Below are 59,943 nucleotides of genomic sequence, written 5' to 3'. Positions count from 1 at the left end.
GAGGCGGCCGTGGGAGCTCGCAGGAAACGGCTCCCGCTCCCACAGCCCTGGTCTCTGCAGCGGGGAGAAAGGGAGTGAGAACACCCTGCCATCAGGGACGGCTGGACAGACCCGCCGCCGGACGGACCCACCCTACTGGGGTGAAACCCTCCTGCTCGGCATCGCCGTGAGGAGCCCAGGCATATGGTGAGCCTTCGGTTGCGGAGAACAACAGGGCTGAGAGGCGGCAGGCGGCTCGGCGGGAGACAATGATGGTCCCCGAGATGTGGGGAGCGAGGGGGTTCATCCATCCTGGGGCTTGCCGCCGATTGCAGCTGTGCTCAGCGGTGGGAAGAAAGGGAGATGCTGGGGGAGAAAGCAAGACCGAACGGTGGGGAGGGGGAGAGAGGCAAGCCCCCAGGGGGAAAGGGATGGAGAGGAGGGAGGAATGCAAAGCCAGGGAGAGCGCCGGGAAGCAGCACTGCTGGCCAGGAGCCACCCAGCAGATGGGGGGTTCATCCCCCCCCCCGCACAGCCCCCCCGGGAGGAGGTCCCACCCAGATGCGCCGGGAACTTTTGCAGAGAGCAGATTCAGGGTGGGGGGGGAAACACAAGGGGGTCTGTTCTCGGCCCTGGGTGGCCTCACCGGGGTCAGGCGGGGGCAAGGAGACGCTGTCTGAGCTCCAGGAGCCTGTTGGGGAGCAATGGTGCTGAAGGGGGGGGGCGAGCACCCCGCGCCCTGCGTGAGCTGGGGGGGCGAGGGGCTTGCACCCAGCGTATCATGGGGACAAGAGCGAGCGGAGGCCTGTGTTCACTGGATCCGCTGCAGCGGGCATCTTGGGGTGCAGCGTTTCGGGGCTCGTGCTCCCCGTTTGGGCTGTAATTCCCCCTTTGTTGTGTGCTGCAGGGGGGGCTGGACAGATCCGTCTTATTAAGCTGATCAGAAAGAGCAGAGGTGGAAGAAAACCTGTTAGATCCTGACTCCCTTTTGCCCCTTCGTTAATGCCTGCTAATTCTCGATGGTGTGTCTCCTACCTCCTCATCCAGCCTGTCTTTAAACCTTTCCAGCGACAGGTCTTTCATCACTTCCCTGGGGAGGCTGTTGCATGACTGTGAGATTTAATAACAACACAAATATCCTGAGCTCTGACATAACCCTTATACAGCCAGGGATCTCCCAGGGCTTCACAAAGGAGAGCAGCTCTGTTTTCATCTGGGGGGAAAAGGGAACAGAAAAAAATGAAATTATTTGTCCACTGTCACCCAAAATTTAGCAGCAGAGCTGGGAATCAAGCCCAGGTCTCCCAAGCCCCAGACCGGTGCTGTAACTACCACGTTTTGAGACAGTCTGATCTGTGTAATCCCCTTAGATCACTTGAGACCAGCGAAGCTACCGTGTAGATCATATTTTTGATTAATTTTCTGCTGATTTTTGTTCATGGGGTGGGCATCAGTTTTGAAAGAACATGGTAATTCAGCAGCCTGGATCATGCCTTGGAAACTGGGCTTTGTCCACTGTAGACATCGTGTGAGGGCTCTCGCAGGGAAGACATCTGGTGCCCCAGCTGAGCTGTCGTGTATTTAAGGCCAGGAGTAGCACATCTGCAGCACTATTAACATAGATTACAAAATAATTGCAGGGCAACCGATCAAGCCTAGTCCAAAACGGCTCCAGCGTTAATGTCCTTTTAAAATGGGAGCCCTGCAAGAAGCAAATCCCCAGTTAAGGAGTGAGGGTCTGTCAGAACCAGCCTCTTGGGCTTTGCAAAGTGACTGGATGCATCTTCTTTTTCATACAGCTCAAAACTAGGTTCCTGACCTTTTTTGGTCAATGAAAATCCCATGAGACTTCTCATTAGGGAAGGGAGTTCCTATTCTGGTTTCCTTCAGCGAGTCAGTCCTGTGAGCCTACAACTACCCCCTCCGGTCCTACATGGCGATGGAGTTTTTCTTTTCCTTTTCGCCCATCCTCAGCTTTTGCAGGGTTGTTGTCCATTGTCAGGCAGCTGCCACGTTCCCCCAGAGGTGTCTGCCTTTCGCTTTCCGGTTAAGTCATTTTTATCTGCCATCTGGGGGTGTTGCAGAGCTTACCTAGCTGTTACCAAAAGCTCTGGGATGGAAAACATTAAATCTGGGTGAAGGGATTATTGCAATCAATATTAAGCACATTTTAGATATGTTTCTCACTCCTCCGGTGTGCCCATAACCCTCTCCATATGGCCAGCTCAAGGGTTTTCAGACACAAGGAGCCTCAGCAACCTCTGATGTGCCTCTCCAGGGCTTGCTTTTCCCAGCACACTCGTTGCTCCACTGAAATCCCGTGGCCTTGCAGAGCAGCAGATCCCATACTGGGCTGTATGGCACCTGGGATCCTAAAAGGGAAGATGGAGGTGAAGGCTGAAAATAGACAGGGCAGCTCAAAAAGAATGATCTTTTGAGAGATTTAACCTATGAATATGATTTTGGTGGCTTTTTTTCTTGACGCAAGCTGCATTTGGACAGCAAACGCAGGAGGACACAGCAGCTCTCGCAGAGGTGGTGTGGAGGCAGGGACCATGGAAAGTGGTTGTGCTGTGTTTTGGGGTGCCTGGAACAGGACTCACTCCTGCTCTTGCTGCGTCTGCAGTTGGCGAAACAGCAGAAGCTCTCAGGAGGGGCTCTCAGAGCTCAAGAGATGGGCTAACCCACATAGGAGATGCCAGTCCAAAGTCTGGCGTTTTACAGGTGATATTCCACGAGAGGAGATTAGCCAACAAAACATTTACAGGTTATGTTTGGGGAAAGAGGAAATTACAGGCGATTACAGGTCCATTAATTGGAGTACAATAAAAGGTGAGTTTCTAGAATAGGGTTTGGAAGAGTAATCAAAGACACGGTGTTGGGAAGCAGAATAAAATGTAGTGTGGTTTTAACACAGATCATGTCAAGTTGGCTCAGTATCTTCCTTGGATATGATAACTGACTTCTGAAACAACAGGGCCTCATGGATCTGGATTTAAGGAAAGCGCTTGATACAGTGCCCCAAAGAAATGATTATTTTAGGTGAAGACAGGAAAGACGATAGGGAAGAGACAGCAAAATGGAAGGAGGACACTTGGATCCTTCCACAAGGAGAAATCTAGGGACCGAACTTGTTAACAGTCCCTTTAGAGGTCAGGAGATCTGCCCACGGTGAGAAAAAACAGATCAGCAGACAGGAAGATGAGGCTGGAGTCCTAGAAGTGGCTGAAGTAGAGTTGTGCCAGAGCAGGCGCTTGGGGAGCTGCAACACGAAGCTGCTGTAGCCTGGAGGGGCCTCAGCAAGTGGAGGGCACTGAAAAAGAAAGAGCATCCAGGGTTTCTGGCAGAGGTGACGGAGGAAGAGCACATCAGGCCAGATGTTTTCAGGGGTGCCAGAGAAGTATTCGTACCAGAATAGAAAGGTCTGAGATCTCCTTCAGTGTGGTGCATCCAGGCCAGCTCACCTACTTCCAGCGGGCCACCAAGGTGGCTGTAGGGACAGAGAACCCACCTTATGAGAACAGATTAAAAGGAATTGGCTTCTCCTGCTAAAAAAAGACTGATAAGGAATGTGATTACTCTTTATGAATCCCTCTGAGAGGCAAATATTATGGTGGGAGAAGAACTAGGAACATAATGCCAGTATAATGGTAAATGGATATACGTTTATGTAGGAAACCAGAAGGTGAGGTTTCTAGGTGGAGCTTGGTTTATGGAAGAGACTACGGAAAAACTGAAAAGGGGAGGGAAGGAGCATGAACTGCTATTTGCCTATTGTGCTTGTTTGCACCAGGTTTATATTGCACTTAATTAGCACCACGCTGCAGCGCTTCCAAGTCTTTCTCCCAGTGAAGCAGTTTTGCCTCATGTCCAACCTGAACCTCCCAATCTGCAATTTTTGGCCGTTGCCACTTGCTCTGTGATCTGGCACTACTGGGAAGGATTTGTCTCTGCCTGGAAAAGAGGCTCTTCTCATCCTCCCAGCAGGCTTTCTGCTGTATTTGTCTGCTCCATCTGAGCTCCTAGCAAGATAGGAGATCCCAGGGAGCAGAGACTCCCTTCAGACCGTGAGTTTTAATGGATGCCATTAAACATGGCCACAGTCCCAGGAATGGGCTGCTCCGTGCTTCAGTTTCCGCTTCTGGGAAATGGATGAATCCCAGCAGCATCCTCCTGCCCCATCTGCCCCCTCGGCGAGCGGCAGGGGCTGGGGACCATCCCGGTCCCCCTTGGCCCTGGTCCTTCCAGGGCCATGCACCTCCTCCTCAGGGGAGGCAAGCCGAGGCAGGGACGAAGGTGGGAGAGCAGAGCGGGTGGGCAGGGGCTTCCCTCGGGCTCCTTCCTCGCTTGTGCGGGTCCTCCATTGTTGTCCTGACAAAGGCAGCCCTGTTCCTCCCCACAACTATTCCTTGTCAGCGTCCCTCAGCATTTCGGCTGCAGATTTCCTGCCCACTGGCAGCCTTTCAAGAGGCAGCCTGGGCACAGAACGTGGACGGAAAGCGGATTAGTGGGGCAGGCTGGTGGAAGGTAGCTCCGTGCTGTGGGGTGCAGGCAGGGACAGGTCTGTGTGGTGGGGCTGCTCTCCAGAAACCTGATGAACAGGGTGGTGGTGTCCGCAGAAGTGGCCCGTCTGCTCCTCCTTGGAGTCCTCCATCCTGCGTCAAGCCAGCAGGGACATGCCCTGGGTCCCAAATACTGGTGAGGTCAAGTGGTTGGATTGAAGCCACACAAGGCCACACAAGCAGCCAAGATCTGAAGCTGAATTCGGGTCTTCCATAGCTAAAGGTGGAGCCATGACCACCAGGCTTGCTCCATCACCCCCCCCCAAACTGCAGCTTGCTGTTTCTTTCCACGCTTGAGAAGCTGAAGCAGCACTGGGGTTGCTGTGCCCCCTTTCCTGGCAGCGCTGTGCCCGGTTCTGGCACTGGCCCGTTTGACGCCAACTCTGCACCACGCTTTGTTTTATGGTGTGGATTGGCCGTTGAGCCTCCAAGGCTGCAGAAACAGGGGCCAGCTGGGCAGTGAGCTGGGTGATTCCCAGGCTCAGGAGACAGGCTCTTCCAGCTCCTCTTCACCTCCTCCTCGTGCAGTCCTGCTGAGAGAGACCATGGGCTGAGCTGGCCATGGGGCTGGAGGGACAGCGGCTCTCCCCTGTGTGTAGGCTGCACTAATCCTGCACATGATCTCGGGGAGATCAGTCCCCACAGCAATCGGCTTAGCTCATGATTTCCTGGGGGAGAGGCTTGACAGCCTCTTTGAGGTGTTGAGCCCCTGCCCATGCCTCGCCGTGCTGCCGGGGATACTCCGTGTCCTCCCAGGATGGAGGAGGAAGGGGCCCGGATCCCCCACGCCGCGCTTTGCCTTTGGAAAAGCCTCTTGCAATGGTACAGTGATCCCAGCAGTAAACATACACTTCACAGGGCTGCTAATGGGAACCATATGGCAGAGAGGGGCCTCTCGCCCTCCGCAGTCACGCTGCTTTCCTGTGCCGGAAACCCATCGGCTTTTGGAGAGGCCATTAGCCAGTGCCGGGCTGGGGGCCCGCTGGGAGCAGGCTGGCTTGGCAGCGAGGGCAGGCCGGGCAGCCCCGTTAGTGAGGGGAAGGGGGGAGAGGCTCCCCGCACCCGTCCTGGCTGCGGGAAATGTGATGCTTCAGAGGCAGGTCGGGGGGATTGGGGAATTTCCTTGAGGGGCCACCCCAGATGCTTCCCTCTCCCTACATCTGCCCCCAGGGTCAGGCAGGAAGGTGAGAGGGGATGGGAGAGGCTGCTAGGCAAAAGCTCTGCGACCGAGCAGCTTCTGGGGTAACGTTGCCTTCCTCACCCCAAGCTGCTCCCCGTTCGGTGCCAAAAGACAGAGCCGTAGCACCTCTCTAGCTGCTCTCACATGGCAGCAGGCACACGTCCCCTGCGGATGCCAGACAAGCTCCAACCCCAAGGTCCTCAGTCGAACACCAGCTTGCCGAGATCACCAAAAAAGCCCCCAGAGCAGGACCGGCAGCTGCCTGCGATGACCTGTGGGCAGGCAGAGCTGGCAGCTCGGGCACCAAGTGCATCCTGCTGGCCGTGGTGCCATGTCTCTGGATGACTAGGAGAGGGACAGTCCTCAGTCCTGCTCTTCCCAGGCTGCATAGATGGCTAAGAGCCTTAGGGAACAGAGGTTTGGAGAAGTCAGGTCTAGCAGTTACAGTGCCAGCCTCCACTACGGAGACTTGGACTGGGCTTTCTTGCTTTGTCACAAATGCCCTCCGCGCTCCTCAGAAAACCAGTGAGCCCCCGCTGCGCGACGGAGGGTTGCCCTAGCAATTGTGAAGGCTTCATAACATCAATGTGGCAGCATGTCCTTAAGCAAAGCCTGTGCCACTGGGGTTCCTCCGCTCGTGGAGGCTTGTGTTGACCGCCTTAGGCTCAAATCCCATCCTGTGCAGACTATTGCCTCCTTGGAAGAGCAAAGACAGCAGCTGAGAGCCTCCTAAAAACCCTCCTGCGGTTTCTAACTTGTTCTGTTTCCCTTATCGCTTCAGCACACCCTTCCCCTTTGAGATTTCTACTCTTGCCTCCTGTCCTCTGGCAGGAAGGACGTTTAGCAACTTCTACTCACATGCCCGTAGGGCAGCTACACTGAGGGGACCTCTCGTTTGAAACGAAGGCTGGGAGAGCGTGGGCACGAGGCTGCAAGCAGGGTATGTGCACGGAGGGGAAGAGGGATGTTAAGAGGAAGGAGACCTGGAGGATGGGGCTGGATGGAGAACATCAAGCCACGGGGTAGGGTAAGTGGGATGGCAGTGAAGGGAACAGGGTTTGGGGGCAAGAGAAGCAAAGGAGTGGGTGGAAGGAGCCAGGGAGCGTGTGCGTATGGGGAAGGGCAAGAGGGGGATGATGGAGAGACTGGGGAAAGCGAGGGAAAGAAGGTGGCTGGGGTAGGGGAGGAAGATGAGCTGTGAGGGAAGAGGAAGGGAAGCTGGGGGTGGAGAGACGTTTGTGGCAAAGGCAGGGGAGAGGGTGAAAGGCAGGTGAAAAGGGGGAGGGTTGTGCATCCGCATTAGAGGCGTGTGTGGGGTAGGGACCAGAGGGGTTCTCTGGGTTCCTCAAGTTCCCCTCGGGCTCTGTGCTGGGCTCTAGGCACTGTACAGACCCCGGAGACATGAGAGGGAAGGTCCTGTCCCAGGGAACGGGGGCAGAGGAGGGCTGTGGGCTTGGGCCACAAGCCCCTGCTGCCGGGGCTGCTCCTCGGCCAGGCCTGCCCTGGCCCCCGGCACATGCCGGGTACGGCAGCAGCCGCCTGCGTGCTGCCATCACCCCACTTGGCGAGCAGGAAATAACAAGCAAACCGCAGAGAAGACGGGAAATGATTTAGGTAAAATCGGAGCCGTATTCTCAGACGAGGCTGTGAAATGTTTGCGACGAGGGCCGTCCAGCCCCCCCAGGCCTATGAGGGGGAGCCCAGCTCACCCGCCGCTGCTCAGGACCTGAGCAAAGACCTCTCAATTCCGAAAGCAGTCACTAATTTTGGGTGCTCGGCTGGGCACAACGCAAGCCTGGTGTCAGCTGTTGGGTGTTGGGACTTTTTAGGCAGCCAAAGAGCCCCCAAAACTCAGGGCAGGTTTGCAAATGTCACCGTGAGATTGGCATTGTGGAGACATCCCCTGCCCCAAGCCCTCCACCCCAGCACGTCTCCTGCCGTGGGGCTTTCTCAGGGTCTACCCTAGCCCTTGGGCAGCAGGAAAGTTTTTGGGGTGACGATATAAGAACGAGAGGTTTCAGGAGGAGAGGAAAGCAGTTCCAGACGGGAGCGGGGTGTGCTGGTTTGCCAGCCCCCGGCACATCCCCAATCATGGCAGAGCTGCACAGCCACCCCTTCACCCTCGTATTCCCTGCTCTGCTCCTCCCTCTGCATCATTTGCTCTGACCCCGCACCTCTGTCTTGCATATGCAAAACAGGGCTCATCAAGCCTGACCTTTTATGGGTGTTTTGAAGGCAAGGTGCAATGGGGAAAAACCCCTGAGGATCTGTCAGTGCCTTTTCAGCTAATTTTTACCAAAAGGGGTGATTTGCAATGCTGGTGGTTTTTTTTTTTTCTGTGCTGCATTAAAATTGGTCCGAGACCTGTCAAACTCATCCTCCTGGGAACTCAGCACATCACACAGAGGCCACAGCTTACGGGTCTCAGCCTAAAGGCAACGTGGGCTCCCCAGAGAAGACAAAATGCCTATCACTTGCTCTGCTGAGCTGTGATCCACTCCGTTCAGCAAGGCTTTTCTAGGCTAAAATTAGACTAAAATCACAGTCCTCGCTCCAGCAACACCAGTCCTTTAGTGGCTACGTTAGTGAAACACTGGGCACTGGTTTTGCTGCCTCGGCAGGACAGCAGCTCTGGCTGGGAGTCGTAGCCTTGCTGCTAACAGCTCGGCCATTGCCTGGCGATTGCCTTCCACGGGGGGGGTTTGGAGCAGAAGCCATCACATCACCTTCTGCTCATGTTTCCAGCAGCCCTCTCCCATCCTAGCCCAATATCTTTGTATGAGAAAGAGGACTAGAGCTACCGAGGCGTACGCTAGCCTCACCTCAGTGCCCCTGATTACCTGCCAGCTTCCTAAAACCAAGCGGTATTCCAGACCTGCATCTCCTGTCTGCCAGTCCACTCCGGTGTGCCTAAATCTCTTGGATCCCTCAATAAATCCCTAGACCAAAGAGGCTGCATGGACCCCACGGAGGAAGCTGTGAGCTTGCCGCTGTCACGCACCAGCTCCTGCAGAGCTGTGCAGCTGCTGGGTTTGGGGTGATGAAACCAGCCACGCTCCTGTTGACATTTCCTTTCCAGGTGTTGCAAGAGGTCTGTCTTAGACACCTCCCCAGGGAACATCGGCCCACAGACTTCAAGCTCAGGATTAAATAGACGGAGGAGGGGAAGGAACCATGTTCCAGGCCACGGGACCCGCCAGCCCACCCCCAACTCATGTACGTAGCATCCCCTGCGGTTTGTATGAGAATTTCAACCCGGGTTTTGGTTCTCAGGGATGGAGGGTTGTGTACAGAAGCTGTATTTTGGACTTGACATATTAGGGTGATCAAAGGCACAGTCGCTGCTACTCAAACAACAAAACTGGGGACAGGAATGTTCCAGCAGAAGGTGCTGTTTGCTGAGCACATTGCAACGCCAGCGTCCAGGCTTTGGTCCGTACAGAGCTGCTCACCCTGCTCCCGTCTCGAGTTGCCGACTGTTTGTTTGTGTTTCCATGGCTTTCTGCGATCACAATTGAGAGCATGCGAGCTGCTTAGGATTGGAGTGATTGGAGATGGAAAAACATAAAGGCTCAAGAACATCTCCTGCTGGGACAGGATATGGCCCTTCCCCGAGGGAGGATATATCAGATATGAAATAGATAGCGTGCCTGATCGGAGCCAGAAGGCTGCCGAGAAGTGACGAGCAACGGTGGATTGCCTGTAGCCTTGGGAATGGATGTATTCCAGCTCCAAAGAGGCAGCGTTTTCCTTAGCTCTGGTCAGCTGAGCCTGGAAACAGTATATTAAATCCTAACCCCAGGAGAGCACCTGCGGTTTTTTTACCAGTGCCGAGGGATGCAACTGGTTTTACATGGCCTGAGTCTCATCGCTGCCCATGTCCCCGTGTTGACTTTGGCTTACCCTTCCAGCCTTGTGGGAGTGAGAGGAAAATCACGTCGCTGACCTCAGTCAATGAGAGCAGCTGGGAAACGTCTGAAGAGGCAGCTCAGTGAAGTGAGAGTTTCCTGTGCGTCTCTTAGACAAACTGTTTCCAAAAATACGAAGGAGAAACGATGGGGAAGGACAAAGCAGGAGGAACGGGGATGAAAGACCAGCCTGGGGTCAAAGAGAAGGGGTAGTGCTGGCCAAGCAGAGCCAAACCAGCAGCACAAGGAAGGACAAGGAGGCAGGAGGGTGATGTTCTGGGGTCACGCTGCCCCAACCTTGGGAACAAACAGTGCAGAGGGTGAGCCAGTCTGTTGTAAAGCGGTCCTGGCTGGTCCACCTTGCTAAAAGTGCATTTACCCCTTTGATCCCGACTGTTTGAAAGAAGAAGGGAGCATTTTCATCAGTGCGAAGCAGGCTAAAAATACTTGCAGGTGGCTGACTGGGACCCAGTGGGTGCCTGCACAGTCAGCTTGGGGAGGGTGCAGGACTGTGGGGCTGTACAGTGGGGCAAGCGAGGGAGAGGAGCGGGAGGTGATTTGGGAGGAGATGAGCTGTTGCAGCTGCAGATGGGAGAGCGTGCACCGAGACCCTGCTCTGAAATCCTGGGGGCAGAGGCACCTCGGTGTTTGGATCTCTCTGCCCTGTTGCTCCTCCCGCAGCTGCAGGGTTCGAGTAACATCTGCCCCCACCAAGCTGCAGAACGCCACGGAGCATGTCTTCAACTCTGGCCGTGCCCTGCTGCCCCTCCTGCCCTCCACACACACAGAGCCTGCAGGGACTCGAGAAGGCTCTTCGATCTCGCTTACGGCGCAGGCGTTTCCTGTGCAGCCCAGCAGCGTGACGGGCGGATAACGGGGCTAGCAGAGGAACTCGGAAACAAAACATCCGCTGAGGGGGAACCAGCACAACCTGCTCTGTGAGAGCAAGGGGCACCCCAGTTATGCCCTGGAGGAACTGGCAGCCTACCACCCTCTGACTGCAGGCAAAGACCCACGCTAGCAGCATTGCTAGAGCCCTGTGCACCTCCAGCAAGAGAAGGGTTAATTATCACTCTCGAGCCCCGTGGGGTTGTTGGCCAGAAGGAGCATGAGCAGCATTTCGCATCAAAGCAGAGCTGCTGTTAGTAGATGCATAAGCCAGCAGGTGACGATTTGCCGGTGCAGGTCACAGAGGGGGTTTCGCCAGGGGCTTGTGCTGCAGCAGCTCAGCAAGCCCTTTCCCCCTCTCTGCCTGCCACAGGCCCAAACTGTCGCCCAGGGATGTGGAAGCAGGGCTCCTCCGCCATGCTGTTGTTATTCCCGAGGAGTAATGCCGGTGCTGTGGGTCCCGAGACATGCACGGCGGTTGCACTGGGTAGCCAAGGACAGTAATCGATGCCTGCAGATGGTGAGAGCTGCTCATCAGAGGGAGAGTTGTGTTACCCTGGGGTTGTGCTCTGCAATGCCTACGCTGTGACATCTCCTGAATCTGTGCTTGGGTGCTACCAACACAAAAGAGGTCTGCTATACCTGGGCCATGGAAGAAACAAAGCCATGCCGCGCTGCTGTGTCTGGGACAAGAGGCCTCAGTGAGCAGTGCCGAATGAGAGCTGGCTGCTCTGGCCCCACGGCCCCGGGCAAGTATCACAGCCTCCTGGTGCCCAGTTCCTCCTCTGCAATATGAACACATTTTTTCCTTTTTTTTCTATTTTCCTCTCTTCCTTCTCCTCTCTTTGGGAAAAGCGCCACAGCGCAGGAAGTTCCTCGCACACGAGGACCTGACGGAGGTCGTGGCCTCTGGGCAAGTGAGTTCAGAGAAGGTCACTGCATGCCCGTGACAGCCAGGCAGAGGCTGCTGGCGTACCCCGAGGTCCCGCACCTCAGCTGCCTGCACCGATCCTCTGCTGCTCCTCCTTAAAGCACAATTCAGCGCCGGGCTTGCCAGTCCAGGCTCTCATTTTGATTTCTCTTCTCCTTCCCTTCTTAGGAGGCAAAGAACAACTCAGGAGGCAGCACGGTGCAGCGCTCCAAGGTACCTGCAATTTTACCACATCCTACTGATTCACGGTGAGGGGGGAAGGACCGAAAGCACCAATCCAGCCCAGCATCAGTGGAGTGGTACAGGGAGGGCGAGGGGAGATGGGGCTGCTTCACACTAACCAATGCTCCAGCAAACGGCAGCATGGATATTAGGGAAGAGGGCTGTGGTGGGAGCCACAGGATCTCTCAAACCCCTTCCTCATCCTCTCTCCCTTTGGTCTCCCCTTGCCCAGTCCTTCAGCCTGAAGGCGCAAGTGAAGGAGATGTGCACTGCCTGCCAGAAAACCGTCTATCCCATGGAGCGGCTGGTGGCGGATAAATTTGTCTTCCACAACGCCTGCTTCTGCTGCAAGCACTGCCACACCAAGCTCAGGTGAGCCGGGCTGGGAGGCTGCCGCGGTGCTTGCTGATGGCGAGGTGGACGGGTGTTACCGCAGCTCTGCCTAGCCTGGGCGGGGGAGGCCCTTCCAAATAGCGCACCCACCCATCACAGCCCCTCCTCTTTGTCAGGTAAAGACCCACAGCCCACTCATCGCAGCAAAAAAAGGGCTTATCTGCCCACCCGGTCCCAAGTCTCAGCTAAATCCCACCTGGTATGGAAGAAGAGTTTTTAGCCCTCGAGAGCAGCCCCAAGGTAACATGGAGCTGAGCCAGAGCTTCCCCCTAGATGACACAGAGCCAAGGCTGAGCTGCGCTGCCGGACCCCCCCTCTTTACAGATCTTTAATGCTGCTCACAGCAGCCCCTAACATCCTGAGCTGGCTGGAGGGAGCAGTTGGCCCTTTCTAAGGGTCCCCTCCTGCATGTTCCCTCCTCCTTCCTCCCCTGTCCTGGTGCCCCCAAGCCTCACACGCTCCCCGCCAGCCTGCAGCTGAGTCCCGGTGCCCAGCTAACCCTGCCCTCCTTCCCCAGCCTCGGCAGCTATGCGGCGCTCCACGGGGAATTCTACTGCAAGCCCCACTTCCAGCAGCTCTTCAAGAGTAAAGGCAACTACGACGAGGGCTTCGGGCGCAAGCAGCACAAGGAGCTGTGGGTGCACAAGGAAGTGGAGAGCGGGACCAAGTCGGCGTGAGCGGGGCTAGCCTACCCTTCCCTGGAGCCCAGCAGAGACGGCACGGAGCAGTGCTGAGCCGGGGGCTAACTGAGCTGATGTAAAGCAAAGGGGACCCGAGAGCCTGTGGGCGGTAAGGGAAGGGAGGCAGCCCAGCCCTCTTTGGAGGATGCTTAAAGGGGTCCTACAGGCCATAAGGACAGGGCAGAGGTGACCAGGGTAGAGCCCCCAGACCTGAAACTCTCTCTGCAGGCCCCTCTTCCTGATGAAATCAGACCAGAAGCACTTGCCCCCATGGGAACCCTAGCCCTGTTCATACATTTCAGGCCTGTCACTGGAAAGGGAGATGATCTGGGGGCTTTACCCAGCCTATAAATCACAGCAGAGCTCCCAGCTCCTGCCACACCAATCCTGCCTTGCTGGGGCTCCGAATAAGGAGGGTCCTTGGTTTACATCAGCTCAGTTCAGCTGGGATTGTTCAGCCTTAAGGATGTTGCCCTGTGACTGTTTAACAGTGTCTGTCTTTTTTATATTTGCCTTTGATTGGTACGTTCTGCGCTGGAGCCTGGCACGGCAGCTTCACGCGTGACACTGCGCCATGCGCTCTTTTATTTTTGTAATACAAGGTTTCCGAGCCTTCCCTGTCTTGTCCTGTGTTCCCAGGGGCCCGGGGAGGTGGGAGCAGCAGTCAGGTCTGCCTCTTACTGCCCAGTTACTGTGGAAAGAGCCTCTGCCCATGCAGGATCAAGAAAGTATTCCTGGATACGTGTGTGTAACGTTATGACTAAGGCAGACTGGTCCTTTGGGGATGGAACCCCGGATTTCAAATTGCACGCCAGCATTACTACCCTGTGAGCTACACACCCCAGCTGTAACCGCATGCCAGCTTCCACATGGAGCCCAGACCACCCTCAAAGGGAATTCACCATCCTGTGAATCAGATCCACCCCTTTGCCTTGCATACATTTTGTGGCTTACTGGCTTCCCCCTCTGTATCAATAAACATTGCCCTGCCTCCGCAAGCAGATGCTGGCTCAATTCACTCTGCAGCCGGCGCAATGGGCAGGACGGGCATCAGAGCTGGGCTGACTGGTGCAACACAAGGTCTGGTTTGGATCAACCCCATCTGCTGAGCTGTGATGTTTGGACAGCACAGTCCGTACAAATTAATGAGCCCAACAAGACCTGCCAGGCTGGAGAGCCTAACGCAGTGAAACCAGGGAAAGCAGGTGAGTCTGTTTTTAATTATTATTTACCTCCTTCCTCCACACATGATTTGTAAGACTGGCTTGAAAGAGTAAGCGTTCAGGAACCTCACGTCTTTCAAATGCTACAGGAGTTAGGCTTTTCAGAGCCCGCACAGCACAGAAACTACCAGCAACAGCCTTTGAGATCAACAGCAAGAGCCCCTCTTCCATCACTGACTGATAACATCAGCTCCCGCTGAGCACGCACGTCCTGTCTGCCACTGAACACCGCTGCGAGAACCCAGACACAGCCGTGAAAACAGGAGCTAAGGACTGAAGAGGGAAAAAGATGGGTATGGGTAGTCCATAGGAGTCCCAGGAGGAACAGAATAGCATGTACAGAGATGTGGTCTTAACCCAGGTCACTGTGGTACTCCTCCCTCAGTGCAAGTCCTTCTGGGGCTCTGGGTGTGCACCAACAGCCAGGCAGCATCTCCGCAGCTCTCCTTCGCTGGCAAAGCTGGCTGCAGTCACACCTGATCTTGGGGAAGATACGTGCTGGATGACCCCGGGAGCCTGATGTTGGACAAGTTATTTCTCCTTTTTCCTTCAGGGCTTTTTAAAGGGCAGGTCTGTCAGCTCTTCGGGGTGGGGACCGCCTGGGGATTTACGCTGCCAGCACAGCAGGGACTGCATACAAACAGAGACCCTGGCAAGGCTCCAAGTGAGTTTCAGCCTCACCAAGTGCTTTAGCTGTCCCCGTCACGCAGGTGCTGCCAACTCCTCCTCACACCAACATGCAGGCGGCAGGTTTACACCACGGCAAAAGCCGCTTCCTGAGCGGCCCCTGCAGCATTCATTGTCACAAAACAGAAACCAAGCGGTTGCTGCTCTGCGGCGAGGGTCTTGTGATGCTGTTCGCGTTGTGGCCCCTTCCTTCCCAAGGCTGGCTCAGAAAATGAAAGCAGGCTCCTCGGTTTCGCTTCCCGTTTCTTGCTGGCCTCACTTCCCCATTCCCTCACCTCAGCAGGCTGCTGCTCTTTTCTGCACAGCAGGGCAGCTCAGATACAAAGCATTTTTAACTATACCAGATGATTTTGGGGTAGGGGAGGGAGAAAAAAACCCCAGCTTTTAAATGTTGGGCTTTCAGTTAAAAAGAGAACATTAAGCAAGAAGAACAATGATGTTCCATTTCTCTCCTTCCCTCCCAAAAATTGAAATTTGGGATTCTGTCTAAAGACAGTAGCACTCACCATTTTCTACCTACCCCCTTCTCATATGGGCACAGAAAACTCTCGTTGACGTAGCAGAAATGGAGAGAGCATGTGCAAGCACAAGAGGTGCGAGATCTCCAGCCTGCTATATGATCGTTTTCTGCACAGTCCCTTTTTCTGATTTTGAGAGCAGGAACCAACGACCAGGCTATACATTACTGAAAGAGGCTGCAGCAACCTGACCCAGGCACCACAGTTCAGGGGAGGGGAAGCGAATCTGATGAGCATCAGATTCACACGGGGGAGAGAGGCTTGCGATGCAGCTATGTTGCACAGAATGGCTGCTGCACACAAAGCAGCCAACAGCGAACTCCTGCTTCCCCGATTAACATGCCAGGCTCCGCACACAGGGAAACCCTAGCGGTAACACACGTGGGAGGATGTGTTAAACGCTTTGAGCTTAGCTTAATCTGCCTGATACATTTCAAAGGTGGTGCACTGCACAAAGGACAGCGCACGCTTTCCCAGGGCGTACCGGAGGAAGCAGCACTACAGAAACCCCAGCTTAAAATGTCTCTGACTGGGAGGTTTCTGTCAAACAGATGAAAAAAAAAACCCGCCCAAAACATTCTCTCCTTGTCCCTAATGTTTAACTAAAATCCAGCTGATTTTATGATGAGAGCTAGTCTCACTCCACTGGGACTGGAAACCTCCTTTCTGAATCACCCGCACCCTTAGCATACCTTTTGGGCAACAATCCTGTTTCTGAGCAGACACTGTGACTTCTTACTGCAACACCCTCGCTTCAAATCTCCATCTTTAAGCACAAGGGCCATGTTTTCTCTTTCCAGCTGCCAGCAGCCTCCCTTGACCGGCAGTCTAAACTGGCAATCTCTATGTGTGGAGTTAGCGGGATTCAGGATGTTCAGACCCCACAGTTGGGGTAAGATTTAACAGTGTAAATACTCATGAAGAAGAGGAGGACCACAGGTTCTCAGCATATATAGCTGCCCATCATTATTACAGCTTTTTATTCGACATTTCTGAGTGGCCAGAAGCCAGCCATCAACTTTCAGTGGCGGGGGGGAAGCATTCTGCGCTCCCCCTGGTGAGGCTGAGCAGCACTGCACAGCGGCACCGCACAGCGGCACCCCACGCCAGCCTGGGACAAAGATGGTTCAGAGCGATATGGAGACAGAAGCTGTCCAGACAGCTGGGTTCAGAAAGAAGCCTGCAGCGTTTGGCAAGCGAAGCAAGAGCTAGGGAGATAGATACTGCCTGCAACCTCCTGAAGGATGCTGCACAGAGCTTGCACCCAGTTGTGCTGAGATGAGCTACTTAAAGTTCCTTTCAATGACCTGGTCCCTGTTGGGGCTTCTTTCTGCTGCTCCAGCACAGAGGAGGCTCCAACTTTTGCTGGAGCCAAAGCAGAGCATGCTACAGCTCTCTTGGGCTCCAAGGCAACGCGGTGAGAGCTCAAGAACAGCTACTTTAACGCCAGCGCAAGGGCTGTTCCAGGGTGTATCGATGACTGCTGCAACACTTAAACTGGCCCTTAATCTGAAGCACAGAAAATGGCACACCGCCACCTGCGCTGCCTCTCCTCCAAAGCGCAGATCTGGTCTTGCCACCAAAGAAACAATACAACTGACGAGCAACAAATAACCTTTATTTGTATTACACACACCACAACTTTCTTTTGCATTTCCACGCGAGCACGAGGCTTCCGTTACCAACCTGCCTTTTAGCTCAAGAAAGGACATTTTACAGACCCTAAAAGTTCAAGCCAACAGATTCACGTAATAAAAACTGTTTTGGGAAAAAAATCAGTACGAATCCATATATATCCATACCATCCAGATGTCCAGTTTTGAACAAGACACAGAGCACTAGGCAGAGATCAACACCAGAAGAACAAGTGACATGACAGCTAACCGTGCCAGCATTTCCTGGATATAATGCAATACACCCACACCCTCGCAATATTAAATCCAGAAGACATTGTTCCTAGTTTAGACTTCACTACCCTAATAGAAAGAGCCACAGTAGTGTAGTATAACCAACCTCTTTAGAGATTTTAAATTGCATTTGCTTCAGAACTGGATTTAAAGAGGAAACATACCTTAAGTCACCTTCCCCTGGGCCACACTATGCACATAACACAAATTACCAGAAATAAAAAAGGTAGTAGAGGTTTTTAGCCACATTTCTTCTGTGCGTTGGTCAGTATTTCATAGCTGATCATTTCCACCTTCAACCCAAGGCTCCAGACATTTCCCTCTCCCAGCCCCTGCTCAGCCACCACCTACAAACTGGCATGGTGAAGATTCAAGTCAGGACCACACACTCCGTATTTATGGAAACCAGAATTACTATAGAGCTACTTACTTTTGAGAGGGGTGAGTGGGAGGGGAGTCCAGGAGAAAACATGCCATCATACAAACCTAAGATGTGAATCTCATGTTCATAAAGCAAATGTTACCACTGAACATACCGAGTGGAAAGGAGAACGAAGGCATCGGCTTTGGGAAAGCTCCTTAAGTAAAGGTAACTGAGAGTTTCTAAGTTCCCCCTTCAGCAAAGGCAGGATTTTCAGGTTCTAACACACACGAGGAGGGTGTCAGGAAGCAGCGGGAGGTGGTTATTTCTGGTTCCACAAGACATTTTTGTTCTGGGACAACTTCACTTGTCTGGTTCTCATCTGTTCTGGAACAGCACACAAGCGCCACGCATGTACTTGTTTCATGTGCAGGGGTTTCTATTGCATCAGCTTGTTAACCCATTTATTCTTATTTGTTCGTATTTTACATTAACAAATATTTCAGTATTTAATTGGCATAGCAACTAGCTATACCATGGCCTGGGAAAAGGCGATTAAAGGGAAGGTTGTGGTTAGGGCCCAGGGAGGCCAGCATCTCAAGGGACCATGGTGGCATTCAAACCACTGCTTAAGTGACTGTGACACCGAAGACTAGGAGCTGCATAAATAGAACAGTACAAGGAAAAAATGAACATTTCAGCAAGTAGTGCAGATGAATTTTATAGGAGCACTATTTCTGTCCTTTCCTAAGATAGTATGCTGGAAAAAAAATAAAGCCTGAAAATATTTGGAAATGTGGTTACCCATTCTCTTGCCCTACTCTGGGACAGCAAAGCTTATCCTGTCCCAAATCCCCAGTACGCTCAATGCAAGGCTATCCACTTCTGCTGGGAGGCTTCGCTTCTGGAAGGGAGCTCATGATATCTCCCATTTGTCTGAAGTCCAGGGTCCTTACTTCTCCAAATTTTTGCTATATAAAATGACTAGACAACACATTCAAAGGAGAAACAATTCAGGAACCTTTGGCTGTTTCCAGGTATTTAGAATAAATACCTTTTCAAGCAGCCTGAGCTTCACAAGCTAGAGCTGGACTTCCCCACTTAGCAAGCTACTCTGGGGTATTCCCCAGAGAGTTCCCAGCTGAAGCAAAGCACAGCAGGGACTCAGACCTCATCACACTAACCATCTCCTCCTGGTCTTGAGAACTGCCTTCTCCCCACCTGATGACAATCTACCCTGTTAAGCACCGATGAATCAAGACCAAGACCTGGAGTAAAAAACTCACCACCACAGCAAAATCCAAATGCAAGCCTCAGCTCCAGCTCCCAGAGAGTTCCCAGCTGAAGCAAAGCACAGCAGGGACTCAGACCTCATCACACTAACCATCTCCTCCTGGTCTTGAGAACTGCCTTCTCCCCACCTGATGACAATCTACCCTGTTAAGCACCGATGAATCAAGACCAAGACCTGGAGTAAAAAACTCACCACCACAGCAAAATCCAAATGCAAGCCTCAGCTCCAGCTCTCCATCAGTAGATCTCCACATGAAGAGCCAATAAACCAGCCCAGCTACTCTCCCTGCAAGGTGAAATGAAGATGTTGCTATTTTTTTTTTATTTATTTATTTTTACACACTAACAAAAGGGACGGAGCCATTCTACCTCTCTCTTTGAAGAGTGAGAATGGATGAACGTCACCTTCCTCAGAGGCAGGCTTGTGGAGGACACACGCTTACCTGATCCAAGAAGCAACGCTTCACAAACAGGACACTGCTCCATCCGGCCCCAAGAATAAATTCCTGAAAGGAAAAATTTCCTCCTTCAGTTAAGGCCCTTGGTTAGAAGGAAAACTAGTTAATTGTCTTATTCACTTATCTCGAGGCACCATTTACACAGGAAGTAAGAGACACTGCACTGCAAACAACCACCAAAAAGGCTTTCATATAAATGATAATTTTATTGTAAATAAAACGATACATTGGCCTGGCTTTGCACTGCAAGCCCCCGGTCGGTATATATAGACTACTGGTTCAAGGTCTTCTGCACAATCCAGGTTAAAGCAATTTCTCCCTGCTCTGCACAGTTTATGTCAGACAGGTATTGACAGACAATAAAGTCCTTTTCTTCATTTCTGAACTGCACCCTAGGCACATCTACCTTTTCTAACTGGGAAATTCAGAGCTGCTCAGTGAGATCTGCTCCTCAACAAGGCTGGGGTTTAAAGACCTGAAGCCCAAATGCCATTAAACCACAGAGGATGCCTATTTTTTTCTGAAAATTAAGAGAGACTGAATGCTCCCAGCTCCAAGGGCAGGTACCGAGGTGACAGCCACAGGACTGCACGTATTCAAATATATAAAACCTTTCCATCCAGCAGCTATTAACCTAAGCACCAATCACTAGGATCTCATTCAGCCCCCCTGTACAGCTCTAAGCATCTGGCCTTTGCCTACCAGAGAAAGCGTGTACAGCAGGGATATATATTTACTGAGGTTTCACAAGTTATCCTGGCTCTCTGGGCACTTGGAAATCACGTGTCACCTGAGCAGGTACCAATTTCCCTCTCGGTCAATTTGTTTTGGTAATTAATGGCAAAGGGAACTGTTTGGAGCATGTTCAAAAGTCCTTTGGAATACTACTCCAAAAATACGAAAAAAAATCCAAATTGCTGCAACCTACTGCCACTAGAATAGGCAAAGATCAAATTTACTGGAGAACAAAGCAAATAACCTGGAACGCACAGAATCGTCACACCAAGACCAAAATGCCAACAGTTCGTTTCCTAACAAGCTCAGGGACAGCCAAATCCCCGTTCCCCCCAGTTTGTCTCTGATGGGAATCTCAGCCGTTTTCCTGCTCAGTTTTCAACTGTTTCAGGATAATGAGACTCCTATAAGATATTTTTCTCCAAACAGAATATTCTCCATTTCTGCAGCACCTTCCATCGAGGATCCCAATACTCAATATTCACTATATATCCTTCCCTGGAAGGAACAGCAGAAAACACAAAGTGACATTTGGAATGGACACAATAGCTTATTGTTAGCCTGGCACTCCTCCTCCACTCTCCCCTAAATGAGTTTATTCCCATTTTATTCCAATTCTGCCAGGATAAAGAGGCCAAATGTAATTCAATTTAGAGGCATAATTACATTTATGTCCACTTAAGATGTTTTTGCTGCCAGGGCCGTGCTAAGAGACTGTAGTATAAGTGTCGGTCCCAAGCTTATTCACTGTAGCAGTGGACTTAGGAATCCAGATCTTCCTTTTCTATAATCAAGAGGGCTGTGAGGAAACAAAGAATGCATTTTGGCTTGGCTCTACTCGTTATAAACCATCAGCAAATTCTCTGCAAAACCAGCTGCTTTTTTTCCTTTTTAAATTCATAAAGGCGTCAAATTTATTTCCCATCCTCCCCCCTACCCCGTAACAGTCGAGTCGATATATATAAAAATCACCAAATATGATCTTTTACGATATAAATAAAAAAAAAGTATGAGGCATCACCGTTTACATGATGTAAAAAGAGCTAAAAAAGAGCGATATAAACTACATTCATAAAAGTGCATCTCCAAACATACAAGTAATGCTTTGGCTTGTTCCTGTGCCGAACGGGTGGCATTGGGTCAGGTACTGGAATACGAGAAGTCCAAGCTGGCACCCCATGTTCTCTGTCACTGTACAATTGCTATTTACTGTCATTAATACAGACTGGAATACAAGTGTATACACAGAGTAGGCACATTTCAGCATAGGTGGTGGGAAGGACCAGAAGCTCTGGCGGGGAGAGGACTGAGCCCATCAGTCCATGATGCTCTTTGCTCTGCTCTGGAACAGCCTTCCATGACGCATATGAGGTAAAAGCCACAACAGATCCTGAGGATTTAGTTGCTTTGAAACATTAAAAGTTACACCATTTCCTCATGCCCTATTCTCCCAAAACACAATGTGTGGGATAGCAAGGAAAGACGACAGAAGGTGGTCTCAATTTGGTGAGGACAAGCCAAGGGTAGAGAGAAACCTACGCAGACAGGATCACCGCACTCGACTGCTGCTGTACGTCTGCAGGGTAAAGTGTGATGAATAAAAGATTCCAATCTTTGGTATATTTATGTGCTAGTTGCAAGGCTTGAAGAGTGCTACTGGGCCCCACAGGAGTGCTGACCACCCTACTTCTGTCATCAAGACTACAGGAATGATTTCACATTCCCCTGCAGCATACGCAGCCATTTACACCACAGCGAAGTGGTGTAAAACGCTCCCTAAAACAGAGTAGTAGTGTCATGCCCTCGCTTCCCTTCGGTGCAAGCGACAGTGAAGTGCAGGCCAAAAGTCAGGCCACGTGTCTTGCCAATTTGGAGTCAAGTTCCAGGTTTGGAAAAGATCAATAGAAGTGCTCTCACTAGAATTAAATAAATTATGGAACTTAATGAAAGGGCTTTCATAAAAGAGATCCCCCTAAGTGCCTGCAACCTAAACAGTGCATCCTCGTAGTAGTGCAGGAGAGCCTGAAAGCGAAACCAACACTAGCTTGCTTTCACCAATTACACATTGCTCCGAGTTTGGCACAGAAAAAACACTTCAGATTGTTAAACCCTTCCAGGGCTTTTGGTTGTTTGGGTTTTTTTAGGGTTCTTTTTTTCCTCTTTAATTAAACACATTATTTATCATGTGTTCAAGGAGCTTGGTTTCATTAAAACTTGCCTTTTCCTGCTATGAGCATTCACTTAAAACTATTACTTTTACTGCATTACGAAAGCAATTTTCAAGTTTTCTTTGGGGGGGAAGAGTGGAGGCATGTGGACCCTTAATATGGTTTCTAATACAAGAGCAGAACACCTTTAGCGTTGCTCTATAAAGCAGTATTTTAGCTAATAATACATTTGCTTTTCTTAGTTTCATTTCACACAGATAACTTATAATTACTCCATGAATCCCCAGCACTTAAAAACTGCTGGCCTTTTACGAGTGAAATAAGGACTGTTAGTGCCCAAATCAACATACAGTATTTGAGGCCAGTAAGCCATCAGGAACTCACTTCTCAGAGATGCGGTACCTTTCAAACGCAAAAATCACTTGGATACATTTTGCTGGTACCTGTATGGGGATCTCCAGTTAATTTCAGAAATATGCTAGCATTACAAATGTTCTCTCTGGTTCACTGTTTGATTTAACTCGTACAAAAGCTTATTCAAATAGGACCCTAATATTTTATGGAAACCTTAAATGAACACTTGCACACCTGTAAAACAAACCACACACACTGAAGGGTTGAGCTTGATTCTAACTTACTGCGCACAAGTAAAACTAGTGTCCGGCAAATTCTCCCCGTGAAAAACTCCATTTTCCATTAGGCCAGGTGCTCAAAGAAACACATAAACTTTTCCTGAAGTAAATTCCTGGGCACCAGATGAACTGTCTTTGGTTTAAGGCGATGGTAAGAAGTTACCAGCCAAAAAGATAGGTGCAACAGAAAGCTGTTCCGCAGAACTCCCTTCCAGGAGGGTTTTGTTTAGACCCAGCAGTCTCAGGGAGATGAAGCAGGAGTGCAGATTTGTTGGCTATGAGGACACAAACTAACCGACACTGTCTTAATGCTAGGACAGATCAAGCCTTAGAAATCAAGTTCTGGATTTTCTAACATCAGTGGGAGAGCCCTTCTCTTAGGCCCTGGAGTGATTGCATTCTGCTGAAACTTTTCTGATTATCCTGACATTTAGCTAGAAAGACCTCCCTCACCCCCACCCCAAAATCCATGGTTTCGTTATAAAATAACACTATTCACATACTTTTGAATCAATATTTTCTGAACACCTTCAGATGCTGAATACTTAAGAAGAAAAATATATAATTATATAGCGAGCGCATGCTCAATGACACATGGCTTTTTGCTGGATTCATGTACTGTAGATGCCTCTAAAGCCCTAGCAGTCTGGAAAACAGTGACCCACACGTAGAGAGTTGGTCTGGATGGCTGTTGCACCTTTCTGTTCTGAAGAGTGTAGCTCTTCCAGTTCCCACTTTAGTTCAGATTTCTTCTATGTTCAACCAGTGAGACACTTATATTCCCATTCTTGGGCCTGCAGAAAACATGCAGCCAGCTGCAATTTCACATCAAGGTAACTAGGGCAAAAATGCAGCTCTGTTTGGACAGCTGTCGGTAGAATAAACATTAGTCCAGCAAACAAAGGTATCAGGCACAAGAGCAGACCCTAGGTTCCTTGGCATAATTTCCCCAAAGGACTAGGACAGCCGAGTTGGCATTTTGAAGATGCAGCACCACAACGGGCAGTTGCAACTAGACCAGACGGGGCACCGAAAGCCCAGCAGGAGCTGCTAGCAAGGGAGGTAATTCAGTACTGGAGCTGTGCAAACTGATGTCTGAGCAGCTCTTCAGCAGAGGGTCTGTGCCTGGCTTCCACAAAGATCTGCTTTAGGAAGTCCCGGCAATGTTCTGATATGTGAGAGGGGAGCTGGGGGTTGGTTGGTTGGGTGGCGATTTTGAAAATGGCTGCCATGGCTTCGTACTCTGCCCAGGGTGGTTTCTCTGTCAGCATTTCCACAACAGTACAGCCGAGGCTCCTGGAAAAGCAGACAGGAAAAAGAAAAAAGTGAGAATTGACTCACGCAATAATGCACAGTGTTCAGAGAGAACTTCCAAGCAGCCAACATCAAGGTACAGCTCTGCTCTGAAAACAGCTATAAAATGGCTTTGTGCTCAGCAAACCCCATGTGTGCACAGATTCTGAGCCAGACCTGCCAACGTCGCTGCTTTTACTACTGTCAGGCTAGCAGTAAAGTGCTGAGACAGGGAGGCTGGTTTCCACTGTGGTTCTCACTGCACCAAGAACTGTGAAGTGCCATCTGTCCAGCTCTCCTTTGCTCAAATTTTACTCTCAGTAAACACTTGCATTAACAGCAGGGGACAAGAGGTGCACACGAGAGGTCCCTGAAGGCGCCGTTGGACCTCAGTGGTATTTTGGGTGCTGCTGCTACTGTTATGTCTCAAAGGCACTTGCTGAGTTGCAAGGTAGAAAACAGACTTTTTAACCAAGGTCCGGTGAATCAGAGCTGGTTGACTCCACAAAGCCATTTCAGCAAAATCCCTTTTCAGTGCACAGCCTCAGAATGCCCACGTGAGAAAAAAACCCCCTAGTATCTCCACAAGAAACCAAGCATCATAGACAGTCAAAAAATAATTAAAGTCTAACAGCTCCAAACTGAGAAGGCAGTAAGTTAAACCGCCGGTAGGGCAGATGCATCATTACATTAAGGCAAAACTCCTAGTAAAGTTAATGGGGCTCTGCAGGCTAATTCGAGGCAAGAACGTGATTACGGGGACGGACATGGCTGAGCCACCTTTCTGAAGCAAGCGTGACACCAATACTTTCACAGGGAAGATGGGTTTCTGTAGTACCGCAGTGATTGGTTTTCATTCAAAAAGGATTAATTGCTTCCTCCAGGCCACAGATTAAGCAAAAGCAGTTAGTGAACTTCTAATATCCAGTCCTGTGTTTTGATCACATCGTTCCATTTTGCCAAAAGGCAAAACTGCCTCTTCTACCTTTAAACTAAACCCTCTTTTAAAGTGAAAAGCAAAGACAAGACATTTTCAGAGGCAGACTTGCATCAATTGCCAAGACAAGGAAGGAAAGGAATTAAATCCAGTGAATATGCAAGAAATGACTTCTTGACAAGGTTTAAAATCCAACGTGAAAATTTTACACTGGTTTCCAGCCATTTAAGACTTACTAGAAGAGAGTACAGAAAATGCAAACCATGTGTGCTGAAGTGCTGGGGGTTTGCTCAAGAGCAAGCAGGGATATATTATTGTTTAGACTGATTTATACCGTTTAAGCAGATCCGGTTTCTTTAAGATATTCAGCAAACAGCAGGAATGTTTTTCATGTCAAGTCACTCCAGCAATAACAAATAGCTCACATATTCTGCTATTTAGGAAAAAGAAAATTGGAGAGGGGCCTGCAGCAGTGGCGGAAAGCCAGGTGGCTAGATTTGTTACGTTTTTGAGCCTCTCAGCCATACGCATCCACCCTGGGACTAACGCTGCACTGGAAAATTCTGACCCCCCTGAATAATGATCGGGATTGTAGGAACTGGAGCCCAGCCAACGGCAGCGTCTCTTTGATGGGAATGGACCCATGTCAGCACCAAGAGGAAATCCACAATTGCATCAACCCAGGGGGAAGGGCACGTGCTCCATTCTCTCCCCAAGCATCCCAACTGGGAGAGTCTGCAGAACTTAACTCTTTGCATACGAGACAAATTTCAGCTATGTTTCCACTCACTGCTTGTACAGGAAACAGCACAGGCCTTGCTTTACTGTGGAGACACAAACACACCTTTTGTCGCTGTCATTTAGTTTAGTTTTATAATCTCACCTTTTTAAGGCCTCCAAAACTAACATTTTGACACAGGACCATTTTGCTTTTTCCTTTCGATAGAGGCTGTTTCTTGGCTATGCCAATAGCAGCATGGCTACAGTTTCCATTCATGCATACTTCAGATCACCTCTGATCTGACCCGTATCTTTTGTGTTATTCCAGGTTTGGGCATCTTTCCTTTAAAGCTTTGTCAACATACTCAAACTCCATTCCTCTAATTTCCACTGTATTATAAGCATACCTCTCATTTGATAACAAAATGAATGGATGCTCCCTAAAGAACCTTCATTCTCTCTTATAAGGGATATCAGAAGGATGGAAACCTCACACCAGAAAAAGTCAGAACACAGAAAACAAGCTATCAGTTCAAGGGAGGAACGAGTGGAAGTTGTTCCTGAAAAACTAAATGAGCAGTTGTGGGTTGACATTGCAAAGCACAGCCTGCAGCAGGTCATGTCTCGAGTTCAAATCAACTACTCCAGTTCACCTTAAAGTTTTGATCCAGACAAAATCTGATTTTGGATATATGGACGACAGAATGTGTATGTCTTATCTTGCTCCAGAAAAGCTGTGAATTGATCTACGGACTGAAAGTTAAAGCCTCACCATACGTCCGCTTTTCTTCCATAGCCTTCCCCACTGATCACCTCCGGGCTCATCCAATATGGCGTGCCAGTGACAGAGCGGATGCCTGTTCCAGACATACAGATTGTCTGCAGCCGTTTGCTGGCCCCAAAGTCCCCAAGCTTCACATTCCCAGCAGAGTCACGGAGAATATTGGCTCCTGGACAAAAAAAACAAAGAATTGAGACAGCTGTTTTCATGCAATCCAGCTGTTGGATCCGCAGCCTACACAGTTGATATCCAACCCAGAAATACCCATGCTCATGGTATGGCTTTTTCCCCCATTAAGCCTCAGGTGACCTGCTAAACATCATTTCTTTATTTCAGGCTGTAGACAAGCCAATTGTTAATGGCTGCAAATGGGAAAAACTTCAGGGAAAAAAGACAAGGAAGTGAAGGGGGAAGGGAAATGAGAGCTGAGTCAGCACCATCATTGTTACATTGCCTGTAAACAGCTCAGACAGCCTATGCAGGGCCCCCAGGCCAATGGCTTAGATAGTACATAGCTGTGTCGAAAAGGATTTTATTGGGATGCAGCTTTGGTGAGTGTAACCATTGCTTTCTGGTCAGCTGGGTAACAGATGTAGCTAATTAAACCACTTTGAACTCCTACAATAAACAAGTCAATCTCCACTTTACTTGGTCAGAGGTCCTGAACATGAAGCACCAGGGAAAAAAGCAAACTTAAGAGCTTAGCTTGTATGTGGACACAAACCAAGGCTTAGACACCAAAAACAATTCTTCCTCCAAAGCCGCAGTAAGATCAAGAACCCTGTGTTGCCATTATCTGGTATCTGCCTATGTAAACTCCTTCTGCCTTCAAATAAAATGCACTTGTGCTGGGAGATAGCTTTATCACTTCACTTCCCCACTGGAAGAGCTGAATTCAGAATAACAAGTCTGTCCACCCAGCACCCGGGAGGCAAGTTAACAGTTTGGCTTAGAAGATGGGTGCAAACTAGCAAATAACGCACCAGGTAGGAAATCATTTGGGAAAGAGCATCACATGAGCAGTATACAAGGTGTTATTCAAGAATCAGCAGCTTGTTTCCCTTTGCCAGCCTAGAGGGGATGCAACGAAGATTTATAGGCAGGAACAAGAGGATATTTTTCCTGCAGCAAGCAACCCTCCTGGTCCCTCTAGAGCAGAGAAGCTTTGTGTGGTGTCTGCCACATCTGTTGACATTAACTCTTAAGGAGACTGGCTGGCTCCATGGGGTTATACTGGGAAGAGGAACATTAAGGACTAATCACAGAGGCTTTACATGGAAGATTCGAGGTTTCTTACACAGAGGAGGCAGGACAGTCACAAGAGCCCGAGGTAAGCAGGACTGTCAAGAGCAGGCACGGAGCTCTTATGGCAACTGGTATGCCTACCAGCTGAGAAATGGTACTTTGGCCAAGCAGAGAGGAAATTAGAAGGGAATCCACAGGGAAATGAGCGTGTTTTACGAGGCCAGTGAAAGTAAGGTGGCAACTCAGCCTCATTTTGCTTGGATGTGAGAGAAAGATGAGGAGTTACAGAGGAGTCTTCCTAAGAATTAGAGGCTTCCAGTCTTCCTTACTATAACCAACTGCCAGGCTCTCAGGTCCTGTAGAGAGAACAGCCCAACTTCCCTTACCCAGCCCAGAACACAACCTTCCCTAAGCCCTGCACACAGATACAAGAGCAAAAAGGGATAACCGAGCAAAGCAATGTTTAGAAGCCCCAGCCAGGATACTGAATTCGTAATACTTGGCTTCCTTTTTCAGAGTTCCTTTAGCACGTGGTATACACATAAATCAGCAGCTGATCTCACCCTTTATGTCCCTGTGCACAATCATGTTGCTGTGAAGGTACGAGACTCCCTCGAGAATCTGGCGAGTGTATTTCCGGGTTACATTTTCTGTGAGAGCACCATACGCCTTCAGCTGGTCTTTCACTGACCCCTGCACCAAAAACAAAACGGAAAGGATTGGCAAAGAAATGACAAACCACAAATCTTGCAGTCTCCATTCAATTCCCACGAGCTGTGACTGTTATACACCCAACCGGCACAGTAATGAATTCTGGCCTCTTCTAAAGCCCTTTTGTGAGGCTCTCAGAGCATCTTGCCCTACGAAGCCCCCTTTAAAAAAAGCAAGGACATGCTTTACAGCAAAAATAGCTTAAAGAGGTTCTGTCTGCTTCCTCCATCCTTGAGCTGTGCTGGTACAACTGTTTGTGAAGACAAGCGATAAAATAGTTCAGCAGACTGATCCGGATCAAAAGTCTCCCTTTTTGCAGGGTCAGTTTTAGCCTAATTTGCTGTACTATATGACCCTGCTAATTCAGTTAGCCTGATTTATAAGTTGGCCCAAGTCCTCTGAAGTACTTTGTCAGAACAAATTTAGACTGAAGAAAAGAACTGGTGTTAGTGACTAATGAAGAGAATGTATTTCAAGCACAAGACACTAAGAAAAAAAACCAGACATGGTTTGGGCATAAATAAAAAGAAAGTGGTGGCATTATAAAGCCAGTATGAGAGAGGGGCATACCTAAGAGGGCATAAGGTGGATTACGTAGTTGGGTAATCATAGCAATTAATAAACCAACTAACGAAACCACCCATCTCACTTTATGATCTGCGACTGTGCTGCTCGTGTCAGCTCTTACCCCTGGCATGTACTCCATGAAGATGGTCAAGGTCTTCTCTGCTCGATCCCGTAAGCAGCCGTAATACTGAACAATACGTTCGTGCTGGAGATTCTTCAGCAGCTGAATTTCACACTCCAGGGCACTCACTTCCTATGGATGTTGAAGGAGAAAATAAGGTTCCATCCCCAGGAAACATTCCATCCTAATAAATCTGTCCATGTCACTGGAAGGGTGAGGCTACTACTACACTGAAGAAGTCTAATCCATGGCATTGGCTCACCCACCTCTTGGGAAAGGCAAACATTACCGATGCTTCACCTTAATCCTTACTGTACAATAAGCAGGTAAATACTGGTGCAGAAGCTTTGTTTGTTAGCACACAGGCAGTATCATATATGGATTTAGTACCAGAAAAACTGTTTCTTGTCTTGATTCTGTCAGCTGAATGGCTTTAGCCAAGTTGGTTGAAAGCATTCTTCACGCACAACACAGATATAACCTTACTTCTCACCACTAAGCTGAGGGCAGTGAGCGTTAATTTCAATTATGAAAAAGCTCTGAATACACAGTTACAGAATTGCTAGGAATCTTTCTGTAGGAACCTCAACCCATTAGAGAGCAAGACTACAGGTGCCAAGAGTTCCTAACTTCTTTAGTCACCCAGTCCTGTTCTGATTCACACTGATGATTTTACTTGAATCAACCTTAGAAACGGCTTCCTCTCTTATTTACTTCAAAGAATCTGCAGCTATGCACATGAAACTGATTCTCTGCTTTATTCCTGCCATAGACAACAGGGTATCATAGCACAAAGACAAAAAGGCTATCCAACAATTTCAGACTGAATCAGAGATGTTTGTTTCCCAGGAAAAGTATCAGGTTCTTGCTGAATCCAGGGAATGAACAGGATGAACATCAAAGGTACAGAAGCATGAGGACTTATGGAAAAAGGAATGATGGTTTCCCCCAAATTAGTCCCACTTAGCTCTCTCCGCTCCTGCCACTGGAAGGTGCCAGGTTCACTTTTCTCGCTTTGGGAGACGATGCAGCTCTTCAAGAGCAAGGACCTGGCTACTGCAGAGATGCATGGAACCAGAGGAAGTTGCTTAATCAGGCCAACTGATAGTTTAAGGTTTGGAGTTTCAGTGCCTTCAAAATACATTCCAGCCTGTTCCTCCTTGGCTCAGAGTTACTGTCTGATTTACAACAGAGACGTAGTATAACTTAGAACTTACCAAGTTAGGACTTATCTTGGCACCAATATCCCATATAAAATCAGAATAATTAAATCTTCACAGATCAGTTATTCCAGCTCAAAGTGAATTTGTTCAATATTGGGAAACTGGTACATTGTTAAAACACTAGCAAAGAACCTAACAGCCGCATGCACTGAGCAGGGAGTCCTGTGCTATCCTATAATTTCGAGGTGCCCCTTCCCATCTCCACTGTTTCTAATGTGTTGACACATCACTGTTCTTGATTAATTTACACACCACAGTTCAGTTTGTTTTGAGGACAGGGAGAATCCAGAAGCAGAAACCGGTAATTAATACACTTGATACAGGACCTACCACGTAAGCCCAGAAAGCGGGTTTTGCACGTGCATGCAGCTTTTTTGTTTAAAAAAGTTCCACTCTTTCTGGGTTTAGTTTCATTCACATCCATGTCTAACCAGGAACACAGGGCAGTCTAGTATTCCTCAAGTAACCTGGCAACAAACCAAAAAGCTGAGAAAGGAGAGCCAAAAATGAAGCCAGAAAATGGATTTTAGTTTCAGGCTGAAGTTAATAATACGGAAAAGTAATTTTTAAATGACTCCTATTCCTCTCCACATGACTTGAAACCCTAGTACAAACTAAGTAAGATACTAGCTTTTGAGGACAGACAGATACAGGCACTTTACAGGATCTCAAAGTCTGCATAATGAATTTTAGAAGCTGCGATGAGAATTACCTTGCTTGTTTCAGGACTCTCTGGGTCAAACTGGACCTGCTTAGCGGCAAGCTCTCTGCCCGTGTCCACGTCGTAGCACAAATACACACGACCAAAGGCACCCTGGCCCAGCAGTTTTCCTCGTCGCCAGTTTATTGGAGCACTTGGAGCTAAAAAAGAACAGTACCAATTTCTCTTTTCATTATACTGTTTAAAGATAATGGTGATCTTTTCAAAGATCAACCCCCATCATACTGGGATTGAAACAGCTATTTTGGAGTTGAAGAAACAGACATGAGGCACTCTCCCAGTATAAGGGAGTTAGTGGCAGAACTCTGAACAGAATCCAACCATGCAGACTCTCAGGACCTGCTGACTGGCGTCCCGTTAAAATGAAACCGTGAAACATTTTGCAAAGATATACTATAGACAAGTTATTCAATGAGGTTGATGAAATTTCATTCCACCAGCAGAGTGGATTCTACATCATCACTATCTTAAGAGATGGGGCAGCAATTAAACAGCATCTTCCAACCCTTGATCTGTAGTTACTATATGCATCAGATGAAGAGCAGCTGGATCAGCCTTGCTAAATCAATCCCACCCAGCTGGGAATGACTGCAAAGCTTCTGGGACAACCTGAAGGACATTACTTCTGAGTTCTTTGCCAACCATTGGTTAGTTTGAGGTTCCTTCTCCTGTGGGAAGGATTTCACTGCAAGGCTATCTCCACAGCAGAAAAATTAGAAGTCATAATTCCTACTAGAAACTGATAAGGTACGGGCCATAACGTAAGCACAGTGCAGGTATCTTCTTTACCTGCTGAACAGTCAAACTCTAATAAAAATATACACGAGAACCAGCTGAAGCAGCCATCTCCAATACCCCAGCCGGAGGTTACATCAGCAGGGAATTACGAGTTCTCATTGTTCTACTGCATTGGTGAGCGCATTGCACAAGCAGCAGCCTCTTGACCCAGAGATTAACACCTGAGCCCAGTTTTCCAGACTGCACTTAATACCAAAACATATTACTCAAAGACCAGTGCTTTAGCTCTAACTTTGAACATGATACTACCAGACTCATACGGTGCAATGCACCCAATTATGTTGTAGCTAACAAGAAACTCTAAAAACAAAGACAGGAACCAGCCATCTGGACAGTGTAAAAATACAGAAGAGCTGAGAGATCAGCTTTGCCAAGTCTAATTTAATCAGATTTACTGCCAGTCGGTGTTGTAGCGTGTTGCTTACTCTGCTGCATTAATGTCTTCATTTTGATCCTTAAATTACTGTATGGGATATCTGAAGTTCATCAGTAATGACTTATGTTCCATTTCTTTTTTTATATTATAAAGTTCCCCAAAAACCAATGCAAGCATGCTATTAATACAGAAGTAAATCTTTCTACGAAGGAGCAAGTGAAATAAATACAGCCCTTAACTAGCAAAATAACTGTAACCCATAAGCCTGACTATAAACGATAATGTATCAAGAAAATAAACAAGCTTGTCTGACTGTTTTAAGAACCCTGTAGGTCACCTAGATCCAATCAACTTACAGGTTTTCTTTACTTCTTAGCTGAATTTCCAATGCTTTCTAAAGGAAAGGCCAGCTCCCAGTGCAAGACTACATATTCTTAGAAGAAAAAGAGGACCTGTCTTATAGGTGGACAGACCAGTCTCTAAACACAGACATGTAATTACATGGTTTTGAATGGCTTGTTAAAAATCAAGCTATGGTAATATATCGGGTCTGGAGTTCATCTCTAAAAGCCTTTCTTGCCCATAACCCTAGGAGGCCTTTCCCCAGTTATCGTCAGGGTGCCTGCTTACATTTGGTGGGAATGTTCCTCTCCTGCACACCAAGGGCATTTTCACTGTCAGCACTCCGCAGGCGCCCCCGGGGGTCCAGGTACTGCAATGCCAGGCCCAAGTTTTCTCCGTTGGTGCTTAAGGAACGACTTGAAGGGACCAAGGTGAAAAGATTCCCTTGGTGACGCCGTATCCGTGGAAATGTCCTCCGGCCTGGAGAAAAAAGTAAAATTTTTAAATAACGTGCTTACAAGTGGAAGGTAATGGCTGGAGGTTGAGCAACGAAGAGAAGGGAGAGGAAAAATGTGTTCTGCTCTGTTCCCATGGAGCAGAATCTACTGCCAAACAGACAAGATGCAAAAATATGACAGTTCAGGGCTGATGCTGCTTGAATTCAGTACAGCTTTGGATCATTCCCAAAGTAGAAGGGAGAGAACGCTTTGTAATGGCCTCAGTGAAGTAGTGCAAGATCTAAACTTGACTTCCAAGGCAAAAATCTGGTTTACAGGCTACCACACAAGCTCTGAGCCTTGTTAACAGCTACACAGACAGAATGACTTTCTAGATAATGTGCCTGGACTTGCAAATAAAAACCATAAACAAAGATTATGACAACTTGCACCTCTTATGAAACTTTGAAAAATTAATTTGCATAAAGCCATCTGACAAGCAGAGATGTGATTCTTTAAGTCACTGGTATATTGAGAAGACCCAGAAGCAAGTTTGCATCCGAATTAGCAAAGCATAATGAATCCCTGAGGGAGGAACCCGCTATATATGACCAAGGCTAGTAACTATGTCCACTGCTCAACCTTAGCAGTCATTGATCAGCCTGGATAACCCCAGAGGGCAAAGTAAACAAAGAATTACAAACAGCCATCGTGGGTTGCTATGAAAATGTTGCATCACGCATGGTAGCATTAACTCCAGCACTAACTGCAAGGACCAGGGCACTTCCAGACTCTTCAACTAGGAGTTACACTCGCCCCTGGAGGTTGCCATTGCCTCACCTTCTTTTTCAAGCCTGGAATCAAAGGTCTGAAAACAACTCACCATCGTTGTAGTCTTTGTGCTGCATGGAGACATTGTAGCGCCGAGGGTAGGTCCCGCCTTTCCCCGCTTTGTCATAGATCTGATTCTCACGGTCTGGAAGGAGATGCAAGGACAGAAGTGAGGCTCCTTCAAAAAGTACACGTTCTAATGACAGAGTTTTCCTGTAACAGCAGGTTTTTTTTAGGAAGAGGTGAGTAATAAATGACTTCTTCGCTGTTCAATCAACGTATTCCCAGTTCTTCTATTTATATAATCCCAGCAAACATATAGGGTAGCCAGCAAACAGCAGAAAACGTCTAGATGAAATAATCTTTATACTGGACACTGACATACCTGAGAACTCCTGTCTATTATCAGGAAAGCTTTGTGCCCTTGACATCCGTGATTTCCGAAAAGAAGGACTATTAAAGAAAGAAGGCAAGAGTAAGTTTTGCTATCTGCTGGAGAGAAACCTGCAAGGACTTTAAATAGAAGCTAATACATTTGCATATCGCTAACGGCGATTCTCAAATCTGTGTCCCTGCAGTAATTTCACGCTACATCTGCAAAGCTGAAGTCAGACTAGCCAGACTATTTCCCAATGTGCGCAGTCATCCTTTCTGTTCAGTTTGTGCCATTTATTCAGCAGCTCCCCAGCCTGTGGTTTGAGACCCAGTGCTTCCTTCAGCCACATGAAATAGAAGGTTAAAACCAAGGCTAAGAAGAAGAGCAAAACAGGGTACTGCTTGCAGCACATTGCTCACAGGGCAGTGGACAATGGGGACCACTGCCCCCAGTGATTTACCATGAGGGCTAAGAGTTCCTCTCACGAAAACTTCTGTGCACTTTCCTCTCTCCCAGCAACAGATGAGCCTGAACACAAGCACTCCTTACAACCCTCGCCTTTCTCCCCAGTAAGCAGGGCTCCTCAAGCAAGCCTAAGTATGGCCCCTTGTTTGGCAGAAGGCCTTTAACATCTCTTAGGAGATTACAAAAACTCAATCTGTGCCAAAGCCATGTTATTTGCACTTTTTTTTGGTTAACCAGTGTAAATGGAGTGAGCCTGATAGAGCTTTCAGACTCCCAAATGAGATTCCTTTCCTACTACACAAAGAACAGCTTCCCCAGATGATGCCCATTCCTACAAGGAATAACCAGGAAGGCTTTTTTTTCCCCTGTCCTCCACTTATGGCAGGGAGAGGGGAGAGAAGGACAGGTAACAAATTAGCAACATCCCCACCCCCAAATAAATGAATGCATGCATACACACAGGTTAACTGTAAGTGCTTCCTTGTAACTCCATAAACAGGAGAAAGCGAATGGCTACAAAACCAAACCTCAAGTGCTTGACATAAAAGTGTACACTACCTACAGAAATCAGCTTGGAGGAATCTTAAAAACACGCTGAAGCCCAATACTACAGGTGCTGGGAAGCCATGGTTGCTATTCAAGTTAATAGGACCTATGGCTGCCCACCAACACCTCAAGCAACACCAACAGCAAAGAAAGAGAAGAAAAAGATCTAGAGCATCAGACTATGACAAACTCTTCATCAAAGGAAGAGCCTCCCTATTTACCTTTGGAATTAATATTATATCTTGCAGGACATAGGAATCTAGTGTAATGATGTATTTCTGTAACCTTAGAATAGGTTGTTGGTTGGTTTGTTTTTTTTTTTAATGAACAAGTAGAGCCTTGTCTAAAAGAGATTTAAATACCCTGCAGCCAGATGTTCTCGGGAGTCTAGGCTCCACACAGACAGCATGCTTTAGAACTTTGTATTTATAACATAGAGCTACTGAAGCACCAGTTTGTCGGTGTATGGTTTTGCCAGAAAATAAACAGCCTTAAGACGTAGTTAATTCTCTCTAAGAAATATATTGGGATATAGATAAGAAATAACTTCCTGTTTCTCTCCAAGAAAATTTACGAGATGGAAAACAGACTTTTGCGTAAGTACAACTGGCATTTTGATTTGAGCACATAAGTTCCTACCAGCTTGTACATTTGTACCTGTCTGCTGACCTGTCCAAGGACTGACAGCTTCCTGACACCGAGTTTTCAGCACTGCTTAAAGGGTCCAGCATCTGCAACACAGAAGAAATCACATGGCAACATCAGTTCCATCTAATGCCTGAAAGAGGCTGTGCAAGAGGATCAGAGTCCATTACTGCTTGCCTGGAGGACGTCCAGATAAAAAGGGGAGTCTAAAGCTATTTAGAATGTGCATCTTTCCTTTATCTCCCACAGAAATTGTTAAGGCCGTATAAAATTTGAGCCATTGCTTTAGGTGTTGAAGGACTGCTGTGAAAATGAAAGTCAGCCTCGTGCTGCATTTTGATCCCAAGTGACTTCAGGAACAGAGCCTCTGCTGGTGCTACTGCATTGCTGCCTCCACCTGCAAGTCGCCCTTTGGCCTTACTTCCTACTTTTTTTGAATGGAGAGCACAGTTTCAAATGCAAGAGGGTCACACAAACCTGGTAATAGGAAACCTGAGCATACATGTGTAACGCACACCAGAACTGCTCAGTTAGAGAATCACAGAATCATAGCATCGTTAAGGTTGGAAAAGACCTCTAAGATCGAGTCCAACCATCAACCAACACCCCCATTTTTTTGAATGGAGAGCACAGTTTCAAATGCAAGAGGGTCACACAAACCTGGTAATAGGAAACCTGAGCATACATGTGTAACGCACACCAGAACTGCTCAGTTAGAGAATCACAGAATCATAGCATCGTTAAGGTTGGAAAAGACCTCTAAGATCGAGTCCAACCATCAACCCAACACCCCCATGCCCACTAAACCATGTCCCTAAGCACCTCATCTACGCGTCTTTTAAATACTTCCAGGGATGGGGACTCAACCGCTTCCCTGGGCAGAGGTGGAGAGACAATGCCCAACATGCATGGTAACTGCTTCTGGCAGTCCAACAAAGGCTTTGAACTTACACAACTACAAAGAAGTTTGAAGCATAGTTTAAATGAACAAAGCAGTACTAGTAGGTGCTAATGCAACTACAGCTAGTGAATATTCTGGAGTGAAAAAGAGGGCCCAGGGAACAGCAGCAAGTTCCGTAAGAGGTGGACTTACTTTTTTTTCCACCCTAATGCTCATACTTACACACTGTTCATTGGTTTCTGGGATGAATTCGCCTTCACTATTTATGCTGGTGTAGGAACCCTGCCGAGCAATGCGCTGTTGCCTCTCTGGAACATACCCAGGAGGTGGTGAACTTCGGCCTGTGTTCTGGGAACCTGGGCCAGAAAGGACATTTTGGTATTTATGCTTACCGAAATGAGACTGCACATACATGTACACAAAATCCAAATATTCACCTCTAATGCTAGACCTCTATGATCACAGCAACTTTGGAGTGAACCTTACAGTCTGGACAGAAATGGAACCAGGAGGTGCCATGTCAAAAAGCAAATCATTCAATGAGCACCTGTACTGTCATTTCAGACACAACAAGATTATTGGTGAAGCTCCTAACAGAGCAGTTACCTATTTCTAACGTCCTCTGCTCAACCTTCTATGCATAATTTTAGTATCTCAGGGCAGGCAGAGGACTCCAGGAATCCCTGGCTTTTGTGCATGAACTTCACTGCTAATCTCCACTAAACAAAACACTTGTCAGGACAACCAATCTTCTGCTGTGATTGTAAGTTTGCCTCAACTAGTATCATTTACCTTGAGTGACAGCATTATCCCTGCTAGTCATCATCAGCTGAGCTAATTATACTGACTCTGAGCAATTTCAGTATCACATGGGAGCACTGTTACCTTTGTAAATAACGCCAAAATTTCTGGTTTACTGTGTGAAAAATGAAACTGTTTGACTAGTTTGGGCGAAACCACATGGAGGTCAACTCTACAATTTCTGTTAATTAGATGAGAGCGCTAGATGGACAGAGAGTATGTTTAGGGGCCAAAGGATGAGAAAAACATTTTGCTCATCTGTTAACGGTGCTACCTAAAGAGTTTCTGTTGTGCTACCTACTGAAACTTCACCCCTAGGATTTATTTTTTCCTTGCAGATCTCAAAGAAGATGATATTTGAGAAACAGGAAGATACAAAATCCCTTTTTGCAGTGACCTATCCACCTGCAGCTCCCACCAAGTCAAACGGTGAGCTCCACGAAATGCTGTGGTCCAGCACTCAAGGTCACCCATGAAGTCAGAGACAGTGTTTTAAGATCAGCTCTCAAGCTGTGCTCTTTACAATGCTGTCTTTAATTAACTGTGTGTACTCAGGTGCTATGAAAGATGGGTGAAGATCAGCAAATACTCTCCCAAGGAAAATATTTTCTACAGAAGTTATTGTAATAAAGAGTGAAGGCAAACATTGGCAGAAGCTAACTGAAAACCAGCGCACACACCTTCCAGAGGACTGCAGAAGGAAAAGAAAACCCAATGCTGGCATGGCTTAGAGGGCATGGGGGGGTGAACTACATGCAAAAAAGTAATCTATTGCTTAGAGCTACCCTAGCTCTGCAGGGCTCACGTGACATTACAAGCCAACTGGCGTGGAGATAAACAAGAGAGCGTGCTTTGGGGCTGCACTGAGTCACGGGAGCACACTTTCACTCTTTCCGATACAATGCCATGGCTGGCCAAAGGGAGCCCAAGTCCTGCTGGCATCGGCCCAGCCGCTATTGTGGAAAGGCCACCATCACTGGGCAGGAAAAGGAAGTCGGCACTAAATCAATGTATATCAAAGGAAGTGAGTGGAAAAAACACAAGTGCTGCCAGAATGCTTAGCAACTTTTTTTTTTTTTTTTTTTAAATAAAAGTTATCTTTACTTCCAAACTTCTGAATTGGTGACAGCAGGCTTGAGGCCCATCCACTTTAGAAGACAGGAACTACACAGATATCTCCTGCATGCAAACAACTTTTGTTGAATGCTGCTTTCGACTTTTATTGCATGATGTGGTATGAATAGGAAAGTCTCTATGCCTGAAAAGCTAGGAAACAGGGGTACATTCCTTTTCCAAATCAGAGATAGGAGAAGAGAAGGAAGAAAGAATTGATTCAAGACTGAGCTATTGCCATCAGACCTCTGACAGAACTGGAACTCTTCTGGACCTCTTAACAATTTAACAGTCTGGTACTTTGACATGTTCAGAAAATAAAACCAGTGCTTTCTTGATTGATGAATGACAGGCTAATCAGAAAGCATCCACAAGCTGGGATAAGAGGAAAGAGTCTGTACAACTGGGATACAGAAGGGGCCCCTTATTACTATACAGTTTACCCACGACAGACACTCGGTACAGTCTGTTAGCTTTGGCATCATTATTTGGATACCTTCAAATGCCAATAAAGGAGAAAGATATTTTTTTTAAATAAAATATTGTTGGCATTGAATTTGTCTGTGAAAAAAGAAACGTGGTGTTCAGACATGCATGGATACTGCTGCCTTCTTCATAGGACCTAGGAATGTTGCTCTTTTTATGCATATTAACTTCAAACTAGAAAGGATGGGAAAACTCTTTTTGTCCCAGTTTCAGCCACGTACTTCACAAGCTTTCAGCACTTCTTTGTTTGCTACTTCATAAAAGCAAACAGTACAAAAGGGGATCAGCAGACTCTAGACAGGATACAAACAGGTTTGCTAGACAAGTCTAGTATTGAGAACTACTGGTCTAGTTCTCAAGTCCTTCTCTACTGAGCTTACTCTCCCAATTATCTTTGGTCAGAACAGAATGGATCTGACTCCGGTTTAAACCCCCCATTATGGAGACTGTCTGTTCTAGTTTAATCGGATTTATTATTTGACACTAAGATTGCATTGCAAATACCAATCTAAAATCCTGTAATGATTATGCCTCAAGTTTACACTGTTAATGAAACAGTAGCACTCCTCTTCCACAGAGGGAGCTGGTTTAGAACTTGGAAACAAAACAACTCTGACATTCCCAGCTCCTAATACTGCCCTTGTGATTTGCAGCACCTGTCATCTGAAGCATTAGGTCTGACAAGCCCTAAAATAGCTGTTGTAACAAACACAGCCATCCTCTGCTTCTGTTTCCAGCAAAATTTAGCTTTTATCACTTCTAAAGCAAAAGTCATTTAACACAGAACACCATGCTAGGCTCTAGTCTTCATACTGCAGATCCCTATTACTGCTCACCTTCTTCCCGTTCTTTCACTGCTCACTGAATTTCACACCAAAGAGCCAGATTCTAAACCACAGACTTTCTTTTTGGACCCAAAAGTCTTTGAAGCAGATTCAGATGTTTTAGTTTTTCATATAAAAAGTTAACAGCTTTGAGCACCCTTCAACGACAGATTTGAATAGCACTGCATAGTTATACAGGGGGTTGTAAAACAGAAATTGGGACAACCCAGACAAATCTACCAGATAGAAGTCATTAAAATTACAGGAGTCTTACGTGGACCTTTCCACTAAACACGAGTTCACTAAGCTGACAGAAACACAAAGGAAATGAGACAAAGGTACATATTACTCTGACTTTTCTTATTATCTTTTGTGCAGCTGTGCCAGTCACCTATGGTATTAGCCTTGTGCTCTACTCATCTGGTAATTATGGAGTGAAAGGTTAGGGAACTCAGTACGTAGGGTGCTGGTTAGATATGCAGTGGCAATTCCTGTGCTACTAGTAAAATGCTTGATTACAGGAGTGAGGACAGATTCCAAAGCCCAACATAAAAAAAATAAATCAAATCTAGGTTTCATGAACTGAAATTGCCAATATAAATAAAAAGCTTAACGGACTCACGTAAGCTTTCCAAATTTCTAACCTCAATGAATCTGGCTTTAGGACATCTCCTTTAGCAGCTCCTCAGCTGTTCAACAACTTAGTAAGGAACTTTGAAACATTCTATTGTAAACATATTAAAAGCTTTTGAAAGTGAACTGCCCTGTCCTAGAATAACCTTTCAATTTCTCATGGCTTTCATAAACACTATACCATAAACACTAGTGCCCAAAAGATACCTTTCACAAAACAAAGACAAGCAGAAGTGGCAAAAATACTCACTGACAGACAGATGCCTACTTCTGGGTTCTGGCTGCTGATAGGGTGTGTTCACATCCCCCACAGACTGAGAAGTTTTAATCCTGACTTGTTTGGGCAGTCCAGAATGGGGTGAAGAACTGGTCTGTTGGGTAAAATGAAAAAAATAAAATAAAATGAGACTGAGGAGCTCGAGCAGTCTAGCCACAGTTTCAAAAATATTATGTTTAGTAGCAAGAAAAGTAGCTGAGAAACAGCTCTAGAGCCTGCGATTTTATTAACTTCACAGAACACAAACAATAAAGGCAGCGAAAGAGCAAGCTTCACAATTCTGGTGTAAAACAGGAGTCGAACAACTAGAGCATGCTACCCTCCAGCCTCAAATTGAATGCAGGATTTACAAGTCTCAACGTTTGTCTTCCATTAGCAGCCACCTATGAAACCAACAAGAAGGGGCTCATACCACTCACTGAGACCAGACCGTGGAAGAACCTACAATTTCCATCAGCCATCTTGGCCAGCAGAGATAAATTACGTCTCTTGCACTCTTTCAGAAGCAGTTAAGATAGCAACTTGACTCCCCACAATCTTTAAAAAGTAAACTGACACTTCAGACCATCTAAGTGAAAATAAATTCTAGAGAGTTTAAGAGCACAAAGAGTTTGGAGATACCAAGATGAACGCTGCCTGTGTTGCTTTTATCCATCCTTCCCTGAACTTACAGACATAACCTGATTAAAGATCATTTTTCCACAGTGCCTTCATCTCATTCAAAGTAGGAAGAGGAATGACAGGAGACATGTCAAAGGACTTCTCCCCGATTTGTTGAGAAAGATGGACGGGGTAGCTCCAGTGCGCTTTGTGGGAAGAGGAACAGCAGGATGGTTTTGCAATTCAGGGCAGTAGGATGCTGCCCAGGAGAACTGCTGCCCTCCTTGTGCAGCAGTTAATCACAGCTCTGCCACGAGAAACTGCAAGGCCACTTCAGACTCCAGAGGATGCTCACTTGGAAATACTTAGACTGCAGCTTCAGGCAGCTAACACCTCTGTGCTCTTTCCATGGATGACACAGGGAACACGGGCTCTTAACACAGGACTGAACAGGACACCAACAATCTGAGGATGGTGCACTAAGGTCTGAACATATGAAATACCGTGAACATCCAACCTCCCCCAAGCAAATGAGATCCTATGCATGTCAAAGCAGGTGCTCAATACTAGTGGACAATCTCAATTTTAATCTTCTTGTCCCAAAGTACCTAGTTTTACAAGAGGATGCAATAGTCCCTTCCTCTCGTGTGTTACAGAATTTAACTAATGCTTGTAAAGCACTTATTTTATTGAGATGAACATAACCAAAGAGACCCCAAGGAAATGAATTCTGTCTTCTGAAAATTATTTGAATATGACTGGCCAACAAGGTGTGAGGCCACACAATCAAAAAAGTAAAGAATACCTTCTCATTTAATAAGCGCTTACCCTTGCACAGAGTAAGGAGGGAGCCTGATTTAAATTACATAAATTCTACCATGAATAGATTCATGGGAGCTGAATAAAGGGTGCAGAGGTCACACCATTCATGTGGGCAGTCTAGCTTTAGTACTCTAGGTGTTCAACTTAACCAGTTCTTCCCATTAGTTTCTAAACACAAAGGACTGACAACAGAAGTGAGTTGCTTGATGAAAGAAAGCACAAGTGAGCCACAGAAAGAGGCACAAGAAAATTAATATAAACGCTATTCACAAACACAGGCTCTCAGTACTAGTCACACTGCTACTGCTGTAAAGTTAATTTGTTTTATATACATATTTGTGCCAAAGTCACGGCATTACCTTTCCATCCCCAGAAAAAGAAAAGAGCACAACCAAAACAAAATCTGCATCCTGTACTTCAGGAAAAATAATGCTTCCCGCTCCCTCAGTGGGATGAGATCATGCAGCCAAGAAACCTCCTTCAGACTTGTGGGCTTTTGCTTTATCACATGTAGGGCTCTCCTGCCAGGCAACTCAGGGCTGAAGAGGAAGTCGGAGGAGAGGGGGGAAACAGTGGCACTTACTGAAGACTTCGCTGTTTGTTTCTGCTTTGAGCAAAAGAGGAAAAAACAGCTAATAAAAGGACAACACCACAGTACTGGCTACTGGCTGGTGTAGGGATGAGATTTGCTAAGTGTTTACTGTAGGTGGCTTAGGTAAAGTTCAGATAGTATCATTTAACATCTGATTTGCAGTCTGAAGACACTGAAATTAAGAGAGGGCTGTAAAAGAGGACTGTTTTACTGTGTCATACCAAAAGTTGAGGCCACCTTTTACAGACTATTTCCTGACAACGCAGAACAAAGTCTGAGTACGCTAGGTCAGACCAAAGGCCTTCTTGCCAAGTATTGTCTTCAGAACAGCCAGCAACAAGTGCTTAGGGAAAGGGCATACGACAAGGAACAGCATCATCCCCTCCTACACCTTTCCAGCTTTTGGCATCCAGTCATTTGGGAAAGGGCTGTTAACACTCCTGAAGGTCTTTGCATTTCTGTTAACATGGATTATCAAATTCAAAAATAGCACGACATATATAAGTTCTCCTGACAGTTCCGAGAATTACAGGTGTGATTATTTCAAGAGTTTGAGCTCACAGCCTGCAGAACTTGAATAGGGATGAACATTCAAGATGGAGAAGCTACTACCAACAGAGCTTTCAAGACAGAGTAGCTTTTTGTGTCACACTCTTCAAGAGAATTTGGTAATTTGCAAATAGAATATCTAAGCTATCAAGGTCTTTGGCTTGAAAAGCTGTATGACCTTAATTCTGAAAAAAAAGACATTGGTTAGTGAACAAAGTTCTCCAGTCACAGATCAGGAATAAGGAAAACTTCTGACTCTTTTTGCCCTCTTCAGCTCGCAGTTCAATTCACTGTTCAAAACAGGCAGCTTTGGGAGTTTGACTTAAAGACTTACTTCTCATGTTACGATTTTTTCTGCTGAAAACTGCAAACTACATTGACACTCACTGCCACAGCCACCTGTGGTATCGGAAAGTGAACCAAAACACAATCAAACTCATCTTAGGTGTGAATACACCATTATTTGCTAAAAGCAACTTAGTTTCTACAGAGCAAGGCTGGATTCAATGCATTAAGCTACAGAACTGAAAAATCATTGGGAGCTGTCCTTAGGCTTCTCACCAGGAAGAAAAAGTGCCAATAGCTTGTCTTCAAGGACAACCTGTGCTTTCTTAAAGGCAAGATAATTACATGCACTTTCAACACTGTGCTATTAATCAAAGGTAAAAAAAAAAAGTTCTCTGTGAACCAAACTCATTAAGTGTTTTCTGAATACAGTCACTGGGTACTTGATATAAAATGGCCTTCATATTACAGCTTAAAAAGCTGCAATGGTTTAGTCCCTGAACAGCTGCTGAAACTGGGAGGGGAGCAGGGGGGAAGGAAAAAGAGATACCTATAGCTAAGCCAAAGCAAAGAGGATAAACATATGCATTTGTGTCTGTGAAGAGTGATTTTACTAATTCCTGTTTTTCTCAGATAAGGCTACCATCATATTTCAGAGACTTAAGGGTAAAAACCTTCAATTGGCTGCAGTTACAAAAGTTGTTACCTACATGGTTTCTGTCCTGAGACAGCAATAATATTCTAAGGCTTTTCACATTAGAGCTTCGGTCTAAGAGATCTACTGCTTTATCCAGGTCATCTTGATTTTTCAAAGGAATAGATAGCTGCAAAATAAAGAACAGAAAAAAAATCATTAGAAAAGACAGAAAAAATAAGTCTCCTTCCACAATAGGTATTTAAACAAACATTAGAAAAAGAAAAAAAAAAATCAGAATATAAGATAGAATTCTGATTGCTCAATTATTCCACAAATTTTCATTACAATACTGTCTTACTGTCCTTTTTAAAAAGGTTTTCCTCCCATGCCAGAGAAATGGCTGACCTTATGCAAATTTCTAACACACTATCCACAAAAATATTAATTGCTACCTGAATTTGTTGTTTGCAAAGAACAAGTCAGGGACAGGTCTCTGACTCCCTCATGAGAACATTGTCTCAGAATACTTATGAACCCAGACCTAACGATCAAGTGAAAACTGGGTTTCAGATAGAGACTAGTACAAAGAAGATTAAGACAGTCCACTCACATCTCAAAACGTGAACGTTAACAACACTGAAGAACCCCTTTCATTTTTGTCCGACTCCCACTGGTGAATAGGGTTTTGCATCTCTCTCATTAGGGACGCAGCCCCGAACGGTGGCAGGGCAACACCACAATAAAAAAAACCCCAGGAAAAGCCAGGGTGTCCAGAGGGAGAAAGCAAACAAAATACTTTAGATTATTAACATGGACTACCCAGTTCCTCAGAGACAAATGCTATTCCCCACGTCACTTTCTTTTACCAACAACAGCGCCCACAGCATCTCATACCAGCGAGCCTCCCCTGTTCTCTAACTGCCCTTGTTTGCCTACCAGCGGGGCAATAAACAGAAAGCGTTGCAGCCAGCAGAAGGTAAATGTGTTACAAATGGCTGGATGGCTGCTGCTGGTCAGCAGTCAAACACAAACAGTACTGACTCTGCTATCGGGACTGCCTGCAGTCTTCAGACTGTATATATATTGGCTGGCAATAGTTGCTTTCAACAGTCAAAATACTTCAAATACTTTTTTTTTTTTACTTCCCCAAGAGAGTCTCCCAAACAATACCAGTACAAGGAAGCAAGATGCTGGTGTTCGTACAATACACACATCAGTGTGATGTTTTGTCAGTATCAGCATGTTTTCCTCTGGAGCAGAGTGATTCAACTATGGCTCATATTAGAGGGAGGAACTGAAAATTAAATTGAAGGGTACAGAATTTGGGATGGGAAAAGGAGGTGTCATCCAGAGAGTGTGTTACATGTTCTGAGCACTGATAACAACGCTCTGTACCTCATTGTTCATGTAGTGGAGGTCCAGTGGCTGGCCAAAGGCTGTTTTCACTTTCTGTTGCACGTCTTCATAGCGCACGGGACGGACAAATGGGATAATTCTGGAACGAAAGAAAAATCACTGATTGAATTCAGAGATGTACTTGACAATGCAATCAAATTAGATGGCTGAACCATTAAAACCACATTTGCATGTTCCCCTTTCATCCTCAAGCAGGTAGTGAACCTTTCTAATCTGAATTGATATTAATTATTTCAGCAAGGAATTCTTGATCTCTGGTCCATTTCCAAATGGTTTGTCAAAATGCAATATTCAACTGAAGATTTCAAATAGAATGCCTTTGTCCCTGGATAGAAAAGCATCCTTTACTGAATAAATTTCTTCCACGTAACAGGATACAAATCTCCTATGCACTTTGGCTTAAAGAATACTGCCTCAGGCACAAAACACAAACAAATACATTCAATGAGAGTTGAATTAAAAGCTGCAGAAGGCCCAAAGAACAAAAAAGTATTTGGTTTAAGTACTCCAATACCTGAACTCAAAACTCACTCCCCAAAAATTTCCAAAATGCATTCCAGTTGAAAGGTTTCAACAAACACTTCCACAGCAAAGTAGTCCTGAACTCCTGAGGGAAGGCATCAGCAGGAGGACACAAAGGAATCTGAAAACCCTCTTTCCCAAAGGTGGCCTGTGACATTAGCTCCACGTTAGCCCTCTGCATGCTCAGCTCAAACATGTCCAAACATCTGAATCACAGACTCACTACACTGTCTCCGCAGTTATCCTTCAAATCCCGTGCAACACTGCAGGGGCTTTTTCTCAAGAGCCGAAGTCAAATCTAACTGTAACTGTGCAACCATTTTTCACTCATGGCTTGCTTTATTTAAAAAAAAAAAAAAAAGCTTTTTTTTAATTACAGAGGCCAAGTAGATCAAAACTTAAATACTGCTTCAGCTGTAATAGCACTGGCACAGCTGACTTGCAATAATTCAGAATATTCATGTAAGACAGATCAGTCTCATACTCTCACGCTTCCTCCCTTATGAGTATTTTTCATATGTTACACATCTCTGGGCACCTTCACCGACGGACACACACAATATGCACAGATGTGAATTATTCTGATCACTTTCCCTGAGCCCAGACCTTGTGACACACTAAACCCTCAGTTCTAGCACTCAGCCGTTTCCTTGCCAGTTGAATGGCAGGAGTTTTAGACTCACGTACACAAACGGCCTCAAGAAATCCAAAATGCCAACAGGCACAGCCATCCTAGGGGAACCCTGCAGAATCCTGTGGCACGTGCATGATTTTCAGAAAATGATAGTATGGTTTTCTTTGTTGGGTTTTTATTACTGTTTTGCCTACCTTGGAATAAAAACTCTAATGCTTTAGGCAAAGTAGTAATATGAAGTTCCAGCAAAGCATCTAAAACTGTTTATTTTGGTGGAATGTTCTTCTGTAGGAAGTTGCCAAGTACTCAGAAAGTCGCTACCTTGACAGCCGTGGAAAAGGACGATTTTCACCCTCTTCAGAAGAAGCAGCAAGTAAAAGATCCTGGGTCAAGAACTGAAGGATTCAAATGTGAACTACAGTTTACAACCCACTATCCTAGCAAACCAAGGATGTCTACTGCTCGGAAACCCACTTTTCACCTCTCTGCTGCACAAGGCCCAGACGGTTGGTTGTTCTTGCCTTTGGCTTCCTGCAACCAGACTTCTCACCATCTGCTTCCATGGGCCACGAGACCACACTGCATCTCCACTACCGGCAAGTTAAACAAACAGCTCTGGGACACAGCTGACAGCCACCATCGTTCTGAAAGCTATTAGACAACTTCTAATAGCTGCACCTTGAAACAATTCTGCTTCGGCATAGCTGAAATACTGCCCCAAAAAGCTTGATTATTAGCACCACTTAACAATTTTGCCATCGGGCAGAAATAGGAAGACCTGAACGGACCACAGAAACTCAAGAACTATCTTGCTCACAGGGGCAGCTCTCTGAGCTCAGTGAAACCCCGAATCACCTCTGGGGAAGCTCACACAAGTTCGTGCTGAACCCGTGCTTTGGATAGAAGGCTTAGTTTCCAAAACATCCATCCAGCCTGCTTCCAGCACTCAGTATCCTTTCACGATATGCAGCTTTTGTTTTAAGTAGCTCTAGTGTTAGTTGGCTTCCTTAGCCCCTTCCCAGGAAGGGTTCATCTTGCTACCAGACCTACAACGTTCAGCTATTTAGAAATTGTCCTTGTTAAAAAGCAGCCCACAATAACATTTTCTACATATTACTAAGAAACCCATCCATGAAATTATAGTACGCTGGCACCGTACAAACGTAATTTAGCTCTCAGTTGAGCCGAAGTCCCTTATAAAGGCTTCCATTCTACACTCAATGCATTAAAAAGCAGAGCTGTTCTCAGGTGCCACAAATTCTATTAGTTTAAAAACTCTGTGCACTCTTCTAACACAAAATCATGGACTGCAGGGTTTAAGGAGCCCATTCCTGCCTGACCACCTTAAATATTTGTGGTTAGATCTGGCAGCTCCTCTGAAACCAAGCACACACACTTACATTCTCGGTGCAAGCTTGCTGTCTGTAACTGCATACCACTTCGGGAATGGGGAATTCAGGCGAGCGTAACTGCATAATTAGACTAACACACAATCAACCTTTTCATTTTAATGTTACTTCAGAAAAAAACCCTTTCTTCTCCCCTGAGCTCTGTGCCATCTTAAATGCACTCAGGCAGAAGACAGGCAAGATGATAGGACTGCGGTGACAAGATTTTGCTTCCAAGTTACCTTGTCCTAACATGGTATCACAAGAAATTGTGACATGTCACACAGTGGCTCTGTCGTAGTCCACACAATGCCTGTGACACAGTAGAGTGCTGAGAAGATCTGGCTGACAAAGGCGGCAGTAGATCCCAGCTACGATCACTTTTAAATTTTCTCCTTGAGGCCCAAAAGTCAGGGTTTTTTAGTGTCAGAATTCACCACATAGTACTTCGGTCCTCCTTGAGGCCCAAAAGTCAGGGTTTTTTTTAGTGTCAGAATTCACCACTTCGGTGAATGAAGCAGTTACATTTTTGAGGAAGACTTTACAAATGATCCTCTGCCATCTGCTTTATCAACAAAGAATGCCTCTGCTTTTCTGTTTTAACAAAAATCCCTTAATTTGACAAAGGAGGATACTTGGGGAGGAGCTTAAGCAGCTCAGCCAGTAACCTTTGCTAGTAATAGGCTGTTAGGATCACTACATGCAACTTGTACTGTGGCACTATCAACATCAAGTTTGCATTTTATCATGAAACTGTGAACTACTTCATGTTGAAAATACTGTCTGAGATGGGAGAAACCAAAGGATTCCCGTAGGATGTTCATTCTGTGAAGAGCAGCATATAAATTCATGCTTACCATCCAATTAATTTCTTCAGAAAAAGGAAACTGGAACCTACCATCAAGATCCCTTTTTCCCCTCAGCGAGAGCTCAAGAGCAGCCTCAAAGAGGCTGCAAACAAGTTTGGAGCCTTTCTGTACGTTCACACAGCCACTGAACAGCCGTAACAGTATCGAGAGTTTCTCTCAACTAGACGGCAGGTAAGGAGCTTTTTGAGACCTACTTTGAAATGTCTAGGCAAGTTTATCCATTGGAAACAATACTGTAAACACCAAAAAAGCTAATTCAGTTTATTCTGTTTTTTGTAAAAGAAAGTGTCTCAAAACTAAGTATCAGAGGAAATAACAAGGAAACTTTTAGACCAATGAAAAAAATCTTCCCTTGCTGTATCTGTTGCTCAGTCACAGGAGAACAGTGACAGTGATAGGTCATCAGGAAGTGAGAAACTAGAAAAGAATGACACTAATTTCATCTGTTTCATTTGGTTTTAGTTAAATGGAACAAATAGGGAACATATCTGAAATAAGGCTATCGGGCTGAATTTATTTCAGGCTGGACAGCTTTTTTTAATATTACTGCAATTCATTTACAAATAGATACCATGAAAATAAATCAAAGGAAAGTGTTATATGACACACTGATTTTTAAAGATAACTAAGTTGTGTATGACCTGTTTGCTGTTGCCTTTACAGTGTGTTTTTCATTCAGGAACAAGGAAAATGAAGCCAACAAAACATTTAACCGAAGTTACTGATGACTGAATTATTCTACTAACCAAAGAATCAAAGTAGCGAAGACAGGCTTACCGTCTTTCCCCGTTATGTTCAAACTTTATCCTTACATCGTTCTGCAGAAGAAAGAACAAAAGGTTAGTTCACAGTGAAACTCTGGCATACATAAAAGCATACAGACGGATCATATCATGATTTTAAGGCCCAAACACAAAGCAGGTCAATTTGTGATTGCAGCAGGCATCAACTCCTCAAGAGGCTAACCAGAACACAAGTCTGATAACTTTCTCCACGGAAGCTGAAGCAGACTGCGGACAACAAGTGGCTGACACATGAACACAGCACCATGAGGAATGGAGAAATTGCTAAAGGAGAAAGAGAAGGAAAGGGGTAAAAAATAAGTTGTAATTTTTATTAGTTGTCACTTAAACAGAGGACACTGAAATATACTTGAAGGAAAATTAATCCATCTTTAACATCGCATGGCAAAAATCTGAAATTGAGTCCGACTGCGTATTCATCTGAACTGAAGCTGATTTTCTTTGTGCATTCTCAAAGCAAGTGTGTTTTCTTCTATGGCAAAAAAAGAGAGAGATACAGGGAACACGCTACATTCTTTATTCTTAAGACACAGACTAAATCTCCGCTTTTGCAAAAATGCAGCCCCTGGAACTCAGACTATGAAGTTACAAACAAGTTAACTATGTGTCATCTTTTAAAGTGCCAAGGGGTCATCATCCAGATCTGGCAGATGGTTGAAAGCACTGACCGCGCAACCTGTGCATTTCACTGTAAACTCAGAAGATGTTATGTGGCACGGAAGAGTCAACATGCCGAACTTTCAACTCTGGAGATCAAAGTTCAAATCCCAATTTAGGTCACAAAGATAAAAATAAAAGGGAAAAATCTGCTCTGATAAGACTCCATAATTTCTGCTGCACAATTTATGTGATTGGAATAGATTAAGCCATCTGTGAAAGCTTTAGACAATAGGCAATCATACATCTAGGAACTTCAAAAAAATGTGGCCAGGAAATGCTCTTTAGCTAGAGGAAGTATCTGGCAGGCCTAGTGGTCAAGAATGCAGTTCAAAGGGACCCATGCAATCACTGCGAGTACACAGTATTCCTGCAGCAATACTGTAGGTACAGAATTGATCATGACAAATGAGCTTCCCCATCAGAGCCACAATCATCTGCAGGTGGGTAATTATACGTAACTTTACCAAAGGCGTTTTCTCAGATGTGGGAAGAGAAAGAACTTACTCTAGAATGACACCAAAATGAGGCAAATTCTAGAGAACTCATTTTAATTGAACAGTAAAGGAAAAATGCAACACACACCATAGGAATAATAAGCTATAAAAGATGTCCACCAGCCAGCTACCGATGAAACAGTTGTTTCTTAGGCATAATGGATGGAGGAGTGATCCCTTTACATTAGGGATTTTCAGGAGAGGAAGGCCATACTGTTCTAAGTAACCCAGTCTAAGGGAACTAAACAGGACTGTTTGGATTAAATTGAATGAAAGTAATTTTTCAGATTAAATTTCTGACCTCAAGATGCGTTTTAGGTCATGAAACAGCTCTCGCTAGTTAAAATCAGACAACACTAGAAGATCTTCAGGGCTCTTTGGAAACCTTTCTTCAACTTACTGGTACCTAAGCAAACTAAAATACCTTTCTCAACAGCATCGCATGCTTTCAAACCTGTAATTTGTAACAAAGGGAAGGGTGGGGGGGGAATTTGGCATCTATCTCCTGATGATTTTTCCAAAAGGATCAGACACTGGCCACTTGTGTCTATTTTTCAAAGATCTAAGGAAAGGTATTTTAAAGTGATCTTAGTGTTTAAATTTCAGAGAGAACCTAGAGGAGTTAAACTTCTAGTGCTTTTCGTTTCCTTTGAAAGCAGTGAACCTATCACCTATATAAACCACTTTTTAGAGCAGCTCACAAACTGTCCTAAGAGATGAGTAAGAAAGCAAATCCAAGTTTGGTGCTTTAGCGTTCCAGTTCTGTGATGCGGTATCATAAATAACGATTACAGATCTTGATTTAAGACATCTCTGAATTTACGTTTCAAAGTGATTTGGAAAGGATTTTGTACTACTCCATCTATGGATTTGTCCAGCACATTCAAGGAAATCCCACATCCCAGCTGAACAAGCAGATTATGAGCAGACAAAGCATAAGAGACAGACATGAACTTTAAAGCCTGCTCCAAAAAGCTTAAGCCTGTAATAAGGATATAACTGGAGTTACTTTACTGATATAGGCAACATCTCCCGTTAACGTTCGTCTAACTGTTAAGTAACGATTTAATTTTTTAAGACAGTAATGGACACAGAATTCTTGACTGAAATTGTTGCTTTTGCATTCAAGTATTTCATTCAAACGATATGCAGCATATCATATCATAACATCACTGACAGAGTGATATTACTCTGTCCTTTCTTTCTACCAGAAAGTCAATGCAATAGTTTTCTCTACAAAAAAAAGTCTCTAGCAATGTAAAATGGACCTAGAGATGTTTTAAAGTATTGACCCTGCCACTTATTACCTTGGGAGAAGTATTTCTTTTAGAAAATGGACTTCACATCCCCATACCCAAATAAGGGTTAGTTTCATTCCCATCTTCATGTGACATATGACTGAGTAACTCCAGACAATCCTCCCTGTTAAGGACGCTGCCTCTATTCAGACACCTGTAAATAGCTGTTTCCTTTTTCAGTGAAGCAAGGTTTATTACAGCTTCACTAAAGCCAGTCCTTTCAGACAATCCCCTTCACTGTTCTTGGATCAACTTCAGTTTGACTACCTTTTATCGAGATCTTGGTTCTGTATTCACATGCAGTCTGAATCGTATGAAGATGACACCAGCATTAGTTCATTATCCGACAGACTGCTTTATGCAGTTTTAAACTGCAGGGGCCTTCTTTTGCATCAGAGATGGAAATACTTGTTTCCTTTTCATCATTACGCTTCTCAGTTCCCTGCTTCCCTTTGAATTTAAGTATTACTTCCATTACAATGAAAAGTGCATCATACTGCTACATCATGACAGAGTCAGTAAAGAAAAGCTTTCCTGGCCCCCCACACCTGCTTAAATGAATTCTATAAAGGTCACTGCACACAACTTTAAAACATGCTCCTAATTTATAATTGCTAACATTGAATAGGAAGCCAGTTTTCTTACCGGAATTTTTTTTTCTTCCACTGCAGAGGCACACTGGTTTGTTATTGCAGGGCTGCCCAAGAGGGGTGGACTGCTGGCATTGTGTTTTTTCTTTAAAAATAATAAAGTCATTTAAAAAAAAATGGTAATGCGACTGTGAAACCAGAAAACCACTCGGTAAACTTTTTAGCTAATCTACACAGACCAAACCCCATCAAAAACATGCGGGGGAGGAAGGCAGAATACCAAGATGTTGCAAATTATCAAAACTGCATCCTCCCTAGTCGATAGAGGTAAGTAAATACAAAGCTACCATGTTGGCACCACAGCCTGAGCAAGAGCAGGGAGCTAATCCACCTGTGCGTCTGACTGCTGAAGCAGCACAAGACAGAACAGAGGCAGGAGACCCCCTGTCAACCTACTCTGTCCCTTCTGTCTCCAGGTAATGATTTCAAGTACTCGCTAAATAGCTTATTACCTGTTTGTTGGAGTGAGCAGTGTCTTTATTCTTCATGGTATCATATCCAGTCAGTCTGTGACGTCGGCTCATCTGGAGTGCTACCAGGTCCTTCATGATGGATTTCAAGGCCTCTTGTTCATCTGTGATGCACAAGAATTTTAGCAGTAAGTTGCCTGGGTGAGTATCAACCATAACACTTCTGCACTTGTTTTCTGCTGGCTCATAGAAAGACGATCCTTTCTAGGATCTTTGCAAAAATACTGTAATTCCATTTAGTCAGAAAAAGCCCAAACTTAATCTAAATATCACGAAGTAGTAAACAGATAAATTTCAAGTCGCTTGTCCAATGTCACAAAAGGATCTGGCCATAGTAAGGTTCAGAATAAATATCCCCAGCCCCTAGTTCTGTTAAAACAGCTTCACAACAATCAGTACAACTTGGACAGATTTGCTAGATCATCATAGGTCATTTAGGAAGGGCAAACTGATGTGCTTCTGCCAAGGAAAACCTGGTAAGAATCTGTTCTTTCCAATTTTATATCCTGTTAACTTAGAATTCTTGCTCACTAGCGGAACAAACCCCGGCCAATAGAAAGAAAAATGAAAATCTGGACAAAGAGTCATCTTAGAATATCTCTGAATACAAATCCACTTGCACTGATTTCCCCAACACATTCCTCTCTTCCCCCAAAACAAGCTGAGGGAACAAAGTTCAAACCATTTTATGAGACTTCAAGATCTACTCAACAGATTCAAATCGTGCAGCATTAAGAACAATGTCTGCTGGCAGAGTATAACGCAGCAGGTTCAATTCAAGGCTTCTTGCAAATGCAGGAGAATAAAAAACACATATTGAAATTTTTCTTATACATTCTACTGACTTAAAATAAACTTTCTGAAGCTAAGATTCCTAATGTAACCAATTCAAAGTGTTCTTCCATTGCTTGTTAGTTTTGAGGACAGAAGTGATATTTAGCAGAACTTTGCGTGAAACCTAGAAAACAAAGACACAAAAAAAGGAAAGAAAGGCATAGTAGCTGGGCTGTGATGGATGCTAACATAAAGTAAGAAGGTGTCTAAGAGCTACTGAAAATAATCCTTTGCTTTTGCAAGTATAACAATCCTAAATTACTCGACACTGCAAAAGCGAAAAAAAGTTGACACGTGAAGTTTGGTTGAAAATAGGACTGCACCAGCCGCTTCGCTCCCAGGCGCTGTGCCACCAGTGTAACAAAGCAGCATCAGATGCTATCACTCAGAGGATCTGCTATTGGCACACTCATGCCTACTGGATTGCCGGGCTGTCGTCTCACATATCAGGACTCAAGAGTTTTTAGGGATAAAGCATTTTTTCCTTGGCAAATAATACATCCAGTTAAATCTTTCCTGATATTGAGGCATAATTTAGGCATGAAATTTGAAGCAGTGATTAGATCAGCTATGAACATGCCCAGAAGAAGAATCTGCCCTTTCTAAAAGAGGCTGTTTGGACTCGACCGCCAGTTTTGGATGTAAAGCTTTTTTTTTTTTTTTTTTTTTTTTACAATTGGAACTTTTGGAAGCAATGTGAACCAGTAATGCATAGACGAGGTTATCACAACCCTACTCATATGACAGTGTATCAGGTGCGCAGTGCTCGATATGCCAGATTCCTCCTTTCCTCCCAAAGTCCACAAACGCGTCACTTCCATGTGTTTGAATTGAAATGAGCATTTTTGAAGCTGATTCGTAAATAACTGAAACATGGTTTTAAAAATCCAGCACAGCTACACACTCGTTCTCAGTTGATGGCACTGGTTTGGATGGGTAATGGCTTACATTTGGAAGTGTTGTCCTGGGAACAGCTGCTGTAAATTAAATGACGGACTGACTCGCATCTGTATTTCTCTGTAAAAGGGACTCATTGGGACTATTTGTTTCTTCAATTTCACGTTATGCATTTGTTCATGAGTGTGTCTCAAAGAAGCTAGCTTATGTTTTATGCAGAAGACTGGGTTCATGATTAATCAATGTCTGAATAGCAAACTAGATTTTCGCAATGCTTAAAGATGACAGATGTGGGACACATACAGCTTCTAAAGCACACAGGGAGTGAATGCTACCAAAATTTAGAAGCAAAAAGGGGGAAAAAATATACCTATTTGTACGGGGGCAACATCTAAAAATGTCCCAGTCGGAACAGAAGTCACACTAACATTATCTTTGGTACAACCAATAGGTTCTGCCCAGAAGGTCTGTTTTAGCTTTCTGAGAGTACTAAACACTAGAGCAGAGGTACTTCCACTATGGACTTCGGTATGTACTACCAGAAAAACAGAAACATCAAGCCTAGGCCAGACTATAGAGGGGAATGGAAAGAAATCCCCCAGTGCATTAGCAGAAGGTGTTAATTAGAGTAAAACTCTTAAAAAAGGAAAGCAGAGCAGAGCAAATAAAGTTACTTAAAAAAAAAAAACAAACCAGAATCAAAACCCACCAAATCTCTGCTGTCCAAGACAAGCCAAATGAGACAATAACTACATTGTGGTAGTGGAGAAGGGAGAGTACTCCTTGAAATTCCAACTGCATGCAAAAGAAGCGAGGGGTGTAAGTAACACAACCAAAGCAAGAGGTTGCTTTTTGAAAAGCACATCAGCCAAAGGAAATAATTGCTAGGATCTATCTCAGCACTGAGTAACCCCTTGTGGGAGGAAAATGTGAAAAAACAGTTGTGAATGAAGTTAAAGTTCCAGGTAGCTAACAGCACAACTTTTTTCTTTTTTTTCTTTTTTTTCTTTTTTTTTTTTAAATTGTTTCCAACTTTACATTTGAATGTTTAACCTTTTACCTGACTGGAGTGTCTCCAATTTACTTTTATTCTTTAATCTTGTTTGATATTAAGCACAGCCTTTGAGTCACCTGGCAGACAAAGACTGTAATTTTGCACAACAAAATATTACAAATTACGGACTGGCATATCCCTGGAGTGCCTACCACCCAAAACATGCCGTGAAGAGCCGGGATACAAGTTTTCCACTACAGTGCAGTTTGGGTTTGGCCAGATACCAGAAGGATGAAGAAGAGCTTGTCTTGGCAGACAGTCAGGGTTCCTTTGGGCAAGAAGCAAAACAGCTATGAAAGCAGTTTATAACTAAGCACTCATGACAAGAAATCAAGTCAATCAAAGAATACGTCTATGAATAAGAATTCGCATCTGAACAGTATGGCACATCACTTGGAAATAAGGATCAGCAGTTACGATGTAATCACAGGCTACAGGTGATCCCAAAGCCCAGGCTGTGTATAAAGTCAGCTGGTTTACAGTATCCCATCTGTATGAGGAAGTGGGCAAAGAGGACACGCATCTAACCAATTATGTATCTCTTAATAAAGACTGTAGCTCATCTACATAGTGAATTTATTTATTAGCTAAGGCAACTTGTGAATTTACAATACGCTAAGACATTAAACTCTTAAGGGCAGCATCTGGCAAGCATCTACAGCCCAGCCAGCGCACTGCGAGCTCTGTATCTCACTTGCTGTAAACTCAGTTTCCTCTGTAGACAAGTGCTAATGCTGAAATCTTGCTTGCATCCATGCAAAAAGGAACACTTAATGTACTATCAAAGGCTGATGGAACAACTTCAGGTGAGTTTGAATCTTACGTGATTATACATTTTTTAATAGTCTTACACTCAGCTATTGGCTCCCTAGTATCAAGACATACATTCTGTAATTCATCCCTATGTTGGCGAGGTAAGAAACGAAGGAGTATTTATCTTTTTAAAACATAGAATGAATGCCAAATATTGATCTGAACTTGTGTATCTCCCTAGTATCAAAACATACATTCCGCAATTCATCCCTATGTTGGTGAGGTAAGAAACAAAGGAGTATTTATCTTTTTAAAACATAGAATGAATGCCAAATATTGATCTGAACTTGTGTATGGAAAAAATGTTTCCGTTTAGGACAGCATTGTGATGGATTTAATGTTGCGAAGCATGAATACTTCCTTATTTCCATCAAAATAGAGGATTTCCATAGATTGACTTCAAAAAAGCACGTGCAGCAGCATCACATTAATCACACAATGCAAAAGTTATTATAAATGAAAACTAGGCAATTTTGGAAGCGTACTGAGAGACCCTGTTTTGCTCGGTCTCCAGTAGGTCTGGGAAACACAGTTCTGCTTTGTGCGGGAAAGATGTTGTCCAGGAAATGCTTTTCATGTTTTAAAAACTACACTCAAGGATTTTTATAACATCGATAAAAGGGAACTGCTACTCACAGAGAAAGCTATTGCTCTGCATAAAGCATTTATTTCAACTAATAGGTGGTTTATTACACGGGTCTGAGCAATCTCAGTATTTGCTGAGGCAGAAATGGAAACAGTTTGGAAAAAAAAAAAATAATCATGAAGTTCAAACAGAGTAAAAGCATCTGCACATTGGTAAAAACAGGAAGTCTGTAAACCCCTATAAACCAGGATGCTATTTTATATACCATGATAGTAGAAGACACGATGCCACATTTGTTTAAAAAAGAAAAAAAAGTCAACAAATAAGTGTGTGTGTGTGTCTTATCTACCACCACAATAGCAAAGCTGATTGCTCGTGCAAGTGATCAGCAGATCCAGGAGCAATGAGTAAATTTCACAAGCCAGGAAGACAAACTGGGTCTACGTTAAAGCTCTGAAAAATGTTTTCCAAAAAGTTTAATTTTGAGCCCTTCGCTGTGGACAGTCTTAGTGGTAACAAAATGCTGTTCTGCCCCATTTTTAGGAAATCGCAAGTGACCTGGTTTGTAGACTTAAAAGAAAAATCAGAGCTTCTCTATGAAGCCGATCCATGTGGTATATATTTGGGGTATCTCTTCTCTCCCACAAATTAAAAAACCCAAAAGGTTGGGATTTCAGCTGGGCCTAACCTGTAGGCTCAGCCCAGCTCCCCCCCAGCGCGCCGGGGGTGTCACTGCCGCTAAAGCCGGGAGCTCGGAGCTGGGCTATGGGTGCGCGTGTGAGCCAAGGGAAGGAAGTGACACAGGCAGGAAAAAAGAGCAGATCGAGGGAAAGACTCAACTGCAGCTGGGCCTGCAGCGCGCATTCCGTCTAGGCCTGCCACACACCATCCAGCCCAAACACCGCTCTCCCCTCCGTCTCCCAGATATATACCAATTTCTTGGTATTAGAAGCGGGTATCTGTATTTTAAACGCTGCCGAGGAGCTCTCTGTAGGGAAATAAGCCTCAGGCATAGCTTCTTCTGTAAGGGCCAGAGAATCGCCCTCACTGAGCTTCAGCTGTACCAACGGAGCCATGGCAAACTGCGATACCAAGCTCTTACTGTTACCACCCCACGTATCTTGCAGACTAGTTTACAAAAAACAAGATGGAAGAAAAGCAGAGTGTGATATAGCCTGTTATCCGTTACCCTTTAGACGATTTGATCACAGCCGCTTAATGAATTTAGGTAATATCCTTCCTACCACGAGCAATCTGCTTGCGGCTGTACCGTGATCACAGACCACAGCGTTGTACGCTTGTGCCGGAGTAAAGTTGTACTTTTTCATCCTGCGCTCGTATGTTTACAAACGGGCATCCAACTGCCATTGGAAAACACTTCCGTGGAAATCCAGCTTCTTCCTTCTCAACTGTTTTAAGCTTATGTACCATCTGGCTGGTTCCTTTAGAGAAGATACAGACCGAGTAACACGCCGCCTCTCTTTGTAAAAGAGAAGTCTACCGATGGATCTGCATGTATTTGTTGCGCTTACAAAATCAAAGCAGAGTACAAAGGAAATGAAGTTTGCTTTGAGCAACATTTGCAGTATTTTATGAATTTACAATATAAATACAAGAACTAATTATGCATACGGACTAATTACTGAAGGACAGTCTTAGAAAACTAAACTTAGTTGGAGGGTAGAAACACTAAAGCCCACAAAGCAATGCAACTCCGCACTTACGACAACAGTAGTAATTCCCTTGCCAATACGCAAACGAGTAAGTTCTGGTTTAGAGAAATTAAATTTTTAATTCTAGGACATGAGACCCCCTCTTCAAATTGAAAAGGGAACTAGGTAACACCAAAAAACCCCCCCACAAGCAGTTATTTATACAGGACATACAGTCCAAAAGAATTAATCGTTCAAATTCAGTCACGGCAACTTCCGATAGCAACATTTTACTCTTGAAAAAGAGCTCTTCTAATTCCTTTGCTTGTTTTTACGTGTTACTGTCTGGGTTAAGAATGGCAAATGAGAACTCAACGGAAGCTTCACAGAGAAAAAACTATTTCGACAGACTCCCAAGCTGCAATCAATACCACAGTAAAAATTTTCCCAATTAAGTTTAAGCACATGAATTCCCGTCTCAAAAATAAGCCACCTGATTCTTCCAGGCTGCAAAAGCTCCCTC

At 45.5% G+C, this 59,943-nt stretch overlaps 2 protein-coding genes across 2 annotated transcripts; one reads left to right on the top strand and one right to left on the bottom strand.

Annotated features, from left to right (window-relative positions):
- Positions 1-11,024: 11,024 nt before the first annotated feature.
- LIMD2 (LIM domain containing 2) lies at positions 11,025-13,740 on the top strand. Its single transcript, XM_019474273.1, is given in 5 exon segments — positions 11,025-11,037; positions 11,373-11,434; positions 11,617-11,661; positions 11,903-12,042; positions 12,581-13,740. Coding segments are annotated over 5 exon segments (477 nt in total). The 3' UTR covers positions 12,798-13,740.
- Positions 13,741-16,808: 3,068 nt separating this feature from the next.
- MAP3K3 (mitogen-activated protein kinase kinase kinase 3) lies at positions 16,809-53,687 on the bottom strand. The gene is made up of 20 exons (XM_009287893.2): positions 53,567-53,687; positions 53,110-53,199; positions 49,987-50,027; positions 45,776-45,875; positions 44,454-44,567; positions 40,869-40,989; positions 36,984-37,117; positions 35,873-35,946; positions 34,214-34,281; positions 33,881-33,973; positions 32,849-33,040; positions 31,036-31,184; positions 29,101-29,232; positions 28,265-28,394; positions 26,448-26,625; positions 22,732-24,021; positions 19,176-19,238; positions 18,926-19,018; positions 18,244-18,423; positions 16,809-17,821 (listed from the first exon to the last, which is right to left on the bottom strand). The coding sequence occupies exons 1-16, from the start codon at positions 53,660-53,662 to the stop codon at positions 23,793-23,795; spliced, it is 1,941 nt and encodes a 646-aa protein (XP_009286168.1). The 5' UTR covers positions 53,663-53,687; the 3' UTR covers positions 16,809-17,821; positions 18,244-18,423; positions 18,926-19,018; positions 19,176-19,238; positions 22,732-23,792.
- Positions 53,688-59,943: the final 6,256 nt, after the last annotated feature.

The sequence above is a fragment of the Aptenodytes forsteri genome, unplaced genomic scaffold, assembly GCF_000699145.1.
Source record: "Aptenodytes forsteri isolate BGI_AS27 unplaced genomic scaffold, ASM69914v1 Scaffold249, whole genome shotgun sequence".
Classification (NCBI taxonomy): Eukaryota; Metazoa; Chordata; class Aves; order Sphenisciformes; family Spheniscidae; genus Aptenodytes; species Aptenodytes forsteri.
This window is presented reverse-complemented; position numbering and strand designations above follow the sequence as displayed.

Coding starts and splice junctions, on each gene's coding strand:
- MAP3K3 (XM_009287893.2), bottom strand. CDS start 53,662: ATGAAGGACCTGGTAGCACTCCAGATGAGCCGACGTCACAGACTGACT. Junction 33,041..33,880: donor GCACAAAGACTACAACGATG/GTGAGTTGTTTT, acceptor TTTTTTCTCCAG/GCCGGAGGACATTTCCACGG. Junction 26,626..28,264: donor TGTGCACAGGGACATAAAGG/GTGAGATCAGCT, acceptor TTTTTTGTCCAG/GAGCCAATATTCTCCGTGAC.